We start from the raw sequence: 72,089 nt of genomic DNA on the forward strand, positions 1-72,089 counted from the left end.
ATTGATTCAGGTGACAGTGCGGCAACAGCGGGTATTGAGACAGCAGGTGACTCGACTGCTGGCAAGTTTTCAGCAGGTAAGGTGGTTTCTGGTGGCTCAAACCTGACATCTGGTTGCTGGATGGCAGGTGTGTCTAGAGTTGTGGAGCTTACTGGTTCAGATGAGAATTGAATGTGCACGTCATCATCCAAAGGGTCTTCTTTGATGGTAGGTGTAGGTGCAAATACAGAGGGTGCTCTGGTACGCTGCTTGGGGAGTTTCTCTTGAGGTGAGGGTAGGAATCCACAAGGCAGTAAAAGATCCCTGTGTAAGGTACGGAGGGGTTTGGGCTGGTTTTCCGGTCGGACTGTGTAAACAGGGAGGTTTTCTGCTTTCTTTACAACGATGTATACCATTGACTCCCACTTGTCAGCCAATTTGTGTTTACCCCTCTGGCGCACATTTCTGACGAGGACCCTCTCTCCAATGTCCAGATCTGCAGTCACAACATGTTGGTCAAATCGAGTTTTGTTTTGCATGATTTTAGCGGCGTTCTCAATTGCTAATTGTTGGTTTTCATCCAGGGGTGATCTCAGCTCCTGGACATACTCCCTGTAGGAGGGTGATCAGTCCTCCTTCAAGGGCAAGCCAAAAGCCAAGTCCACAGGCAACCGAGGTTGATGGCCAAACATCAGTTCGTAGGGAGGGGATACTGTAACGTCGTTTTTAGTACAATTGTACGCATGGACAAGGGGCTTAACAAAGTCTTTCCAGTGTTGTTTCTCTTGTGTGGACAAGGTTCCGAGCATGTCTAATAGTGTCCGGTTGAACCTTTCCACTGGGTTGCCTCTTGGGTGATAGGGCGTTGTTCTTACTTTATGAATTCCTGCCACTGCGCAGAGTTCACGGATGGTTCGGCTTTCAAAATCTGTGCCTTGGTCACTGTGAACCTTCTCCGGGATGCCGTAGTGAACAAAGAAGTTGTCCAACAGACACTTGGCAATGGTACAGGCCTTCTGGTTAGGAGTGGGCACAGCGACAGCATACTTTGTAAAATTGTCTGTGATTACAAGGATGTCCTTCGTCTTTCCATCCGGTTCGAGGGAGAGGAAATCCATGCAGACCAGTTCCAGTGGATGAGTTGTTTTGATGTTTGATTTGATTTTGATTTGAAATGGTTTATTTCAAGCAATCAAATAGAAGTAATACACAAAAGCAATATAATCATCAGTTATACATTCCTACAGTAACTAATCAAACTTAGGATAATTAGACATAATTAATAAAAATTGCTTGAAAGGGAGTGGAAAGAAGCGAACTTATATAATCCCACCCCGTTATACTATAACCATTTTATTACATGATTTATCAATATCCGGTTCCTAGGTTTTATCAGACAGAATTAAGAATCATAAGGTATCAATAAAGCACATGCCAAAGATGAATTACTTAAGTACTACGTCAAGAATAACTTTAGAAATCAACATGGCAAATGCAGCATCTGAAATATATGCAAATTATGTTACTTTTAAAAGTCATTCATATGCTTTAAAACATAATACTATATCAGTAAAATAGACACAACACTGTTTCAGGAATTTTCATAGCAAAATTTCATCAAGTATCAAAAGTTAAAAACATGTGCAAAGTTATGCTACATTAGGAAAGATTTTTGAATCAATTTATCAATTTTAGGAGCTGTTGAAGTAATATCATCAAAAGTCAATCAATTTAACAATTTTCAATAAGTGTGATTAATCATTTGTTTTACTTTTTTAAATATTTTTTGTATTTTCTTTTTTTTTTTTTTATAATAAGGTAATGCTGTAAGGGAAAATAAAAAGGGTCCATAATCTGTAGATTGTCCAAGGTTGGTAATTCTTCTTTTACTGATAACAGCCGTTCTTCTGGGTTTAAATAGTCAATAGTTCTCTTCGATGTTATGTCTGCAGACATTAGATTCAGGTCCATATGCTTCTTCAGCTGATATCAGCTGCGGTGAAAGTTGAGGTCAAGTTGTCTGCAGGTCAGAACTCTCTGCTGTTATTCAGGTGATGTCAGACGATGGAGAAAGTGAGGAATCCAGGTGTCATATTTCTTGAAATTATTTGGCTCTTTGATTTATTACTTCACGTTGTTTCAGACAACCGTGATCAAACACTTCTCAAAGTCCTTCATGGTGTTCACGACCAGAACCTTGGCCAGATCCAGTGGACCGAGTAGTTTGACGTAGATCCTGCAGCCTTTAACCCAAGTGTTCTCAATCTGCTTACGCTTCCTGAGAAGCCGTGCATGTTTTGAGATTTTAGCATTCCCTCTGGTCAGATGGTCGTTCAGATAAACAGCAGATCCTCTGAGATTGATTCATCAGAGCTAGCTTGTGTTTGTGATTCACAAACCTGATGAGGATCGCTGGTTTATCCGTCTCCTTTCTCCTGGGGAGCAGGTGGCAGGTCTCGATGGTATTGAGATCCAGGGAAATCCCTTTAGATGTGAGAAATGAATGTATTTGCTGTTCCAGCGACTCTGCACCGATCTCCGTATTAGCACTGCTAGCTACGCTGGCGCTAGCATTAGCAGCGCTAGCTCCAGCTGCATTCAGCTTCGCTCGAGGCTTGATTGGTACTCCAGTGAGAATGACATTATTCATCCTTACTTGCTGTTCCACATCGTCCAGTCTTTTCTCCAGAATCTCGACCCGGTTTTCTCGCTGCTCGTTTTGAGGCCGAAATCTTCGGAACTCTTCCATCATCTCCCAGAGTGGCGTTAGTTTAGCCGACACTTGATCCATAAAACTTTTCAGCGTTTCTTGAATAATGTCAAGAGATTTTTTGAGCTCTTCATATTCCTGGGGTTTCTTCGGGGGCATGGTCAGCTCTCTTTTTGGAGAAAATCGACTTCTTAAGTAATTTGAAGATAGTATCCGTAGAGAGCCGCGACCACGCGTCTTGCCTTACCCCGGAAGCGGAAGTCACTAGGGGTGCGGCCCTTTCCATAAGTGACTTCCGCTTGACACGTCTTTCACAGGTTTTTATCTTATTTACAACAGCTGCTGTCATCCAGGGCCAGTAAAAACGGGAACAGACTAGGTCTAGCGTCCTTTCAATCCCGAGATGGGCCATGTTGTCATGAAGATGGTATAGCACCACAGCTCTGAACTCCTCCGGTAGCACCAGCTGGTAGGTGATGTTTCTTCTGATCTGTCGTCTTCTTACGAAAAGGGAGGAGCTCCATTTTGTTTACTTCTCTTAGAAGGAAAGGCAGGTCAGGGAGTTGATCTTTTACAGCTGGTGGTGGCGTGAGTCCGTGTTCAAGCTGGGCAATGACATGTTGGATTGTAGGGTCAGCACCCTGTTTAGCCGCAAGATCAGATGTGGAAATCCGGGGTAGTGCAGTGGTCGTGAACTGAACATCATTTGTAAACCCATCAGGCAAACTGTTTGCATTATGGGAAATGGACAACACAAGAGCTTGGTCTGGATTTGGTAGAGTATTCAAAATTATATGATGGTCACATATGGCTCTGGTGATGGCTTGATCAATGCTAGACTGGTCACTGTTGACATGATGTTGGGTGAACCTCTGAATTCGTTCTAGCTCTTTGTTGGAGACAGGATCTTCAGAGGGTTCACCGTGTGGTCGACGGGACAGTCCATCAGCATCTGTGTTCTGTTTTCCAGCTCTGTACTCAATTTTAAAATCAAAAGTGGACAAAGTAGACAACCATCTATAACTGGTGGCATCAAGCTTTGCACTTGTGAGCAGGTAAGTGAGGGGATTACTGTCCTTAACTACCTTGAATGATGCTCTGTACAGGTAGTCATTTAATTTTTCTGATATTGCCCACTTGAGGGCAAGGAATTCCAACTTGTGCGCTGGGTATCTTGATTCACTTTTGGTGAGGCCTCTATTGGCATAGGCCACCACTCTGTTCTTCCCCTCATGCTCCTGATAAAGGACTGCACCCAGGGCGGTGGAACATGCGTCTGTTTGGAGCAGATAGGGCTTCTGAGGGTCCGCAAATGCCAGGACAGGAGCAGAGGTGAGCTTCTGGATGATAGTGTCGAAAGCTTGTTGACTAGTTGTCTGTCCAACGACCTCCAAATGGTTCTTTTGGATTGTGGTATTCTTGTTTCTTGATCAGGGGTTTCTGTTTCTTTTGCGAAGGTGGGTATCCTGCAGTGAGGTCATGCAAAGGCTTAACAATAAATGAATAGCCTTTCACAAATCTCCTGTAGTAACCAATGAAACCAAGGAAAGAATGTAGCTCCTTTAGGGTTTTGGGAACTGGCCAGCTGGTGAGTGCTGAAATTTTTTCTGGGTCTGTTCTTACGCCGTCTTGGGAAACTATATGACCCAGATATTTGACAGAGGTCTGGAAGAAGATGCATTTATCAATTAAGAGTTTAAGACCATACTCCTTTGGTTTGTTTAAAACTCTCATCAATCTCTCTTCGTGTTCTTCGAGGGTTGGAGCAAAAACAATAATATCATCAATGAAAACAAGTACCTCGCTCAGGTTCAGTTCCCCCATGCACTTTTCCATCAGGCGTTGAATGTACTTGGGGCGTTGGTAATGCCTTGGGGCATGCGATTTAATTTCCCAGAACCCGAGGGGGATCACAAAAGCTGTTTTTTCCTTGTCCTCTTCTTCCATCTCTATCTGGTAATACCCAGACTTTAGATCCAAAACAGTGAACCATTTTGACCCAGAGAGGGCAGTAAATTTGTTCTCCAACTTTGGCAGAGCATATGCATCTTTTATGGTTTGTGAATTTAGTTTTCTGTAGTCAATACAGAGGCGAACACCTTCATCCTTTTTACGCACAACAACAATTGGAGATGCGAATGGTGAGGTGGATTCTCTGATAATTCCGGATCCTAGCAGATCTTGTCCTCCAAAAAGGTTTTTTCCACTGCGGCCTCCGGGCGCGCCTCGTGGGAGCCATACCGGAGCACATTTTCTCCAGGAGCTGCGGCACCGGTCCCGTCGCCTGACGCCTCCGCTATCCCTTCGTTCTCCGCCGCAGGAGTGAAGCGCCGCCGGCTGTTACGTAATGCGGTAACCCGGCGCTCGGGCGAGCCCCTCCGGGGTTTGGAGAAAATCTCGCCCGGTCATCATCCTCTGCCAGATCTTCCTCCTAAGCCTCACCCGGTATTGCTGTCTGTCGGGCATTCTGCTGCCTTGCAAAACCTGGCTGTCAGGTATGGGAGCCCCGCACCGGATCCGGGATCAGCGCCCCGTCCAGTTCTCATCCTGGGAGACTCTATGATCCGGCACACACTCCATCTCAGGGGCATCAGTAAAGGACATCCACAATCATCTCACCAGTAAACCCCCCACTGCCTAAACCACCATAATCCACGCAGGTACCAATGACATTAAATTCCATCAATCTGAGACTTTGAAAGCGGACTTCATCCACCTCATTCATCACATCCAGCAGTTAAATTTACATTGCATTATATCTGGACCACTACCTTCACCCCGTTACAGAGACACAAAATTCTCCCGAATCAGTCAGCTCCATATCTGGTTAAAAAGTTACTGCCACTCCCTAAATAACCATTACGTTGACAATTTCACCGCATTCAACAATAGACCAAACCCTTTCAAACCAGACGGCTTACATCCAAACCATAAAGGCTCCCATCTGCTTGGGCTGAACATAGAACTCACCATCCTCTCCTGCACTGCTCCTTCGAGCTGACGGTTCGACAAAAGCACACACATTACCTCCATATCCTTTATTCCAGTACACATCACGAGCAGAGATCACAAACGTTCACATTCAAAGTCAACCATTCCTACTGTCGGATATCTCCGTCCTATTCACATAGCACCAAATACAGAAATAAAATTAACAGAAAAATCACTGGTTTCACCTGTCACACTGAACATGGCTGTTTTTAACATCAGATCTCTTGCTAACAAGTCTTTTATAATTAATGATCTGATTATTGACTGTGATTTGAACTGTTATTTTTTAACTGAAACCTGGCTTGGTACTGATGCTCCAGCTATTCTCATTGAGGCTTCTCCACCTAATTTTATTTTTTTATTCTCTGTAAGGGAAGGTAAAAGAGGTGGTGGAACAGCATCAATTGCTCAACAAGGTTTAAAAACGGAAACCTTTACATCAACTGATTATCATTCATTTGAGCATCATTTCTTCATGTTCAGCAACCCACCTATTTTAGCAGTGATGACTGTTTATAGAACACCAAGTCCTCCCTCCGGTTTTTTACAAGAGTTTTTAGCTGTCATTCTACTGAGACACAATAGGATTTTAATAACTGGAGATTTTAATATTCATGTTGATAACATGAATGACCCTTTTGCCTCTGAGTTTTTAAATCTTTTAAATAGTATGGATTTTACCCAGTATGTGGCACAGCCGACTCACAACAGAGGACACACCCTGGACTTGGTCATCACCTACACCTGTCTGCTGGTGTGTCCTCTGTTGTTGACTTGGCTGTGTCAGACCATTACTGTGTGTTTTTTAAGTTGACTGGTTCTATCCAGCAAGAGGCCTCAGTGAGAACGGTGACGAAGCGATATATAACTCCTGAAGGGCAGAACATTTTATTGACATTTTAAAACAAAGTCCTGCTCAGATTTTACCTTTGTCCTGCGATTCTCTGACTGATGATTTTAACGACAGACTAAAGTTTGCCATTCATACAGCCGCTCCAATGAAAACAAAAATCTTGAAACAGAATCCAAAGACGCCTTGGAGAAACGGTGCTATTTTAAATCTGAAGAGAATTTGTAGGAGAGCGGAGAGAAAATTTAGAAAAACTAATTTAACAGTCGACTATGACTTTTTAAAGGATCAACTAAAAACGTACAACCACGCTGTTAAACAGGCAAGGACACTTTATTTTTCAAATCTCATCACAAACAATAAAAACAACCCCCGGTCCAATACTTTTTAATTTAAATATGTTTCCTCTTGGGGATGTCATCAGGAGACACGGCGTTGACTTTCACAGTTATGCTGATGATACACAGCTTTACATCGCCGTGTCTCCTGATGACCTTGAACTTAACACTCTTTTAAACTGCATTTTAGATAAAAAGTCGTGGATGGCAGAAAACTTCTTACAGCTCAACCAGGACAAAACTGAAGTTTTTAATCATTGGTCCTGAAGACAAGAGAGAGATGATTTTACCCAAACTTAGGAATTTTAAATCTTCTCAATGTGTGAGAAACCTGGGCGTTCTTTTTGACTCTGAGCTGAATTTTATTCCCCACATCAGAAACGTTGTGAGAACAGGATTTTACCATCTTAAGAACATTGCCAGAGTTCGCCCGTTCCTCTCTCTTGCCAGCACAGAGGTGCTAACGCATGCTTTATTTTTAGTCGTTTAGATTATTGTATTGCCCTGCTCTCTGGTTTACCGAAAAAGTCGATCTCAAATCTAAAATGATTGCAGAAAACTGCGGCACGGGTTCTGACGAGGACCAGAGGGCGGGAACACATTGCACCTATTTTAAAATCGCTGCATTGGCTCCCTGTGCGTTCCAGGATTGATTTTAAAGTTCTTTTATTGGTTTATAAATGTTTTTATGGTCTTGGGCCTTCTTATTTAAATGATATTATTTTAAAATACGAGCCCTCGCGGACCCTGAGGTCCTCTGGCAATGACCTCTTGGTTGTCCCTAAGGTGAGGACCAAAACACACGGTGAGGCTTCGTTCTGCCATTACGGCCCTCGCCTGTGGAACGGCCTGCCAGAGAGCCTCAGGGCCGCAGAGACCGTAGAGGTTTTTAAGAAGAGGCTCAAGACCCACCTTTTTAGTCTGGCTTTTACATGACTTTGATCATTTCCTATGTCTTTTTATTTTTTATCTATTTATTAATTAATTAATTTATTTACGTATTTATTCATTTATTTATTTGTAAGGACTATTAATATCTCCGTTTTTAATATGCTTTTCTTTTTATTGTTATTTTACCAATGATACGTAGGTTATGTTTTAATCAGTTTACGTATTTTATTTTTTAATTACTAAAATTGTTAAATCTTTTTTTACTTTTTATCTTTTTTCTATTTTTATTGTTGTTATTTTATGATACTTTTTTTTCTGATGTTTTTAACTCCAGTGTTTCCTCTTGGGAATCCATTTTTCTGGGGCACCACCAGCTTGACCTGTAGGGGGTGCTGTTGCTGCAGTGCCCGTTCTCGTTAGGCGGGCTGGGGTCCCGCTCTGTGGTCTAATAGCCATGGAGTGGGCCCTGGGCTGCTCTGTGCTGTGCGAGGCTGTGGTAGTGACCCCTGTGGTCGGGCTGGGTCTTGGAAAGAATGGATCCCCATCATATCGTTTTCTCACAGCAGTACCAAGCTTCAGCTATTGTGACATCGGCAGGAAGTTGGATGCCATGGCTGGACTCATGTCTTACCACAACAGGCGGGTAACATGGCCGGTGTTGTAGCAAGTTAACGAGACAGCTTTTAACTATGAGCCCACTGGGTAAAGAGCCAGACTGGGGATGCTCAAGGAGAACCGTTTTTTCGCCTTGCAACCCTTTGACCAGATGTCCATCCAGAACTGTGGTTTGACCTGCCTGGATGATGTGTGGCTGCCCTGACAGTAGTGTGACAGAGGCAGTCTGGTCGCCTTTACTGTGGTTGAAACGGTGTTGGAGGATATAGTAGACAGCAACATAACCAGGTGCAGTTGACTGAGATTTGTCTTCTTTATTTAGATGCTTTGAGTAAGCAACGTCAAGGGTGTTGGTACCAACAAGGATCTGTTGTGGGGACTGATTGTGATCTGGTACAACTAGTGCCAGTGTATACACATTAATGGCAGAACCAAAGAGGTCAGGTGGGAAAGTCAAGTTTAATTCGATGTACCCCAAGTATGGTACAGCTTGTCCATTTGCTCCTTCAATCTCCAACAGGTCTGTGATGGGATAAATTTCAAGGTCTGAAAGGTAAGTGTTGTAAAAGGAGTGAGGGACAGTTAAACACTTGTGATCCAGAATCAAGGAGACGGTTAAACAGGTGTCCATTTATTGCAATCTGGCCAGTACTTTTGGCTCCAATAAGACCTCTTGGCAGGTGTGGCATCCTCTTCTTGGGACTTTTGTTGTGAGCAGCTCCTGAGTGTCCCACCACAGGAGCAGAATCTAGTTTAAATGCTTGTATTTGACATCCCATGCTTCTTGTTTTTGGCGTAGGCACATTTTCTTTTGCTGGATGAACATTGGGTTGGATCGGTTGCTGCAGGTGGAAGAGACATGACCATCTTCACCACAGTTTAAACAGTACCATAGCTTTGGCCTGTTGGCGGGCAGTGTTACAGGATTGCTGGGTTTGTGTTGACGCGTTGTGAGTTGGGAGTCAGATGTGGGTTTTCTGGATAGGAGCTGTGACATCTGTTGCTGAAGTTTCTTTAGTTGTAGCTTCATCTCCTTCAGCTCTTCATTTGCATGAGTGCTGTGGTCACAGGAACAAGTGCTCTGCGACTGTATGTTGACTCTCTGTCTGGATGTGCCAATATGTTGCTTCATGAGAGACTCTTTGGCAGTCTGTCTGTCTTCTTCTGTTTGAAGTTGGAGCAGCAACTCAGGGAATGGTGGAGGGTTGTCGTTGCGTTGCTCCAGCTGTAGCTTGGTTATTAAAGCATTGTCCCAACAGCCACGACAGAACTGCATCAGGAGATGTTTGTCCACTTCATGTGCTGAAATTCCACCCTGTCTGACAATAGAGCAGATGGTGTGTTGCAGTCTTTGAAGGTATGAGGAGGACCTTTCACCAGAGTTTTGAAGGGTGTTCAGGAACTGGGCAAATAGCTCTTCCCCGTCTTGAACCGTTCCAAAGGCTGAGTCAAGCACACTCAGGAAAACAGAGGGCAATGCGTCTGGGTTCAGACCTTTTACCACGTCAGCAGCAGGTGACATCAGGCTATCTATGATTCTCCGAGTGACACTGAGTGCTGAAAAACTTCGATCTGCAAGGAGAAGATTGATTTGAGATCGCCAGGATCTCAAATCGCTCTTTCTCTGGACTTCTTCCAGAGAAAGAGCGAAGACGCAGCGAAGTGGCTGTGAGCTCTGCGTTTTTGATGACATGCTCAACAACAACTTTCTGGACTGCTGGTGGGTTTAATTGATTTGTTGACAAGGAGATGCGTTGTGATGTTCTACTTTGACGAGGACATGGCCCCTGCAGACCAGTGTTTAAAGTGGGTAAACTGGGTTAAGGTGGGGAGGATGCTGGCATTGACCGGGCTGCCACTGCAAAAATTGACCGTCTAAATACAAGAAATTTAGACTTATTTTTAGATTATATTGTCTTAAAACAAGTGAAATTATCTGCCAGTGGGGTAAGATAATTTCACTTGATAAGATATCTTAAAATAAGAAAAAATATCTTGGCTTTTAGAAAGAGAGAAACAACTCAAAATTAGTAGTAAAATACTCATTTCAAGCACTATTTTTTAGGTAAAAAAGTCTCAAAACTAGTTTATAAATTCTTCTTTGACAGTTGTTTATTACTCACTTTGAGTAAAAAGACCCTAAAACTAGATAACCGTAAGAAGATATGCTTTTAATTCAAGAGTTATTATACTAGAATTAAGACTTATTGCTAGCTGAATTAAAGCTAGTATTGTGTAATTACTAGCTTTTGTAGCTCAAACCAAGACAAGAAAAATACAAGCATACAGGATTAGTATACTTAACAATATTTATTTATATTGCTTTTTTCAAAATTGCTTTGAATACACTGTTAACATAGAATACTTCTGCTTCTACAAATACAAAGAACTGCTTGAAGCATTTCAACATAAAATTTAACATAGGTTTACAGCTAAATCTTAATGAACGCTGATGCAGGCCATACTAGTAAATAATCTGAGGTTAAGAGAAATAAGAAAAAGAGTGTCTCTGGTTAATATCACCAAACAAGGCATTCATTTCTCACCGTGAGAGCTCTACCACTCAGTAAAAACGTTTCACTCTGCCAAAACTTTTTTTATGAACTTGTGGTGTCCCGCTCGTGAATATTGTCCTTCAATATTTCTGTCTGACTGACAAAGTAGGGTTGCCACAAACTTGGGATGGGTAAGATGGAAGGTGTAGTGGTAAGCCAACAGATAAAACAACCTATGGCCAAGATCTTCTTTGGCAAAGGTGGTGATGGGAGTTTCTCCACTTGCCACGAGACAGCAGGACCCATCAAAGAGCAACACCGGGCTGGAGAAAGATCTCTTCTCCAGGTATTTGGCAGGATCATCTGTTGGCTAAAGATAAAAATAATTAGGGTAAAACAGTTTATGTTGTAACTTTTACTAAAAATGTTTTGTTAGTAATAATGAAACATCACTAGGGTCGTATTTGCCATTTTGAAAATTAATATAATTTTTGTAGATGCTTGTATTTAGGCTTTTTTGACAACTATCATCCCTGTGCCAAAGAAACCATCACCATCCTGCTTCAATGACTACCGCCCCATAGCACTAACGCCCATCATCATGAAGTGCTTTGAAAGGCTAGTCATGTCACACATCAAGTCCACTCTTCCCCCCACCCTGGACCCCTTCCAGTTTGCATACCGACCCAAACGATCGACAGAGGACGCCATTTGTTCTGCTCTCCATCCAGCTCTCACCCACTTAGACAAAAAGGACGCATATGTGAGAATGCTGTTCATAGACTTCAGCTCCGCATTTAACACAATAATACCACAGCAACTCATTTGCAAACTGGACAAGCTGGGTGTTAACACCCCCATCTGCAACTGGCTACTGGACTTCCTCAGCCAAAGACCACAAACAGTACGAGCCGGCAACAACACCTCAAATACAATCATTCTCAACACCGGGGCACCCCAAGGCTGTGTGCTTAGTCCGCTGCTCTTCACCCTGCTGACACATGACTGCACAACAACCCACAGCACAAACCACCTTGTGAAATTTGCAGACGACACAACCCTGGTGGGTCTCATCACCAAGGGCGATGAGACCAACTACAGGGAAGAGGTGGATCTGCTGACAAAATGGTGCAGAGACAATAACCTCCTGCTAAATGTCGGCAAGACAAAGGAGATTGTTGTCAACTTTCAGAGGGGCCACACTCAACACCTGCCACTGATCATTGATGGTACTGCTGTGGAGAGAGTGAGCAGCACAAAATTCCTGGGGGTTCACATCAGTGAGGACCTCTCCTGGACCGCCCACACCACATCATTGGCAAAGAAAGGACAACAACGTCTCTACTTCCTGCGGAAACTAAAAAGATCAGGTGCTTCACCAGCCATCATGACCACATTCTACAGAGGAACCATCGAGAGCATCCTCTCCAGCTGCATCACTGTGTGGGGGGGCAGCTGTACACACAGCAACAGGAAAGCCCTGCAGCGCATAGTCAACACAGCCAGGAGAATCATTGGAACACCACTCCTCTCCCTGCAGGACTTATACATCACCCGCCTCACCCGAAAAACACTAACAATAATCAAGGATGCACACCACCCTGCACACAACCTGTTCAGCCTTCTGCCCTCAGGGAGGAGGTACAGGAGCCTCTGCTCCCGGACCACTAGACTCAGAAACAGTTTCACACACCAGGCCATCAGGATGCTAAACACCCTCTCCCCTCTCCACCTACCCACCACCCATATCCCCCCATGAACAGTGCTCAAACGAACCCCCCCCCCCCCCCCCCGCTGCCTTGAGACACTGCCTTAAGTGCACTCGCACTTTTATGGCAAATTGCCTATGTTGTATATTGTAAATTGTATCTTTTTCTTTCTTTTTACTTATTTATTTTATTCTAAACGTATACTTTGTTTTTATTTTTCTTCTACTGAACAGACACGAAAGAGTAAGAAACGGATTTTCGATTCATTGTATGTGATGCACATGTGAAGAATTGACAATAAAGTTGACTTTGACTTTTTAGGTGTCATTAACACCATTTTGCATATCTAGTGGCAGAAAAAAAAACAGAAATAAATGCTGGGATCCTCACATTATTCCTTCCAGTCTCTACCCACAGTTATTACAGACCATCAGAGACAAACAAAAATCAAGCACAAAATCAAAGTTTCAAATGGGAACAAAAACTCACCTCTAGAACATGCAGCAATGCTTCACTAGCATGTGCCAGTTTCTTAAGGGGTGAAGTTGGAGATGGGAAAAGCGTTGGGAGTGCTCTGAAGAGTGCAACGTTGTGTTCAACTAAAATAGAACAATATAATAGAATAACTCAGTTATTAACTTCATTTTCAGCTTAATGTTGAGTTTACATTAAATTGAATATCAGTTTGCATAATAACAACGCAATTCTGACCAACACCTCTGAAAACATTATGCAAAAAAAGACAGTAAAATGAGTTACCTCCACTTAAGTTCATGGGAGGCTTCAACACTTTTTTCCAAACTCTGTAAAACTGCACTAGTGAGCAGAAGTCTTCCCATCTGTCCTGTACTTGACATCTGAATTTGCCGTTTCCCATATCCTGGATCCACCGCAGCTCCTCCATCACATAAAACACAAGTAACATACAAAAATGCCTCCTTAGTAAAGATGGGCGGTGGGGGGAACAACCAATCAAAAACACAAGTAAATTGCTTACATGATGAAGCTCCTTGAAACATGGATATGCCTCCAGAATCTTTGTAGGTCTATCATCTTCTTTTAGGACATCACTTTCAATGAAGGCTTTTCTTGACTGAAATCCGAGGTCAAGGATCTGGCAGACAGCATCTTGGTTTGGTTTTGGTTCTCTATACATCTATCGAGGCTATCCGTTTCTGCCAAAATGAAAAATAAAAATCAGTGAAGATATCAGACATATTCTGAATTATACAATGGGTTTTAGCCGACATGAACTGTTATACTTCCATTATTTATTAGAGCAACATAAATGAGAAAGCATCTTACACTGCTGTATATAAAAGCTTGTTTACAATGTAAATGTAAACAACAATAGCTGTAATGTCTCAATATCAACAATATCAATATCCAATGGTATAAGGATAATTAAGGTAGGTCAAAAAAATAAGAAAAGGTAAAGCATTTTAAGTGATCACATAGAGGGCATAATTTTATTCCTGAAGGAAACAGCAAAACAACAACATATTTGCGATCTGAATCAAAGATACGAGTTCTTAGTGTCATAACCTTCTCATAACTTGTCTAATCCAAGTAAGGGAGGTATCATTGCAAAGCTAGTCAGAGAACTACATGAATTAAGGTTGATATCAAATCCATTTTTACTTCATTATCAACAAATAATAAGTAATTACGAATATAACCAAAAAGATTGTACAGTTCAATTAAGCTAAACAGATGCTGTGAGGCAGAGTAAACACTGAAATCTTCTTCATGGCATATATGTTTATAAAATGATCCATTTTTAGCTGACCAAAAAAACCTTTGGAAACAGATATCCTATTTACACTATTTTCCTTTTACATTTTAACTTTTCAAGTTAATAAATAAGAGAGATTCCAGACTCGTTTCCTGGGTTTGAACTATCATGTGGCTCTATGTGTAAAAATACTTTGAAGTACTTTCAAAAGTCATTATTGATTTTTATAAATAAATAAAACAATAATAAAACTGCTGTTTTATTTATTTATTATTTTATACCACAATCCAATAGTATTTCATTAAGCTACGTTTGCTCCTTTATGTTTGTAGACATTGGTTGCAGCCTATCAGTTTACTCAAAACCTGTCACATGACCTCATGTCCCAGCATTCACTTCTTGGACGGAGCCTTGCAAACGGGGGGAACAGCACCTGCTCGCTTTTGATTACTGATTAAATTTCCGGGAGGTGAAGATAACTACAACAAAAAATATTAGCCTGCATGTATAGTACGCACTGATCTAGTGACGCTCATTCATAAAACGGAGAAAACACTGCAGCCTCGCGTTCCTCTAAATGGAAGAAATTCTGGTGGCTAAGCTAGGTCATACGAACATGCCTAGAAGAGACGGAATGCCGCTCTGCTACTGGCTGCCTCGTCACACTTGTCGACTAGCTTGGATACCTAGCTGTCATTAGGCTTCGGGGAACAATATTTGTTCACATTGAGTGAAGTAATAATATTTAATAAAATAAAAATAGTCTCAGAAAAACTTACCGAACAGGCTATCAGAAGGGTCTGGTTCAAAGTGGCTGCTGCTTTTCCCTCTCTTTCCAACCGTCAGGACAGGCGCAACCAAATGACTTGAGGGGGGTGGGGGTGAGAGGGTTACCGCAAAACATGTACCTTTGTCCACAAAGTTGTATGATGTAATTAGAAGATATTATACACACTACTTTAAAACTCACCTCTATTATTGTTGTATGGTAATACTAGGGAAAATAAATTTTGTGTTATTTATGAAACCCTCCCGTCCCCCCATTCCCTTCTTAGCTGGTATTGACCGCAGGAGGAAAAGGAGTACCGTATGTTCATGTTATTTCAGACTTTGAGATAGTCCAGATTGTTTTTGCACCCGTTTTACCAATGCAGAGCGTATTAAGACTTACAAATCTGATTGAACAGCATCTGAAACGATTTAAGCCATTGTTTCCTTAGAAAACTGTAATTCCTAAGCAACACTGCCTTTGCATCTCCCTGTTAAAATTATTTATCTTGGTTGTTTAGACATATGTGTATTATGTTTGAGTCAAAGCACATTTTTTAAACAATGGTCATCTAAACTAAACTTCAGAAATGTCTGTTAATCACTTGTCAACCATAATCAGCTTTTTGAATGCTGTCAAAATGATATCAGCACAGAGCATCCCATATATTTTTACATGAGAAGGAGTTGGGCCTTGTCTCAGAAATAATTAATTTGGAACACATTACAGGAAAGATTGGAAGGTTTTGTGACAGTTGTGTTCTGTTACTGATTTGCACAAGGGTTATCCCTTTTTCTATCTATCTTAGATGACCCCCCCCCCCCTTCCATTGACATGTTCTCCCTACCATGACAAAGGTGGAAAGATTTCATGTTATCCATGGACACCAGTGAAGATCAAAAATCATTGAAGAAAAAAGGTTCAGAGCACTGTCTAGTGGGTCTAGATGACCCAACTCCTAATGTTAAAGTGCCTAGGATAGCACAAGGGTTACAGAACAGGTATAGCAATATTACTTTTCTTAACAGCTTTGTTGCTGTTGCAGTGTTCAAGTCCACATGTTACTAGGTCTTGAAACAAGTCTTTACAGCTAAAAGTGGTCACAAAATAAAAATTCAAGCCTCTGCGAGTAATTTATCTTGTTGTACATGTAAAATGACTAATTTTAGCCTTTATAAAACTAAGTAAGAAATAAAAGACTAATAATCTTGTAACAAGATTAATAATCTAATGAATTCTTCTCTTGCATAGTAAATTATTCTTAAAACAAGTTTTAAATGATTATTGGACTAAATTTAAGATTAAAATTCTAGGTTAGAAACTTCATTTTTGCAGTGTGATGCACCATCATCTTCTTCCTCTTCCTCCTCATCCTCTTCCTCTTCGTTCTCAGTATTGAGTGTGGTTCTGGAGTAGCTTTTATAGAGTTGTACCTGCTGCATCCAGGTGCTGGCCGATCTGGGTCATCACTGTTCTTAGAACCTCTTCAAAACTGCAGCCGCTCCGGTCTGCGAGTCTTTTACCTCCCTGGTACCCATGAGGTACCAGGGAGCTTCAGTGAGAGAGGCTTTAATAGAGGTGAGAGACAAGACCAAAGACCCAGTTATAAAGGCTAAGACCCAGTGTTTGTCTGGAAAGGTCGGGTCGCACCGCTTCAACATCTGCACGGTTGTATGGCATGACATTTTATCTGCAATACAGCATGTCAGCAAACTCATGCAGTCTCCAAATATGCATGTGGACCTAGCTGTGAGTCTTTTGAACAAGACTAAGCTAAGTCTCCAGAGCTACAGGGCAAATGGCTTTGTGAATGCACAGATGGTAGCCAAAGAAATGTGCAAGGAAATGAATGTGGAGGCTGTTTTGAAACAAAAAAGGATAAGATCCACAAAGTGCCAATTCTCATATGAATCACATGATGAGCCTTTCAGTGACGCACTTAAGAAGTTGGAGGTTGAATTCTTCAATGTTGTTGTTGATAAAGCCTCGTCAGCCATCACGGAGATGTTTTCTACATTGGAAGTTGTACAAAACAAATTTGGGGTTTTGACCAACTCAGGGTAGTACCACCACTGCCTATGAGCTACTGCCAGAAGTTTCGACAGCAGAAAAAATCTTTGTCTCAAACTCATGTGGAGTTTGCTCGGGAAACGTGTGTTCTTTTCGACCGCTGGTGCACGGCATCCAAAGTGGATGATTTCGCTTCTCCCCGTGAACTTATTTTGTTACAGGAATTTAAAAGAAGTCTACCTGATTGTGTTGTGGTTTATTTAAATGAGCAAAAGGTAACTTCTATCACATCAGCGGCCGTGCTGGCTTATGAGTATGAGCTGGCGCATAAAAAAACCTTCCCAACATCAACAAACCACCCCAGAGCTACAGCTGTAACACAGCCAGCTCGAAATAAACCACATTTGAACAGAGAAAGGCGTGAGTGTTATTACTGCCACAAAATTGGACACGTGATCGTTGGACTGTGTTCTTCTGAAAAGTAAAACTGAACGTGGCCCACCAAGTCCTTCTAGACCAAAAGGTGTCTGTGCAATTAATCCGCTGTCAGTTAAATGCGCGGAAACTCCCGACTCCTGTTTTGAACCTTTCGTATTTGAAGGGTTTTTCTCACTGAGTGGTGAGCGCTCAGATGAGCGTCCTGTGCGTATTTAGAGGGATACAGGTGGATCACAAACAGTGATTTCAGGAGAGACATTAGACTTTGCAGTGTGTTCTTCTTGTGAATATGACGTCATAGTATATGGAATTCGCATGAAGTACACTCCCCGGCCCGTACACAGAGTCCATTTAAGGTCTGAATTAATATCTGGCGTTTTCCCCATGGCAGTTTGTCCTGCATTACCCATGAAAGGGGTCGCTATTTTGCTCGGAAACGATGTAGCCGGCGGTAAAGTCGTGCCACATCTCGAAGTCCTACGAAAACCCCTTGCAGATTTTCATGGTCAAAGTGTGCCAAACCAAACAGAGCGCAAGTTGTACCCAGCCTGTGCTGTGACGCAAGCGCAGTCCCGTAAAAATGCAGACATTGACCTCTCTGACAGCATTCTCATGTCAACTTTTTCAGGAGATGAACACTCTCAGAACAGAGCTAATTCTTTTTGTCTTCCTTCAGCACAGGTGGAAGCTCCCGCGGATCACTCGCCCGTGCTCCCTATTACACGACCCGGCTGTGCACCGAGCAGAGAGCTGATCCAACCCTACACACATGTTTCTCCATGGTGGTGAGTAATGAGCAACTTGCCAAAAAAAGTCAGGTTGTTTTTTGGATAATGAAGTTCTTATCAGCCTCAGAAAAGTCCTGTGATAGACAAGAACGTCTGTAGTCTAAGTCCAACAGACCAATCTACTGCCTCAGTCAGTGAAAAGTAAACTACTGCAAGTAATGAAACACACTGAATTTATTTTGCGATGCTTTATTGAGCCACAGAAAAGTATGCAGTAGCAGTAAAAGATTAAATTCCTTAATCAACCCCATTATACCCACAGATTAATATGTTTTCATTATGTCTGAAAAGTGAAGCAGAAAGGACAGCAGATGATCTGCATCAAGGTTTTAACCTCAGCAAATATCAAGCTATAGCTACTGAATGATCAGAAAGTTTCCAGTGTTTCCACTAAACATATGCCGCTTCACAGATCCAGTAGTTTCTAGTGGAACCAGGTTCATCATTCCAGCTGTTGACAATGTGTCCGAACTTCCCTATTTCTGCTCGATCTTCCCGGTTCCCAACATTGTTAGGTTCTCCTGGAGCCCAATAGCTGACACTGAAAACACAATCACAAACAAAATGTGAATATTTTAAACACTCATTTCTCATAATTAATAATAATTTTTAAACAAACAAACTGCACATACCTAGGGGATAGGATGCTTCCATCCACCCATGTCCAGGTGTCTCCTTTGTACTGCGCTATCCAGGCTTTGCGTTAAGTCCTATGGCAAAATCCTTTGTTGTGAAGACATTTGAATAATTAGTTTAGAAATAAACCCAAGAGTTTCAGAGTTGCTTCAAAATAAACTACTGTTTTTGTTGGATCTCATTTTTTATCATTTAGTAAAAGCATTTTGTTAGTATTTCCATTTAAATCAGAGGGAAATTGTAAGCAGATTAACATTTGTCAATACGCAATCTTATTGGTTTGGCAGGTCAAATTAAAAGTGAGTTCATTAGCAGAAGCCTGACAATGACAGTCATCTAAGGAAGTTGTGTTTGATCAGGGTTGGATTAAAAAAAGCACAACATTGATCCTTGAGGACCAGGGTTGGGAAATGGGCAGGTCAACTAATTTACTATTGGCTAATGAATGTGTCAATCAAACTCATCAGCAAAACAGGTGTGCTCGCTTTCAGCCAATTGAATGGACTCTTGGACTTTCTCTAAGCTTTCACACAGGTGACAAGTCACCCGGAAGTTGCAGATGATGGAGCCTTATGGAAGAAGGGACGGAATATACGTTATGTGGGTAGAAAGATACAAGACACTATTACGGAGGTGGAAAACTGGTCATATGATTGGGGATTCAACTTTTCAGTGGCTAAAACAAAATGCATGGTTTTTACTAGAAAACGTGAAATTGTTTTGAACTTAAAATTATATGGAGAAGTAATGGAGCAAGTGCAAAGTTTAAGGAAACTGGGAGTTATACTTGAGACAAAGTTGAAATCGAGAGAATATTGATAGTATAGTAGGGAGACGTAAGAAAGTCATAAATATAATGGTGCTTAAAAGGCACTGGGTGGGGAGCTAGTGCACAGGCTTTGAAACAAACATATGTTACAATGATTAGGTCAGTCACATATTATGGAATTAGCTTGCAAAACGCTGTTGCATAAGATAGAGGTCATCCAAAATCAGCCGTTGAGAATATGTACTGGGGCTATGAGGTCAACTCCTGCTGTGTCATTACAAGTTGAAATAGGGGGATCTACCATTGAATCCTAAAATTAAACAACTGCTGCTTAATTATTGGTCGAAAATGGAGGGTTGTGTAGATGTAGAACACATGATTAGGAAAGCTATTGCTCGTTGGGGAAAGTGGTAGTGGGACAAACAAAGGTGTTGCTTGGAAATTAGCCAGATTAGCGAGAGAAACAAACATTCATGGTAAAACCCTAGTATAGACGTTTTTGTACCCGGCCATTCCTTTCTGGGTTTTTCCAACCGTACAAGTGGATTTGTATTTCCACAGGAAGATGGAGGGTAGTAAAGGGAAGGGAAACTGGGATGAAATAACAGCAGACAGGTTGGACACAGTCCATGCTTCATATATTCCGATATATACAGATGGATCTGAGGACGCAGACACAATGAGAACTGGTTTTTCTTTCTGTAAACTGAAGGGATTCTGTCCGTTTCTCAGTCCCTTGGACGTGTTCATGCATCGAGGAAGAGATGACCAGCATTCAAGAGGGGAACCTTAGGATGTTAGCTCAGAGTAAGATGTTAGCTCGGAGTAAGTCCAGGTTCCGTCGAGTCGTGATTCACGCAGGCGGTAATGATGCCCGACGGAGACAATCAGAGGTGGTTAAGTTAAACGTAACTTCGGTGTGTAAACTAGCTAAGACGATGTCCGACACTGTAATTTTCTCCGGTCCCCTGCCGAACTTAGTCAATGATGAAATGTACAGCCGCTTTTCATCATTTAACCGCTGGCTTTCTAGATGGTGCCCAGAAAACGGCGTTGGTTTTGTGGATAACTGGAGCGCGTTTTGGGGGAAGCCCGGTCTCATGCGGAGAGACGGCGTCCATCCCACCCGGGACGGTGCCGCTCTTCTTTCTAGAAACATTTCTGCTAGCCTTAGTCTGTTAACCTGACAATCCAGAGACGAGACCCGGGCGCAGAGCAGCAGTGTAAAATGCTCCTCTAAGCCTCCCTTAGGGTTAGTGCTGGTGCAAAACCCATGCAGGGAAAGTCAAGCAGGTTCAAGCGTTAGCTTATTTGCTGAAAGACAAATGAAAGGAGCGCGTCTTAGAATCCTTAAAGTGACAGACGGCAGTTCTCACAAGCAGAATTATGATGTAATTAAATGCGGTTTATTAAACATTCGATCCATTTCCTCCAAGTCCCTCTTAGTCAATGAGTTAATCACTGATAACAACCTTAGTCTTTTAGCCTTAACAGAAACCTGGCTCCAACAGGATGACTATGTTAGATTGAATGAAGCAACCCCCCCCACTTATGCTAACTATCAGAAATCCAGGATTTCAGGGAAAGGAGGTGGTTTGGCAGTAATATCACAGTCTAGCTTACTTCTCAGCCCTAAAGTTAAAAATGCTTATAATTCATTTGAAAGCATCATATTGTCTTTAAGTCACCCTAACAGGAAAACTCGAAAACCTGTTTTACTCATAATTATTTATCGCCCCCCCGGCCCATATTCAGAATTTTTAACTGAGTTTTCCGACTTCCTATCGACTATTGTCTTACATTCTGATCAAACTATAATATTAGGGGATTTTAATATTCATGTTGATGACCCCAGTGACTGCCTAGGAAAGGCTTTTGCAGCTTTATTAGATGATGTTGGTTTCACCCAAAGTGTGAATGAACCCACTCACTGTCATAAGCACACCCTGGATCTTGTTCTAACCCATGGGATAGAGATCAGCCAGCTGAGTGTCCTTCCTCTTAGCCCCATCATTTCTGATCACTTTCTGATTACCTTCCAGTTTACACTGGAACATCCTTCTGCCCCAGTGAATAAGAAACAGCTTAGAAGAACCTTAACTGACCGTTCTGTGTCTGAGTTTAAACACACAGTTCAGCCAGTACTTAGTGATATTCTGAGAAAATACTCTGAGACCAGCTCCCATAGTATCAGTCCTAATATAAATGACCACTTTGTTAATGAAGCCTTACAAGCCCTCAGGAGTACACTCGATGTTGTTGCCCCCTTGAAACCTAAGTTCGTCAGACAAAACCGAGTAGCACCCTGGTTTAACGCTGAAACTCGTTCTCTTAAACAAGAAACCCGTAAGTCGGAAAGAGAATGGCGCCGCTCCGGTTCAGAGCAGTCTCTGGATATCTGGAAACATAGCCTATTAAATTATAAAAAAGCTCTGCGTAGAGCTAGAAGCCAGTACTATTCAACCTTAATATCAGAGAATGGAAATAATCCAAGATTTCTTTTTAGCACTATTGCTAAATTAACTCGCAGTCAGAGCTCAGTAGAACCACATGTTCCTGTTTCTCTCAGCTCTGATGATTTTCTTACATTTTTCGATAGTAAAATCTCAAATATTAGACATAAGTTAAATCAAGTTATTCCTACTATCAGCTCAGAACAGGCTGAAGTGGTAGAAATGGAGGCATCCATAGAAACTTCTGTAACATTGGACTGCTTCACTGCTGTGGATCAAGCGGAAATAACATCAATTATTACGTCCTCCAAATCTTCAACGTGTCTGTTAGACCCAATTCCCACTAGACTTTTTAAAGAAACTTTTCCCCTAATTAATGATCCCATATTAACAATGATAAATGCCTCTCTGGAAACGGGTTACGTGCCACAGTCTTTTAAATATGCAGTTGTTAAACCTCTTCTGAAAAAGCCCAGTTTGGATCCTAGCATCTTGGCCAACTATAGACTGATATCAAACCTGCCCTTTATTTCTAAAATCCTAGAAAGAGTTGTAGTTAAGCAGCTTTACTGCCACCTACAGGACAACTGCCTCTTTGAAGACTTTCAGTCGGGGTTTAGACCCCACCACAGTACGGAAACTGCACTAGTTAGAGTCTCTAATGACTTGTTATTGGCCTCAGAAAAGGGTCTACTTTCTATTCTTGTCCTGTTGGACCTCAGTGCAGCCTTTGACACCATCGACCACAGTATTTTACTCCATAGACTAGAGCAGGACATAGGGATCAGAGGATCTGCTCTCCAGTGGTTTAAATCCTATCTGTCCGATAGGTATCAGTTCGTTAATGTAAATGGCCATTCCTCTCAGTGCACTCGAGTCAACTATGGAGTCCCACAGGGCTCAGTCTTGGGACCGATCCTGTTTACGCTTTATATGCTACCCCTAGGAAACATAATCAGGAAACACAGCATTAATTTTCATTGTTATGCCGACGATACGCAGTTGTATTTATCCATGAAGCCTGACCAGAATGACCAGATAGAGAAACTGAACGCCTGCATCAGTGACATCAAGACCTGGATGACAATTAATTACCTCCTCTTGAACCCAGAAAAAACTGAGGTCATTATACTTGGACCTAAAAACCTCAGAGATGCTCTGTCTGCTCAGATAGTCTCCCTGGACGGCATAAGTATAGCCCCCAATTCCACAGTTAGAAACCTTGGGGTTTTATTTGACCAGGATTTATCATTTAAGGCTCACATATCTCAGGCGTGTAGAACTGCCTTTTTTCATCTGCGGAATATTGCTAAGATCAGAAATATACTTTCTAAGAGTGATGCTGAAAAACTCATCCATGCATTTGTTACGTCGAGGCTGGATTACTGTAACTACTTGTTAGCAGCGTGTCCTAAGAGTTCCTTAAGAAGTCTCCAGCTTGTTCAGAACGCAGCAGCTAGATTGTTAGCTGGAACTAGCAGAAGAGATCACATCACTCCTGTGTTAGTTTCGCTCCATTGGCTCCCAGTTGATTCTAGAATTAAGTTCAAGATCCTCCTGTTAACCTATAAGGCCTTACATGGAATGGCCCCGTCCTATATTAAGGACCTCATAGTCCCTTACCATCCAATGAGAACACTTCGCTCGCAAAATGCAGGACTGCTTGTGGTTCCTAGAATTAGTAAAAGTACGGTTGGAGGTAGAGCGTTTAGCCACCAAGCCCCTGTCTTATGGAATAAACTCCCAGCTCATGTAAGAGAGGCCGACTCAGTTTCTACATTTAAAGTTAGACTGAAAACATTCCTCTTTGGACAGGCTTATTGTCAGACTAGTTAGTATTCAGAGATTATTTAACTTAATGTTAAGTTGTCTAAATTAAACTTAACTATTTCTTTTAAAAGGCTGCTAGAAGTTGAAGCTGGGGTAACTATGGTGCACTGGGGTTCTGTCTTCTTTTTTTTCTGTCTTCTTTTTTTTCTACTTCTACCCTCCTCTCCTCCATTCCTGATCATAATTTATCATTTATTTCTCCATGCCTCTGTTTGGTGCAGTGCGATTCATGTATTGTCCCTCTTTTCCTCTCCCCTCCTGGGGAGTGGGAGTGCTTCCAGACTCCAGTTGGCTCATCCGTGCTCCAGTTCCTGACCGTTTACCTCGCCTTTGCTCCCGCTCCTACACCTGGCTGTGGTTCCTGTCTCCGGCTCATCTCTGGCTCATCTCTGGCTCGTCTCTGCTCTGTACCTGACCGAGTACCTTGTCTCTGCTCCTGCTCCTGGCTGTGGTTCCTGTCTCCAGCTCGACTCGCACCTTTGACTGTCCCCACAACCACGGCTGGTTGAAGCTCGTCTGCTGGACTTTATATATGTAGTTGTAGATTTAGATAAGTTAATTCTTCTCTAAGAGTTCTGGTACATCGCCTGTCCGTCCTGGGGGAGGATCCCTCCTTCATGTCGGCACCCCTGAGGTTTCTTCGTTTTTTCCGGAATCCGGTTTTTTGGGAGTTTTTCCTTACCGCGAAGGGGGGTCTAAGGGCAGGGATGCCAGTATAGCTTAGTCAGTTTGTTAGTTCATTTTTGTATTTTCCTATTGAACTCTTTGTATTCATGATCCTTTTGAGTTCATGTTTTACTTCGAAGCCCATCGAGACGACTGTTGTTGTGATTTTGGGCTATACAGATAAAATTGAATTGAATTGAATTAAAGATTAGCAAGATTTATTGTCCCTAATACAGAGTTTTCTAAAAGGTGGTTTACAGATATCTGGGTCTTGACTCCGGAATCTGCACAGCAAACGATTACGTGTGTCTAACATGCGGGGGAGCACAAGAAGACAAGACAACGAACACTCTCAAGGAGAGGTATTTGAAGGCATGTGGGCTGGGTTCCTCATTTCGGGTAAGGTTGCTAACTCATCCGTCAGTTGCTACAGGCTGTCCCTGTTTGGAGTTGTTAACAGCATTCTTAGTCCTGGTTCCTGTCCAGTATGTTCCGGTCCTGTTGGGCCCGCCTGTCCTGTTTTCTGCAGACAACAGTTTAACCACCCCGCCTGGGGTGTTGACCCTGCACAGCCTCCCTACAAGGACTCACTTGTTTTGTAACTTCAAAGTTCACACAGGGACAATAATCTAATCACTCCTAATCACTCCTAACAGACATTTACAAAAATATGAAGTAAACACTGTAAACTCCAAGCATTAACATTTCTTCAATCCCTACATTGGGAAAATTTGTCGGAATTAAAAGGTCAAAGGATTTTTCAGTTGTTGCAGTTGAAATGTTGGCAATATTATATAGTTTACACTGGTTAGAACAGAAAAGAATTGGAGATGGTATAATTTGTTCAGACTCATTGTCAACTTTGACGTCTCTGAAGTCTTTTTACTTCTGATAGCAGATCAGATATATTGTATGAAATTTATGAGAGTTTGGGAAAATTTAAAATAAGCATCAGATTATGTGGGTACCAGCACATAGGGGGGTGGAGGGAAATAAAATGGCTGAATGACAAAAACGCCATTAAAAACGGTGTATAGAGATGAAAATTCCATTAGGTAAAAACGGAAATTAGGGCAATTATTAGGAGGCATATTATGGAACAATTGCAGAGGCTATGGGAAAGGGAGAGGAAAGGTCAACATTTATTTAGTATTTAAGACAAAGTAGGGAGAGGTATGAATGTCAGAGTCAACACCAGAGATCACGGCATAATATCACGGTTGAGAATAGGACACACTGGTTTAAATAATACATTGCATCTGATGGGGAAACACCCAACTGGTTTGTGTGAGTGCGGGAAAGGGGAAGAGTCAGTGGAGCACGTCCTATATCATTGTAAACTGTATGGGGAAGAAAGACGACAGCTGGAAAGTAGAGTACGGTTGAACAATATGAACAGCTTAGTTTGAAGAAGCTTTTAGGAGAGGAAAATTTAAGTGGTGTGATTATAGTTTTTTTTTTTTAGCAGGACCAGGTTATTGAGGAGAATTTTGGGGTGGCTTTTTTTTATTTTTTATGTTAGGTAGTCCCCACTCTGACCCACACTCAAACACAGTAGGTGGCAGTAATGCACCTTTATGTTGGTGCCTCCCACCAATAAAATAACAAGAAGAAGAAGAGTTTTTTTGAGTTTTAAAACGTCACTTTATTCAAGGATTACAGACAAGAAAACACCAATCACTCACATAAAAAAGGAGCAAAACATAGTTCACCATTTGACACACGACATAGAACACTGTCAAAGCACCAGATCTTTGTAAAACAGGACAAACAGTTCGAAAGTCTGATAAAGGAGAATTCCAGCTTCAGCCTGGAACGGACATTGCAGCACCAGATACGAACTGCATCAGCCAGAGGTTCACCTGCTATTTTGCGTTTCCTGCTTATGTGAATCGCAAGTTTCGCTTCACCAACAATATAATTAGGCAGTTGCCATTTTTCTTTGTCTTTCTGATTGTACCCGGACCCATACATAAAACAATGAACGGAAAACATCACATTAAAAAGAGCAAATACAGATGTTAAAAGAGTGAACAGACCTGAAAGCCTCTTACACTCACCAAAAACATGAACAATCGTTTCCCTCAGATCACAAAATGGGCAGCAGTCAGAAACAGTGGGGTTAAGAACAGAGATAAAAGAATTTCGAAGCAACAGCACCATGTAAGATCCTCTATTGGAGGTCTCCAGTTCTCTTACGTATGGGAGCCTTTTAAAGAACTCTCCCATGTGGTCTGTCCCCACCTCCACTCAGTTTGCCAGTCCACGCACTGGGAAGGTGGTTCTGCAACTTAGTTTTGTTCAAGACATTCACACAGTTTATATACAATGTCCTTCTGTAAACACAGTGAAGAGTCAGGCTGTTGGGATTGCAGGGACGAGTTCATCGTGGACGAGAGCAGTGGTCCCGTTGCAATAATCAGCCAGGAGTCCCCTCACCCCAGCACCCAGCCTGTCCCTCCAGCGGTCCAGGAGACGATGCGCCATCCTGGCGGACCGGAGACCCAGCAAGGAACACAAAGAGGAGACGTCCGACAGATCAGGTCCCGCTGCAGTCACCAGCTGCTCCAGAGTCAGAACTCCAGACCTTCAAAAGGTCAACTGAAGTCCAGGGGCGGTGTCATCGCATATGTCCAACCGTGCCCCAAAGATCAAAGGCTCTTTTAAGAGCCAACAAAGAGAGGGAGAGTTTTTTCGTTTTACAACATTAAAAAGGTGCTAAGACTTAAAAACACCCTGATAAAAAAGAGGCAACCCACGTACGTCTAAAAATTTGGTGTTCATTAAAAACAAAGCATCATCCAGTCCCAAACCATTCACACGCCTCAAGATGCAGCTAGCCAGTTCCCTTCACCGTCGGCCCAGTCAAAAAAACGCTGCAGGAACTGGATCCTGAAGGTGGCAGTTCTGCTGGCCAGGTGCACTAGGCCCTGTCCCCCCTCCTCCCTGGGAAGAAATAACACTCCCTGTGGCACCCAGTGTAGACTGTCCCAGAAGAAATTGACAAGTTTGGACTGAATCTGAGACAGTAGCCCGGAACGGGGGTCCAAAAAAATCAGCCTGTGCCAAAGCAGGGAAGCAACAAGGTTATTGATAACCTTGTTGCTGAATGCTCTGAATGGCAGCAGACAGTTCAGGAAGCTGGAGAGGCCGGTCCAACTGAGAGTTCATCTCCTCGGCGACGTGAGGCTATCCACTGCAGAACTCGTCCAACAGGCTGGCATCACCATCACACTCACTGGTGTAGAGTGAGGAATAAAACTCCACAGCCCTCTGTCTGATCTAGTCAGGTCCAAGCAGCTCCTCTCCGGTGTCGGACAACAAGGAGTGCATCACCTTCATCTGTTGAAAGAGCTAGAGAGAGCATCCATTTCAGAAAAATCCTGAAACCGGGACCGAACCAATGCCCCCTGAACTGCAGAATCCATCAGGTGCTTCAAAGACAAACTTTTTGCTTTTAGGAGCTCAATATGCCCCCGATTTTAAGTGGACTCACTTAAAGACTGCAAGCCCACAATATCAGCCTCCAAGTCTTTAATGAATCGACAGTAATCACGCGTAACGGTGAGAGTGTCCTGCTGGCACAAAAGCTTAATTTCAATCTTACCACGGTCCCACCATAGCCCAAGAGAGCTAAAATCATGTTTCCTTAGTATGAACTGAGACCAAAAGAAACCTAAAACATCCTTAAAACCAGTATCAAATGTTAAAACTGAATTAAAATGCCATTATGCACTTTTAGGTATAGAATCCTTCACATAAAAGACACAAACCACAAGAGAATGGTCAGTAAAATCAACAGGAAAGATGTTACAGGACTTACATTAAAATGGTGTTAAAAACAATAAAAACGATCAAGATGGGCGAGAGTCAACCTGCTCTCATACATTTGGGACCAAGTGTATTGCTGGCAGTCTGCGTGCGTCCTTCTCCAAACATCCACAAGGCCATGAGAGCAGACCAGCTGCCTCAAAGCGCACTGTGAGGCCGGATGAGGCTCTGTGTGGTTTCTGTCCAAACGCTCATTTTCATTACTATTAACCCCCCCCCCAAGAATAAAAAATCCTCCGAACTGCAGCTATCCAGTTTTACACTGAGCCGTGCAAAAAAACTCTTCCTCTCAGCACCAGCAGTCGGAGCATAAACATTCACCAAAAGCACAGAAAAACACTCAAACACCGCTCTGACCAGTAAAACCCTTCCTGCAACCAAATGTTCCACCTCCGTAGAAATTGGAGTAAACCTCCTGGAGAACAAAAAACCCACTCCTCCACCAGCTGAGGTGAGATGGCTCAGAAGGACCTCACCATCCCACTCTCTGTTCCAGTCCACCTCCAGACTGGGATCACTGTGGGTCTCCTGAAGAAATAAAACATCCAGGTGTTTGGCCCTCATAGTCTCAAAGAGCAGGGCTCTTTTCAAGGGTTCTCTGGCACCATTAACATTTAAGCTGCCCACTTTAAAGGAATCCATCAAATAAAGGGGGAAAAAAACAAGAGATGAAATAAATAAGCAAAGCAACAAAGCCATCATGAATTTAAAAACCAAGTTGTTGTCAGAGTGTCTGCATCTGTTTTCTCAGTCTGTAAACCTCCTGATCAGTCAGATCAGACTCATCTCTGTGTTTGATGAGGTGCTTACATAAAAAGCTTTCAAATTGGGGAAATACGAGGGAATGTGCAGCTTCTCCACGCACACCCTCCCCACTCAACATGTTCTCATCAGACTCGCCCACCGGCTCAGGCCCGTCCTCCATGGGCTCAGGACAAGCTGCCAGCTCCTCCGGAGGACCCTCAACCACAGCGGCGCTTCGCGGCACGGGCTCGGTGCGATCAGCGCGCAACCCACGCTGACCGTCACCCGCACCACCTGCCGCCGCCACGGCCACGCCTCTCGAGGCAGAAACGGTGCGGTGTGGCTTTCACCAAATGTCCGTCATCGCCGCAACCAAAGCATTTGAACGAGGCAGAAGTAGCAAAAAGCACGTAGTCAAAATCATCCACACGCACCTTGAACACAGAATTCAAGTCCTCCTCCTTCTTGTGAAGGATCATGAACACATGTCATGTCGACGGAGGGACGTTAGACAGCGTGATCTTGGTCGCCGGCTGAGAGAGCGGCGTGATGGTTTCAAACACGCCATTGATGGGGATGCCCTTCTCGACCCTAAAACCGCCCAAATTATGCATACCATTTTACCAAATTTTTACCCGCAAATTTAGAACCAAAACCGCCCAATTGGCGGAAAACCGCCCAATCTGGCAACACTGTGGAGTTAACATGTGATAACATGAGATTACAAAGTTGAAAGATTACCCAAAAAACCTTCAAACTTTTACAAACAAGCCCTGCTGGCCTGGAAACTCGTTTATAAACACAATTTTTCTCCAACGACTTGTTTTATTTGGAATAACAGTAATGTACAATACAAGAATAAATCACTTATTTTTTCCTAGATGGTATGAAAATGATATTTTTTTAATAAGACAACTTTTCAATTCTCATGGACATCTTCTGACGTTTGAAGAATTTCTTTCAAAAATCGGTATTCCTGTTCCACCCAGAGAATATGCAATAGTGTTAGATGCCATTCCAACCAGTCTACTACAACTGTTTAAAGGGATTTAGAACACAAGTAAATTAAGAACACAGACTATTATTTTTTTTTGGCTATTTGTGTTAATTCAGTTTCCAATAAGCAAATAAGAAATCTTTTACATATCATAACCTTACCTGCTGGGAGGTTTTATTGGGAATCAGAATTTGTGGACATAAACTGGACTTATGCTGGGACTATTAGTAATAATTACTGCATTGGACCCTCCTGGCGCTGCGGGGGGGCTGATCTCCTGTTTGGGATGGGGCGGCACTCTCTTTCCTCCCATGCCTCCCTGCTCTCTGGCTCTGGGGGCCTCGTGGCGGCCCTGCTGGCCCTGGCCTGGGTGGCGGGCGTGGTCACCCGGGGGGGCGGTTGTTCTCTGCCTGCTGCTGCGTGGCGTTGGGGGCTTCTGGCTGCAGCGGCGGGGGTCTGGGTGTGGGGGTGGCTGGTTGCTCCCCCTCCTTCTTTCCACATTCCGTCATCCATTTTACAAGAGCATAAACACTCAACTGAGCACAGGTGTTAGCTCACCTTTGCACTTTGTTTGCGTGAATGCATGAAATGTCTCACACTAGTTTGCTTGAAGGCATGGGTATGCATGTGTGGACAATATCTGTATTGTGTACATGTTGACATGTGGACATTTTTGCAGCTAACAGGTGTTAGCAATTGTTTTTATTGTTAGCGAAATGCCATATTCATAAAGCCAAATGGTCAAACTACAAACATAAATTTCAGCATTTTTTGGGTAAAACCAATCAGTACTGTGACATTATCAAACATCTGCAAAACCAAAAGGAAATTTGATTATTGAAAAATGTAAATTTATTGAACCCCAAAGGTTTTTGAATTGATGTTTCCTTTTCTCTTGTGATATATATATATATATATATATATATATATATATATATATATATATATATATATATATATATATATATATATATATATAATATATATATATATATATATATATATATATATATATATATATATATATATATATATATAATATATATATATATATATATATTGCTAAAATATTTTTAAGATTGAAATCAGTAAACAATTTATTTTTGGAAATAATATTAAAGTGCATTTTATAAACATAAATTGATATTTATTGGATGAACTTTAAAAGTTTATAAAGTACTAAATTGAATTATAATGTGGTATTTCTGCAGGTGAAGTTGCTAGAAGCAAAGTTCCAGACAAGTTTTTGCTGTAGAAGAAAGATAGCAGCTCTACATGGGAATAAAAGAAGACTAAAGTCATTCATTTCACTGTGCAGTATACAGTAAACACCATGATTTATGTGCAATGTAATCATTAAATATTATTTGACCTTAATATCTATTTTTTTATTGCAGGTCTTTTTAGAAAAAAAATATTTCTTTAACCTGCTGCATAAGCCTGATTGTTTGTAAAGGATGCATTGGGGAGTGAAAGACGAGCCATGACTCCTGCCTTTAGCGTCGGGCTGATGATCTGGAAAAACACATTTCTGAGGAATCACATCAAACACTTGTACAACTCCTAACAACATCATGGGAGATGTAGTGCATTAAACGACCGGCGGAGATCGCGTCTCTGAGCTTCCTTGTTTTGTTCACTTGTTCCACTGTCTGACATCGGATTCTGTGGAAAGCTGCACCGATAAAGATGAGCTTTAGCTGGTATTTTTGTTAGAACTGAGCGACTTTACGAGCTAAATCGGGACAAGGAAGTGAAGACTTTAATCACTTCTGATTGGTCAGACTGATGACATGTGATTAAGCTCCCCAAGAATGATTGGTGGAGACAGTTAAAGGGGCGGGACTTTTCCAAAATACAGCCGGAGTTGCAGCTGAATCGCGGTACGTCATTCTTATCAAAATGTCTCTAATAAAATAAAATAAACGCAAAGAAAAAGTATTTTACGATCTTTTATATTCCTAACTCCTCAGTGTTTTATCAGGGCCTGTTTGGATGAACAGAGAGCTGAAATCCTGGAGATGGGAAATGTTTTTAGATCAGTGAATGAGGGCAATTTCCCACGGCACACTTGACCATCTCCCACGGCACACTAGTGTGCCGCGGCACACTGGGTGAAAAACACTGACATAATGAGCATTATTAAAGATTAAATGTTAATTTGCCCTGCAGTGCATTCCGCGGAGAACGACGCCTCACGTGACTGCTCTGTTGTACAAGTTTAACTTCGACACAATAATATTGAAACAACCCAGCCCGGGGCGTCACTTCAGTGGGGATTACAACGCCAAACTGCTAGTGTAGTGGCTTCACAGGAAGCGCACAGAATTTTCTTCTTAGCATTAAGCCCATTCAGCCAGGCACAGACGCAGTCGAAACAGCATGAAAGTCGCTTCAAGTCACAACACTCTCACTTAAGGTTTTACCGCGAAACTCCCCACGTCCCATGACCCTTAGGGGCTGAAGGCGGGGCTAACCGTCATGTCGCTACAATATCAATGAATTTTCTTTCATTGCTTTGATAAAATTAAAAAAAATGTAATAAAGAATTCCGATTTTTGATGTCATTTCTATTTTGAGGATTTGAACCAAAGATTGCTCCCCTGGCATATCCGAAGTTTAATTTGTAAGTTTGTGTTTTGTATTGCCTGTGTCTCCTGCAAACAAACAAACATTGCAAGAATGAGCTCAATGGCTCCTCCACTCATTTGTCACAACAATAAAACCTCTGAGGAGACCCAAGAGTTTATTTTTTAGTGCAGGTCAAGTCTGCAGCTCCAACAGGTCTCCTATATTATCTAATTTTTCGTTAGCTTTAGCAGGGTTTGCTGTAGGTTCATTGTCTCCGGTCTACAAAAACTACTGACTTGTGCAACTTTCCAGTGGACTTGGAAGCAAGACAACAGTGGTTGAATGCAGTCGGCATTGAATCCAGTAAACTGCCTCCTGGTGATGAGATTTGCAATGAATGGTTCACTCAGAATAGTTTGCTAATAATTTATTCTTATATTAGCTATGATGCTAGCGTCATTCAACACCGGTCCCTCTGTTTTTTTAGTTTGTTTTTTTATCTGAAATAATTTATTATATTTCTTTTATAGAAAGATTTTTGTATTTGCAGTCTGTTGTTATTAAGTTCTTTTTACAAGCTTTATGCTTTGTGGTTGTTTGTGGTAAAAAAACTCCCTCACTTTCGATGAGGTGCTGCAAAACAATTAATAAACTGTTAACAAAGTTAATTAATACATTTGTTAAGCTTATAAGCAGTTGAGTAATATGGACTTTGAAGACAATGGTCTGTTTTTAGATGTTATTGAATCTTATTAACACTTCTAGGTATTTGCAAGACATCTATAATGCTAATAAATATCTTACTAGAATCTTACACATTAATAAAGCCTATTTGTTAAGTTAGTTAATAAAATATATAAGCTTATTTGCACTTAGGCTTGTGTGAGGCATCTATAATGCTAATAAATGTCTTCCTAACCCCAAACAATAATAATACTTAATTTGTTAACAAAGGTTGTTAGTAAATCTTATTAAGCTTATTAACAATGACAAATTTGTAAGGCATCTATAATGCCAAATAAAGGTATCATTAGCTTCTTAAAAACATCCTAATAATAATGCTTGTTAATGTGTTAACTAAGTAATTGAATTAACCTTATTAGACTTATTGTACTAATAAATGTCTTAGTAACACCCTTAACATTCTATTGTAATGCTTGTTAATGCGTTAACAAAGTTAGTTAAGGAATCTTACTAAAAAGTGTTACCAACAAATCTTCATAAAAATTACAACGAATTTTGTCAGACACAATTTATGAGGGAAAATAACTTTAGGTCACAAAAGGAAGCGTGAAATGAAAGTTTGTAGAGCCTGAGCAGATCTCGACGCTATGTAGTTTGTCCAAGTGGGACTACCGTAAAGCAGTGCTTTTTAATTATTTTTTGCTAGGTCCCCCTTTGGAAAAAGAAAATGTTTCGTTTAAATTCTGGAAGTTCAAAGCTTCGCAGAAATTAGGTCCAGGATCTTAGAATGAAAACATAAGATCTGGTCGCGATCACAGATTAATATTGTTATTTTACGAAAGGATCATGAATGAATGAAACTGTATTCATATATAGCACTTTACATCACTCAGTGAGGGTCCTTAGGCAAGAGCCTTAACGCTACTGCCTCCCGAGCGCAGTTTGGCTACAGCTCACTGCTCCCCCAGGGGATGGGGCAAATGCGGAGAAGAATTTCCCCATTGTGGGATAAATAAAGTATCAATTATTATTATTATAGTTATTACAACTCCTATAAGGCACCAAAGGGCTTCACATTAAAAGAAAGACAAAATAAGTTGATTCTTTAGAGAAGGCTTGTGCTGAAGGCCTCGCGCTGGAGGCAAACTGTTGAAATGCTGCAGCACGCCACCGTGTCCGCTGCCGCTGAATTGGCTATCTCGTTGGTGAGAACCGCGAGGCAGCCACTGTTCACCGACTTCTCATTGATCTTCGATTTCCTTAGATGAGAAACTAAATCCTCTCTATGGAGGAGCTCTATTAGTAAAACGTAGAGAAGACAGCCGCTGAAATCTCACTCCCAAAGCTGCAGCTGTGAGATCAGGGAGGGAGGGGGTCCGACCAGATACCAACCTGTCCAACCAGCTTTCAGACGGTCAGACCGCAATGCTATCAGTCCGACCAGTGTCAGACTGCATCTTGACAATCCTGTCTTGGCAGAAACCCCCCCCTTCTCTCAGATTCGCCCTGCTCACGAACGGGTCGGTCTGGTTTCAGCGGCGTGTCAGATTGCATCTTGACCAAGACTATCCTGTCTTAGCATATTTTGGCCCTGCTGTAATGCTTCTCGTCACTTTTTCACAGTTTGCCTTTTTGTTGTCTTTTTTTAAAGTATTTTCCTTTTACTGTCTTTGTGTTTAGTGTTTTATTACGATGTCTGGTGTTGTGTCAAATTGTGCATTTATGAAATAAAAGTACAAAAGTCATCATGCAAAAAAAATTATATAATTCCTTTTTTTATTAATTAAAAAACAAACAAAAACAAAACATTCAGTTTAAATGACCAAAATTGGACTTTAGGATGGAGCAGGCAGGATTTGCTGAAATTCAAAAGAGCCTGACACGACCAGACAGACTCCCAGCTCCGTTCAGAGAGTGACTGAACAACTGGCTCCGACTTCCACTCTGAGAGGCCGACGAGGCAGTCCAGGAGTTCTCTCTCGCCACGCTCTCCGTTCCTGTCCACCTCAATTCTCCCACCCCCCTACACAATCTATCCAGCGTGAGAGCGAGGGACGAGTTGTGTTTCTGTCATTTTACTGGATTTTTGAAAAACTAAAATGGCAGGGAGGGGGAAAAAAGAAAAAAAAAGAAAAAAAAAAGAAAAGTCATTTATGAAATAAAAAAATAAAATTGCTCCGGTTTAGCACTGAGAAGCTACCTCGCTGAAATAGTCCTCAGCAGAAACGAGGCCGAGAGCAGCAGCAGACTTCCCATGCAAAGTTACCTGATCCTCAAATCAGGCTAAGAGACGTGGGAGGGTTATCACGACACGTGTCTTTAGCTCAACATTGGTCTACACTTTTTACTTTCTTAATCCAGAGTCAAAACGAATATTTAATCATTTGTGTGTTTCCTTGGGCCGTTTTCTGTCAGAATACTTAAGGATATTTCTGATTTATGTACTTGGGCATTTGTCTATCAAAAATGGTAAATGCATATACTTAAAGTTCACTAAAAGTGAAATGGCACAGGGAATAAGTATTGAACACATGAAGAAAAGGAGGGGTAAAAAGGTCTGGCAAGCCAAGAAAGCAGCTGGAGTTTGTCAGTATTCAGAAGGTTAACCTGCCCCCTATTAGTGCAAAGTAATATCAGCTGGTATAGTCCTGATTGATGACTTTTAAAAAGGTTTCTCACCAGCAAGGTGTTAGACAAGAAGCATTGCATGATGGGTAAAAGCAAAGAGCTGTCCGAAGACCTACGCAACCTTATTGTTGCAAAACACACTGAAAATATTGGTTACAGGCGCATTTCTAAACTTCTGAAAGTTCCAGTGAGTACCATTGGGGCCATCATCCGGAAGTGGAAAGAACACGGCATTACCATGAACCTGCCACGGCCAGGTGCTCCTCGCAAGATTTCAGACAGAGGAGTCAGAAAAATCATCAGAAGGGTTCTCCAACAGCCCAGGACCACTCGTGGAGAGCTTCAGAAAGACCTGGAATCAGCAGGTACCGTTGTTTCAAAGAAAACAATAAGTAATGCACTCAACCGCCATGGCCTCCATGCAGGCACACCACGCAAGACTCCATTTTTGAAGAAGAAGCACGTTGAAGCTCGTTTGGAGTTTGCGACACAACATCTGGATAAACCCATGACATTCTGGGAGAAGATACTCTGGTCAGATGAGACCAAAATTGAACTCTTCGGATGTCATAAAACACAACATGTTTGGAGGAAAAATGGCACCGCACATCACCCCCAAAACACCATAGCAACAGTCAAGTTTGGAGGTGGGAGCATCATGGCGTGGGGCTGTTTTTTGGCATGTGGTACTGGTAGACTTCATATCATTGAAGTAATAATGACTGGAGAAAAGTATCGAGACATTCTTGATCAGAATCTGCTGTCATCTGCTAGGCTGCTGAAGATGAAAAGTATGGATACTCAGTCCTCAGGAGTCCATGAAATAAGTTGTGGGGTTCTCCAGGGTTCAATTTTGGGTCCAATACTTTTTCATTTATATATGTTTCCTCTTGTGGATGTCATCAGGAGACACGGCGTTGACTTTCACAGTTATGCTGATGATACACAGCTTTACCTCTCCGTGTCTCCTGATGACCTTGAACTTGTTAACACTCTTTTAAACTGCATTTTAGATATAAAGTCGTGGATGGCAGAAAATTTCTTGCAGCTCAACCAGGACAAAACTGAAGTTTTTAATCATTGGTCCTGAAGACGAGAGAATTATATTACTTTAAAATACAAGCCCTCGCGGTCCCTGAGGTCCTCCGGCTCTGGCCTTTTAGTTGTCCCTAAGGTGAGGACCAAAACTTATGGTGAGGCTTCATTCTGCCATTACGGTGCTCGCCTGTGGAATGGCCTGCCGGAGAACCTCAGGGCTGCAGAGACTGTAGAGGTTTTTAAAAAGAGGCTCAAGACCCACCTTTTTAGTCTAGCTTTTACATGACTTTGATAATTTCTTATGTCTTTTTTTAATTTATATATTTGTTAATTTATTTAGGTATTTATTCATTTGATATTTGTAAGGACTATTTTAATACGCTATTCTTTTTATTGTTATTTTACCAATGATACTTAGGTTATGTTTTAATCATTTTACGTATTTTATTTTTTAATTACTTACATTGTTATATCTTATTTTGTTTTATCTTTTTCTATTTTTATTGTTGTTATTTTATGATAATTTTTATTCTGATGTTTTTTACTCCAGTGTTTCCTCTTGGGGATCCCGCTCTGTGGTTTAATAGCCATGGAGTGGGCCCTGGGCTGCTCTGTGTTGGGCGGGCACTGTGATAGTGACCCCTGTGGTCCGGCTGGGCCTAGGAATAAATGGATCCCCATGATATCGTTTCCTCACAGCAGTACCAGGCCAGACCTTCTTTAAGCTGCAGTTCTTCGTTTTTTTGTTCAGGCTTCTACTGGGGTAACTGGGTCGGTGGGGTGTGGGTGGGGTTGGGGGGTGGTGAGGGAGGGGTCCCATCTTTGTGTGATTGTCCTTTGTTTTCTGTTTTTAACAATTTTCATTTTTTATTACTGTTTTATCTGCTTTTATGTTAAGCACTTTTTGTTTTTAACTGAAATGAAAAGCGCTATATAAGTAAATAAAGTTTGAGTTTGAGTTTAAACAAAGGGGTTAGACCAGAGGTGGGAGCTGAGGGCCGCATTCCTGCATGTTTTCCAACGTACCCTGCTCTGGCATGTTCTAATTGGCTGGACACACCTGATCAGCCCTAAGTAGGGCTAGACTATCTGGAAATCATGCAGACACACCGGCCCTTGAGGCCTGGGATTGCCCACTCTGGGGTTAGACACATGTTTATGCATATGCTGATGATGCCATCCTGTTTGTTCAGGTTTTGCATAAATAAGGCCCCATGATGAGCTCCTTCTGCACTTCTTCTTCTTGGTGTTTGTTGCTTTGCAGCATCAGGTGAACATCTGGGACCATGATTTCACCACGATGGATGATCCTCCTCTGCTTTTCCCTGATCTCAGGTACCACACAGCTGTTCATGGAGTCATTGTTTCTCCTTAGTTGAAGAAAATCATGAAACTATTGATGAACATTTACAGTTGGGAAGTGTTGTAACTTTTATAAACCTGAACTATTGAAACCTGAATTTAGGTTGAATTCCATGAATGTATTATAAGTTTTTTCTAAAGATATTCAGTTTTTTGTATTTTTATTGATTATGTTAAATCTGCAATCACCTTTCTTTAAGTTCACTAACTTGTTGTTTTTGCCTCATAGTCTTTGGGACAGGAGAGAGTTTGACAACAATTGAATCATCTAAAATTGAGTGTAACTGAATTCATGCTGGTCTAAACTTCACTGCATCAACAATAATCATAAGTAGCTAGAAGGTTCAAATTTGGCTAGAGCAGAAACTGAAGGACTTTTCTGAAGAACCAAACTGTCTCCACTAATAAGGTTAACACAATACAAAAACCACAATTTATAAAAAAAAATGACTTTTAAAGGGTGTCTTAATGTCTTCCGATCGGCTAATGAAATTTATCCATTTTTTTTCACTAGCACGTAAAAAACCATGCCACAAACGGACAATACTTTAGCAAAAAAATCGAACATTTGTAATTTTTTGTAAATAAAAGTAGGAAAAAGTTTGCATGGGGGTGGAATCAGAACTGAAACTGGATGGTGTTGTCATCTTAAACTACATGGTTTTGGGTCGCTAAGAGTCCTTTGTCCTTACAGAGTAAGATAAATGTCTTTAGTAAATGGGAGAGAGTCGGTGAAAAAAGCCATTGAAAATGTTTAACTCCTTTTCAGTTTTGCTTTATAAAGATTTTACTTTGAAAATAATTTGCAGAAAAATGTTTCAATGGTTTATAGATGTGTTTATCATCAGATGTAAGCATTAAATCATAAAATCATATTCAAATTGATAATTTGGGCTAAATCGCGTCTCATAAGCCGTTTAAAAAAATTCATAACAAATTTAATTTAATTATATATGGAAGTGATTTCTAGATCTTTTTGTCTAGAATTGTTCTGTTAAAGTGAATAGCAAAGACCGTCTCACAAAGTTTATAGTTCACAAAGTTTGATCACTGACATGCAAACACTTTTCATTTGTTTTGGTTCAGAAGGTTTATGTGTGCACAGAATTATGAATGAAACAATTACGATATCTGATCTCAACACCTGAAACTTCTGCTTCTCTGTCATTAGTTCAATGATCCTTTCCTGAATAATGTAGAATCAAGATTTTCTTGGAAGACATTAATCCCAGCTGTTATGTTTTCAAAAAGTCTTCCTACAAGGAGAGAAAGTCTAAAATATAATAACTTGGCCGCTTTCCTAGTTCCCCATTGTTGTTTTATTTATCATGTTTTGGCCTCATCAATACGCCATCTTATTGGTTTGGCAGGTCAAATTAAAAGTGATTTTCTGAACATCTGTCTTTAGAGCAGTGTTTCCTATCCCTGGTCCTCGTGGAACACTGTCCTGCATGTTTTCCATGTTGCCCTCCTTATGCACGCCATATGCAGCTCATTAGCAGAAGCCTGACAATGACAGTCATCTAAGGAAGTTTTGTTTGATCAGGGTTGGATTAAAAAAAGCAGAACAATGATCCCCAAGGACCAGGGTTGGGAAATATTGTTTTAGAGGAAAGAAAGAAAACTAGAATCAAAAGTGGAATAAATGTGGAGGACCTTATTAACACTTTCAGGTATTTGCAAGACATCTATAATGCTAATAAATATCTTACTAGCATCTTACACATTAATAAAGCCTATTAATTTGTTAAGTTAGTTAATAAAACTTATAACCTTATGAACACTCAGGCTTGTTTCAGGCATCTATAATGCTAATAAATATCTTACTAGAACCCCAAACAATAATAATACTTCTTAATTTGTTAACAACGGTTGTTAATAAATCTTATTAAGCTTATTAACACTGACACAATTGTTAGGCACTTATAATATCAATTAGTGTATCAGCAGCATCTTAAAAACATCCTAATAATAATGCTTGTAAATGTGTTAACTAAGTAATTTATTAAACCTTATTAGATTTATTGTACTAATAAATGTCTTACTAACACCCTATAAATTCATTTATAATGCTTGTTAATGTGTTAACAAAGCTTGTTAAGGAATCTTAATATAAAGTGTTACCAACAAATTCTTTGATCAGGTAAAACATGTTTTTGTTGTTTTTTTTTTAACTTCACAGGGGCCAAGGTGGGTAGAAACTTAGTAGAGGACCCGCTAATTGGTAAGTGGAAGACAGTCGGTCAAGAAAGCCATTAAAAATATTCAACTCTTTTTCAGTTTTGCTTTTTAAACAGTTTATTATTTGTAATGGAAGTGATCTCTAGATGTTTTTGTCTGGAATTGTGTTGTTCAGGTGATGAGCTTGAACTGTCTTTAGTTCAATGATCATTTCCTGACTGATGTAGAATCAATATTTTCATAGGGAGACATTCATCCCAGCTGTCCTGCATGTTTTCCATGCTCTCCCTCCTTATGCACACCTGATAATAATTTCTGCCTCATTAGCAGAAGCCTGACTATGACAGCCATCAAAGGAAGTTTTGTTTGATAAGGGTTGGATTAAAAAAAGCAGGACATGATGATGAATAGGGATTGGTGTTTTCTGCATCCTTGTTTGTTTTGATATACAGCACCTTGAGCTGTTATTTTTTTATTTACATAAAAGGTGCTATATAAATAAAATTTATTTGAATTTGATCCCCGAGGATCAGGGTTGGGAAATATTGTTTTAGAGGAAAGAAAGAAAACTAGAATCAAGAAGAAAGGATGATAATTGTGGATGACCTAATGATATGAGACTGACTGAGAGTCTTAAGATCTACAAAAATCTGTCCTAATAGCTGATAAATCTGACTTTTACTGTTGTTATTTTCATCTTTGCTTTAATTCTTGTTTAGTCATAATTTGAGATTCTTTTTGAACTTGAAATCTTTCCTCCAACAGCTCAGAATCAAGATGAGGAATGGACACCTTTCAATGGACACCTTTATTACGTCTCTGAGACCACTGCAGACTGGCAGACCAGTAGAAATGACTGTTTGTCAAAGGGAGCAGACCTGGTGGTCATCAATGACAATGAAGAAAATGTGAGACAAATTTTAATCTCCTTACCATTAACCTGTGATTTTAATGGAAAAACTAACAAAATTATTTTACTAAATGATAAAATATTAGATGCAACAAAAAACAGTTGTTTATTTTGAAGCAACTCTGAAACTCTGAGGTTTATTTCTAAACTATTTACTCAAATATCTTCATAAAGAATTTCGTCGGAGGATTTGACCTCAAAGCCTGGATTGGGCTGTACAACGAAGAAGACACCTGGACATGGGTGGATGGAAGCATCCTAACACCTTGGTATTTGCAGTTTGTCTGTTTAAAATTGATCATTAATTATGAGAAAAGAGTGTTTAAATAATCACATTTTGTTTGTGATTGTGTTTTCAGTGTCAGCTATTGGGCTCCAGGAGAACCTAACAATGTTGGGAACCGGGAAGATCGAGCAGAAATAGGGAGGTTCGCAAACAATGTCAACAGCTGGAATGATGCACCGGGGACCACTAGTAACTACTGGATCTGTGAAAAGGAAGAACTAGCGATTTTAGAGTAAACACTGGAAACTTTCTGATCATTCAGTAACTATAGCTTGATATTTGCTGAGGTTAAAACCTTGATGCAGATCATCTGCTGTCCTTTCTGCTTCATTTTTCATACATATGAAAACATATTAATCTGTGGGTATAATGGGGTTGATTAAGGAATTTAATCTTTTACTGCTACTGCATACTTTTCTGTGGCTCAATAAAGCATCGCAAAAGGAATTCAGTGTGTTTCATTACTTCAGTAGCCATTTACTTTTCACAGACTGAGGCAGATTGGTCTGTTGGACTTAGTGGTCATTGTCTATCACAGGACTTTTCTCAGACTGACTAAAACTAAACTAAACAGACTAAGCTAAACTGGACATCCCTGCCCCTAAACGTTTTGAAGCGTTTGAAGCTGTTTTTTTATTGAAGAGACTATTTCATTATCCTGAATAGATTCAGTCTGCTTGATGTCATATAGAGTGACAGAAATACCGTGTGACCCAGTTTCCCTCCATATCCGTTCTTTAACAACACATTTACGTCAAATTTAAAATCTTTGGTCTCAAAGTTGGAGACACTATTTCCATGGGCAATTTTGCACAGCTGTTCTAGAACCAGTCAAAACTGTTTCTCAAAGCCAAAAATAATTAATTAACTGATAAAAATCAGTCATTTTAAATAGTCTTTTAGAGCTGTTCTCCTCTCTCTTTGTGCTGTAATGTTGAATGTTGCTCTCTTGACCTGGATCTACCACATCAACTCACATCACCTGCATACTTTTCTCTTTTTAAGCCTCTCCTGTTCTAGACCAGGGGTCCCCACGCAGTGGCCACGGGTGCAGGGCTGCCCACAAGGACCGCTTAAAGCGCCCACAAGGCATGCTCTAAAGCAGGGGTTGTCAAAGTGTGGCCTGGGGGCCAATGGTCGCCCACATGAAGATTTCTTGTGGACCTCAATAAAACCTAATTGATGGTTATTCAACCAACTGTACGTTGCATGGAAAATATTGATTTGTGGTTTTTGCACTGCAAAAACTCGCAATTCAAAAATAAGAAAAAAACAAAATTCCACACAAGGTTTTAAAATGGGTAAAATAAAAAGGCTTAAAAAGCTAAATACTAGATATGACTAAAAACTGGATATTAAAATAAAAATAAGTTATTTTTACTAGTTTAAAGCAAATGGAAATTAACATAAGATTTTACAACAAGTTGGCCGATCTTGATAAATATTCAAAGCTTAAAAGTAAAACTTATTCTTGGAAAAATAAAACTATTTTTTTTCTTTTCAAAATAATAACAATGAATACCAGTCCAACTTTTCAACTTTTATTGAATTTTAAAATAAAGCTTAATGTGTGTGTTTTCTACATTTACCTTTGTCTATTAAAAAAAATTTTCACTCTAAAAAAAATAAAGTCTTGTGTTGAATATTTCCAGCAGAACTCTGAGAACAACCGAAAACAGTTAAGCTTTAACAAGCAAAATGACAAGAGTAAATTACTGCTCAGTGAAAGACTTCCATTCTGCTATTACCTTCGTGTAACCCTTACCCTAAAATTGAATAAAAATGAGAATAAACAAGTAAACATATTGATAAAAACATTAAAATAAGGTTAATTAAAATAATGCGTTAAAAATCAGGTTCAAGTTCATAAAAAAAGATAAAATGGAAGAATAAATAAATAAAATAAAAAGTAAATATAAATAAATAACTGAATAAATACATAAAAGCAGTAAAGCATTAGCTAATAGCCAGGTTAAAAAGATGGGTCTTGAGCCTTTTCTTAAAAGCATTAATGCTCTCTGCGGCTCTCAGGTCCTCTGGCAGACTCTTCCATAAACGGGGACCATAGTGCTGAAATGCAGCCTCTCCGTAGGTTTTCGTTTTTACAGTTTGAATGGTTAACAGACCAGTACCAGAGGATCTCAGGGTCCGCAAGGGTTCATACTTTACTAAAAGATCTGATAAATAAGAAGGCGCAAGACTGTTAAGACATTTAAAAACGAGTAAAAGTATCTTAAAATCAATCCTAAAGCATATGGGGAGCCAATGCAGGGATTTTAAAATTGGGGTGATGTGAGCCCGCCTCCTGGTCTTTGTAAGAACTCGTGCAGCAGAGTTCTGGAGGAGATGAAGGTTCTTAATGTTGGTTTTTGGAAGACCAGCAAGCAGGGCGTTACAATAATCAACTTTACTCATGATAAAAGCATGCATTAGCATCTCCAGTTTCACAAGAGAGAGTAGTGGGCGGACTCTAAACAGATTTTTGAGATGATAAAAAACAGTTTTAACCACCTGTTTTATATGTGGGATAAAAGTTAGCTTAGAGTCGAAAATAACACCCAGGTTTCTGATTGTTTCTGAATGACTTAATGAAAGTTCCTGTAGCTTCAGAAACTGTTTCTCTCTCTTGGCTTCAGGACCGATAACTAAAATTTCCGTTTTGTCCTGGTTTAGCATTAACGATTTTTAACAAGGCTGTCTCAGTGCTGTGGTTTGTTCTAAAACCAGACTGGTTTATCTCAAAAATGTTGTTTTGAGAGAGAAACGCATTCAGCTGAATAAAAACAAGTTTTTCTAAAACCTAACTAAAAAATGGCAAGTTGGACACAGGTCTGTACTTATTAAAAACTGAAGGGTCTAAATTAGTTTTCTTGAGTAACTGTTTCACCCCTGCCGTTTTAAAGGCAGCAGGAAAAATACCCGTCTGTCGAGAGGAGTTCATGATATTTAAAATAGCACTCTCAAAAGACCCATAAAATGATTTAAAAAGTGATGTAGGGATGGGATCTAAAAAACAAGTTGTTGGATTAACTTGAGAGAAAACTCGACCAAGTGTTGCAGCTTCAACCAGGTCAAAACTGTCCAGTGCTTCTTGAGATAAGATCAAACCATCATTTCCAATAAAAAGGCTTCTCTGTCCTTTTATGATGTTAGATCTGACAGAATCGATCTTGCTCCTGAAGGGGTCTGCAAAGTCCTTACACAATGAGGCGGAGGCTGGCATTGTGTTTTTGTCCGCATTTGAGTTGATCAAGGACTCAATTGTGGCGAAGAGGACTCTGGGGTTATTTTTATTTACAGAAATGATATTCGCAAAATATGAATTTCTGGTCTGTTTTACTGTTTGATTATATAGTTTTAGTTGGTTCTGGTAAAGTTGATAGTTTATTTCAAGTTTGTGTTTTCTCCAAAGTCTTTCAGCAGATCTACAACGTCTCTTCAATTGTTTAATTTCCTCAGTTCTCCAAGGGGGTGTGGCTTTGGTTCTTATCTCTTTAGATGTTAGTGGAGCAACTGAGTCGAGACTGGATTTTAATTTACTGTAAAAACTTTCAACGAGTAGATCACAGGGGGGCCAGCAAGACAGGTGGAGAGTAGGAGCGAACAGATGTAATAAATTTTTCGACCACCTCAGGAGTCAAGTAGCGTTTCTTCACCGCTCTCACAGAGGTCTCTTGCTTTATAAAACCAGTGATGTTAAAAAGCACACAGTAATGGTCAGATACAGCCAGGTCCACAACAGTGGACACACTGGTAGGTAAACCATGACTGATGACGAGGTCAAGAGTGCGCCCCCTGTTGTGAGTCGGCTGCATGACGTGTTGTTTAAAATCAAGAGAGGAGAGCAAGTCCAAGAACTGAGTGGTGCAATAGTCCGACTTCCCGTCTATATGCAGGTTAAAATCACCTGTAATTAAAATCATGTTAAAGGAACTGTGGACAGATGCTAAAAACTCAGAAAACTCCTCAATGAAAACAGAGCTTGGTTTGGGTGGTCTGTATACTGTGATGCATAAAACTGGAGGGCTGTTAAAAACAGAGGCGTGATGTTCAAAGCTGGGGTACTCATCTAATGTAATCTGCTTTACTGCAAAGGAGTTGGACATTATAGATGCAGTACCCCCACCCTTTTTGCCCTCCCTGGTTGAAAAAATAAAGCTAAAATTGGGTGAAGAGGCCTATGTGAGAACAGTAGATGCATCCGTGCCCAGCCATGTCTCAGTTAAAAAGAGTCCATCAATATTATAATCATGGATAAAATCTTTTATGAGAAATGTTTTGTTAGACAGCGATCGAACGTTAAAAAGGGCCAAGTTAAAAGAGGGGGGTGGAGGAGTGACTATCGTCCAGTTGCCCTCACATCAACAGTCATGAAGGTTTTTGAAGGACTGATTTGATCATTTCTTTAGGTCTGGACAAACAATGTCAGCTACTTTCAGCATACATTCTTTTTCTAAACTCCCCGTCACTTAAGGGCTTGCTACACAATTTCTAAAGCCACAACTTGTCTATCTTCTCTCACAGCTTCTCTGGATTTAACCATTTTTGTAAACATAATCTGCTCTGCAGCATAGCCTCTTTGTAGTTGATGGAACTCTTTGTGCTCCTCGCCTGTAAATTTTTACGTTTTTTTGATGATTTGGAACATAGTAACAATTTATATGGATTTCTTTGAGCATTGCATTTACCTTCTTGCAAATAAGGCACATGACTTTATCCAGCCTGTGAGGTACGACAAAGTAAGTATTTTTTCACTTAGCTAGAAGGCACCTTTTCTCCTCGCCAACATTTTTTCTTCAAAGGAACCTGCTCTCTCTCTCCAAGTTCCGCTCTGATTCCTTTTCTACTGCCGTCGTCACGGTCCTTCCTTTTGCAGAGGCAGTGACATAGAAAATGTTGTCTGCCCTCTTGACTGCAATGTTGACACCGTGTGTAATTACCTTTTTTTCTGGCAGTTGTCGCCACACTGCAAACTCTTTGATTCTTTCACAGATGCAAAAACTTTTTTTTAGACATTCAAGATATTTTACCAGGTTTTAAGTTATTTTATCTTATCTTTGCTTTACAACTTTCTATGCTTATTTCAAAATAAGCCCACTTAAGTTTTTTTTTTTGTCTCATTAAGATCTACAATCTTGAAATAAGAAAATAATAATTAAAATGAGTAAAAATCCCTTTACTCCATACTCAAGAAAAACTTGATTTTCTTGTCCAAGTCCAAGATGGCCGCCAAGGTGCATACACACAGGCTGGCAGGTTAATTAATACAATTAATACGTCTATCTGTAGTTTTTATGGCATTTTATCTTTTCTGGAATCTGATGTGTCCACGGAAAATGGATAATAACACAACTCTTTATTCAACAAAGAGGAGTCAACAGCTGCTGTTTGAAAGGGTTCTGGATTTTGGACATGCAAGGCCACCCCCAGGTAAACATGAACAAGTAAAATCAACAAGGCCTCTCCAGATGCTTATCAACCTTGTGATGATACTCATTTTGGCTGGTGATATTGAGATAAATCCTGGACCTGTTCTGAGCTCTGACTTGGATGGGCTACAGCCAGCAACACAGCTAACCTGGGGCCTGTTTCAGAAAGGAGGTTCAACCAACTCTGAGGTTGAACTTGAACTCTGAGTTGGTCAATCGGGAGATTAACAACTCTGAGTTTTCTGTTTCAGAGAAGCTGATCCGAGTTAGGTCAATCAACTCTGAGTGGACTGATTCGGACGTGAGCGTGGGCACCGCGACTATAAGAAGACATTATCAATGAAGCGCAGATATCACGTGTCACCATGGCAACCGTGAAAAAAAGAGGTCTGCGTATTTTTCGCCAGCTGAACTTGACGTGCTGCTGCAGAGTTACAGTGAATTTGAGCACATATTCCAGAAGAAAAGCAACACCGCTGCATCTGCAAAACAGAGACAGTTAGCGAGGGAAAACATAGCTGCTCAAGTTAATGCGTAAGTTTGCATTTAAATCATTGTTATAAAATATTGGCTGTAATAAATAACTTTTTAAATAGCGTAAGGAGTGAAATAAAACATGGCGATATTTCGGAGTACTTTTGAAGTGTTGTTCCTGGTGTAAATGCATGAAATGCTGCATAGTGTACAGAACCAATCTGGGGGAAAAATGCATTTAACGTTGGTAATGTTTAGAGGACTTTCTTGTTAACCTTCCCCTCTTGCAAACGTTGGTCATTTTAATATTAATACATGCGATTGTGTTTTTAAAAGTGAACTTTTGTCTACTGTTGAACCTTTCGCTGCGCGAAGACTTCTCCTTTCTTTTCTCTCGTCTTTCCGACCGTGGTCAGAAGCGCAGGGGAGATTTCCTTCAGGGCCGAAGGGAATTCTCCTTCGGGGTTCACTTCCCGTTGGAAACCCTCAACCTCCAGAGCGGATTAAGAATGACTCCAAAACAGTTATTCTGGGAATGACACCTTCTCCTTATTTAACTAAGTGCTCCGTCCTCCGAACACGCAACCCCTCCCCCCCCCCATCTGCACCTGCACTCGCCCCTCCCCTTGTCTCTCGTGGATCGCACCCCGCTCAGCACACACACACTGCAACACTACCCTTGTATTGATCAAGTGGTATAGGTGTATGTGGGATTAAAAAAGTAAGCAGTGCTAGAAAATTGTGTTTCCAAAAAGTAATTGTTACATTAATCTAATTCAATGTCCCTGATTTCATTTTCACGTAGATGCAATCCTGCAGGAATTAAAAGAACATGGCAGCAGCTAAAAGTGAAAAAAAAAAATCGAGTCTTCTCAAAATCCTCGTACGAGGTAAATATAATTCTCTATGAATTAATGCAGCCTCCTCGTCTATTGGGTCCTCCAAAAAAGAACAAGCCATTCTTGTCACTTAGACCGTCTCTGTGTGACGGACATGTGGGCAATGAAGGTTAAAGCGAAAAATACCGCTTCGTCTTTAAAAAGGGGAGGGGACCGGCAGAAACCTTGAGTTTGGAGAATAAAACCTGCTCCCGACCAGGTTAGGTTCACAGCATAAGTAACCATGGACACTGACTCCGAGTATAAGTTACCTCTCTTTCAGAAACGGGTTTGACTTACTCTGCTTTCTCTGGTTTAACAGAAACATTCTCTGGTTTACGCCATTTATAAAGCCACAACCTAGCTAGCTTCTCTCACAGCTTCACTGGATTTAACCTTTTTTGTAAACATAATCTGCTGTGCAGCATAGCCTCGTTGTAGTTGTTGGAAGTCTTTGTGCTCCTCACCTGTAAAAGTTTCATAGTTTTTTTTTAAATGATTTGTAGTAACAGTTTATATGGATTTCTTTGGCATTGCATTTACCTTCTTGCAAATAAGGCACATGACTTTATCCAGCCTATGAGGTACGACAAAGTAAGCATTTTTTCACTTAGCTAGAAAGTACCTTTTAACACAACATTTTTTCTTCAAAGGAACCTGCTCTGTCTCTCTCTCCAAGTTCCGCTCTGATTCCTTTTCTACTGCCGTCGTCACGGTCCTTCCTTTTGCAGAGGCAGTGACATAGAAAATGTTGTCTGCCCTCTTGACTGTCCTGTTGACACCGCGTGTAATTTCCTCTTTTTCTGGCAGTTGTCGCCACACTGCAAACTCTTTGTTGCACAGATTTTAAATCTTGTTTTTAGACATTTAAGATATTTTACCAGGTTTTAAGTTATTTTATTTTATCTGTCATGACCAGAACGCAGGACGGACCCAGATGCTGAAACTCAGAAGGCAGAGACAGGTAAGTAAGAAGTTTATTTGAGTTCCTGTTGGATCCTGGCGAAGCTGTGGGTGACGTGGCTACGGCTCTTTATTTGAGGCTCCGGTACCGTTTGTGGCGAACTCCCTGAGCGAGGGGCGAGACAGGGTTCGTGGCTTGAGTTCTTGGTGCGTGGCGTGGCTGGAGATCTTGAGGAGCACAGAGACTGTGGCTCACAATGGCAGGCGGGGTCAGCGATGGAGAGCTGTGGCTGCTGCTGCTCGCAGTGGTAAGGCTCAGGTGACACTCGTGGCATGAGATGAAAACCTGAAGTGCAGAGGACAAGACAAGGGGCCAGACAGAGAGCTTCAGGAGACTAGGCACCATCAGGGTTAATGAATTGGCGAAGAATAATGAAGCTGGGTCTCCTTTCGTAGCCGGTGGCTTTGATGAGATGAGTGGTCACAGCTGAGAGGAATGAGCAGCAGAGCTGGAGGGGGAGGAGTCTGACAGGCCACCATGACATTATCTTTGCTTTACAAGTTTCTATGCTTTTCTCAAAAGAAGCCTAATTAAGGTTTTTTTTTGTCTCATTAAGATCTAGAATTTAGAAATAAGAAAATAATAATTAAAATGAGTAAAAATCCCTTTACTCCATACTCAAGAAAAACTTCATTTAAGATAGATAAAAACACTCAAATTGCTTGATTTAAGAAATGTCCATGAGACAACATTTTATTAAACAGATTTGTTAAATAAATGGGTGAAGCCACATTCAATCTCTCAGACAGTTTACATCTAACACAGTTGTTTTGAAGACCATGAGAAGAAGTTTTCTCAACAGAAAAAAAGTCACAAACATCATCTGAAAGTGATGTGGACAAATGGCCTTGCAACTAATGAATTAACTGGAACTTTCACAAACAAAAGTGATAAGAGGCTTTTCAACATTTAACAAGTCAGCCTAATTTTCAGGCTGCATTCTTAAGGAAATAACATCACAAAGACTATATTTTATTGGCACAAAAACTTTCTCCTTAAAACTGAAAGAATAATATGATGTGTTATCAATGAGCTCACGCACTAATTCTGTGGCCTGGGCATGAGTAGGTACTGCCACTTCATAGACCTGACAGTTGGGATTTAAATGCATGGTTTCATAGTGTTGATATTCAAATGCAACAACAGTGGAATCAATCAGATACATGTCCTTAATCATTCCAAAGACTGGTATCAACATCTGCAAGAACCATAGATTTCCCGCTTATGTATTTATTGCCATTCAGGATGTACCACTTCACTCTGACAATAGATTGGAGCACCTCTATGCCTAAAAAATTTCAGATTTTTTGTTGAACATAATTAGTATTTGTGACAGCTAGCACAGGTCCTGATTCTTTTTCATTTCTAAAAACTGGATGTCCAATGCCCAAATCATTCTGACAGCATTCGAGAAATTGGTTGTGGTTTGTGGAAGTGATTTACAAACATTTTTAAAGCTTAATTTTGAAGCACACTGCTTAAAATACTGGTGCTTGGACTCAAAGTGCATGCACATGCTCCTTGTTAAAGGACCAAGGGATGATATTTGACTCGGGAGATGCACCATGTAATGCTGCTTAGGTATGACATTGGCATCTGGGAAAAGTTGTTTAAAGTGGTCCAAGTGGTTTTCTATCATATTTTTAAGTTGAGATACAGTTAGCAAAGAGCCAATTTTGACCGAAATTTTGGATCTATATTACCGAGAGTACAATAAAACATAAGCAATTTGTTTGCAGAAGCATGGGACCCTAAAAATCTGACTGTGAAATCATATAAGAATCCCTCTCTGGATCGTAATGGTGCAGTTGTTAGCATGTTAAAATTCTCAAATTGCTTAACAACTGTTTGAGGTTTTGAACTAGAGGTACGTAATAAAAACTTCTGTTTTTAAAGACATAACTTGCGAAAGACCTCGCTTTACCCAACTTATCTTTTGCGACACCACTACTTCCTCTGGGTAGATTGGATTGAACAAATGCTTAATTTTCTTGTTCAGTCCATATGCAGTGTTGGAGAGAGGATTTACAAATGTGTCAAATGTACCCAAAGCATCCTCTTGATAATCAGAAGTTGTTGCAGGGTGTTTTTCAAAGACTCTTATCATTCCCTCCCTCCTGGTGGCCAGAAGAACAGCTTGATACTGTTGCACTCCTGAGACGATGTTGTTGACTGTTCTCTGTAAAAAGTATTTGCAACTTATTAATTTCTACGTCAATACCAAATACCAACTGAAATTAACTTATTAGTAAACAAGATATAGCCTAGTTGATGCCTCTGATTATAAAAATCAAACTTGCCTGTGACAAATGGCTCTGCTCTCGAACACTGATGACAAAAGCTGAAGCAGATTTAGCAATACAGTAAACCCCTGTTTTTCGTGGGGGTTACGTTCCAAAAAGAACCCGTAATAGGCAAAATCCGTGAAGTAGAAACCTTTTTTTTTTACCAATTAATATAGAATTAAATACTCTTTTTGACACGGGGCAGAACACAGGTCGGGACTCAGATGCAGAGTTTTAGAACGTTTTAATTTCTTAGACCGTAATAAACTTGGCTTTGTCAAGGAGAAAACTAGACAATCAGGCACAGGACACAGGGAAACTCTGGCTATAAATACATGAGGAGGGGAAGCACAGGTGGAAACGATCAGGGATGATGAGGCAGGCTCAGCTGTGGGGAAACAGACAAGGGAAGGGAGAGGAAGGTCTGAAACGAGAGGTGAGTTAAACCTTCAAAATAAAACAGGAAGTTAAACACGAGACAACACAAGAGACTGACATAAACTTGACGAGACATGACACTTTTATACATTGAAAAGAAAGAACAAACCATTTTTACGGGCTCAAGCATTTGTTTCACAAATAAAAGTACTTTAGAAATGTTTTTTTTTCAACAGAACTTCTGTACTGTACTGTCAAAATATTTTTTTAATCATCAATGTGAACAGAAGACCTCAAATTGCGGAGATTGGCCCCGCCTACCGCAACCCGAGTAATTGGATTAAACGGGAGTAAATGTAAAATGATTATGAAAAACATACAAAGTACAGTGGGACAAATAGTGACTCAGGTGTATTTCACTGCTCTTCAGACTGAGCCGCTGCATCCTGACTCCGCTCTGCAGTGTTTTCTCCTTCTGAAGCCCGCGGTGCAGCTGTGTTTGATCGGAAGAAGAACATAGTTATAGGCAGTTGTTGTCGCTCTTTTTTCTATGGGTTATAGAGAAACTCGAAATTGAATGTAAATTTGCATGTACGTAATGTAAATTTGGCAAGCTGTTTTACGTACGTGTACATATTAAACTGCAACATTATTGACGCACAGGTAGAGAAGAAGCGGAGTGACTTTTTAGCCAATCAGAATGCAGAACACAATGCACGATGCAAATCCGTGAAGTAGCGAAACCGTGAAAAGTAAACCGCGTTATCGCGAGGGATCACTGTATCAGGAACAGATGTGGATGTTACAGCAACAGCCGCTTCCTTTATGTAAAGGGAAAACAGTTATTAAATGAATTGCTCCAAAAACAATCATTTTGTTAAATCAGTTTGTAGTTTTTACACATTAAAATTCAAAAAAGATTCATCAATTGCTTATTGAAAATTTTAACATTTAAACTTCTTTAAATGTTGCTCCAGATACAGCTTTCTTGTTTGTTTATTGCCTTGTATTTCATAAGGTTTAAAACTTTACTCTGCATTTTGTGACACTTTTCTGGGTTGTGCAGCGGGTTTCACAGTCTGTCTAGCTAGGTTATCAGCTATCTTTGGCTGCATTTACACTGCAGGAAAGTGACACAAATAATTTTTTCTTCCACATCTGATTGTTGTGTTTCTGTCTAAACAGTTGAAAGTCCCTTCAAATCAGATTAAATACAAATTGGGACACTTTATTCTGTGTTTTTACATGTCTGATATTTGTCAATGTTAAAAAAATGTTAAAATGTTAATGTTAAAAATGTTTAAAAAAATGGCGCTTTGAGAGACAAGACTAGACTTCATCTAAGGCTAGAATTATTTTAGAAGAGTTCCAATAACTTCATCAAAACACACACACATGCAATTTAAGTCTAAGGCATTATTCAGTCTACTTTTGGTGGAGATTTTTTCTACTGCTATTATGGACAATTTCAATCAAGATCAGAATAATTTTAACCATTCAATGTTGGTTGGAATTCATATTGGATGACAACCTACAAAATCTGACAAGCATTATGCTGCTTATGACTAAATTGCCCTCTATGATGGTGTTGATACGATAGTTGATTGTATGGATGGGACAGACATTTTATTTAAAACAGAATGTCTAATTTTCAATAGCTGCCGATGTTGATGAGGAAGCCTTGCTAGGTCTCAACCGGGTGGACTTGAAGGATCTATTTCCTGGATCAGAACATTTTTTTCAGAAGAAAGAAGCTCTGGGATTTCATCTGTCAAAAGGTATAGCAGTAAAAAAATCTGGCCATCACCTGTCTGAGTCAAATATCTTATTTGTGTTTTATGTGTGTTTTTTTTAAGAGTGGGAGTGCTCCAACAGATGTCAGGACTTGTGAAAGTGAGGTCATCCCTGCAACTACAGCTGTATCACCATGCCAACCTCCAACTTCAACTACCATGTCTACTGACAAGAAAATGAACATGTCAGACCCACCAGAGTGCCATGTACACAGATTCAGAGCTGGAAATGGTGCGCAGCCAGTACTTCACCTTACTTCGCAATGTGAAGGAAAATTCGATTTTTTTATGCCTATGGTTGCTGTGTATTTAAGGTCAATTGTGATTAAACAACTTGAGCACCCTTGATTTATTTATTTTACTAAGGCCATGGATGAGCTGTGTTGTATTGTACGTGATGCTAACCTCAACTGCATAGATGAAATCAAGGGAATGTGGAAGGACGTTTGTGCAAACATTCAGTTTTTTGGAGTGTGGAAGAAAGCTCTGAAACCCCCTTTTCCATTGGATGTGCGCGGAGGCAAGTTCCTGTTCTGTTTTTCAAAACGTGTTTGTCAGGAACTGGTGGTGGAGGACCCAAATTACAGGAGAGCAGGCTTGGCGACACAAAATAAATCATTTAATAAACAAACTGAAACATGGCGAAACAAAAAGGTGATACATCAGAGCAGGTGACCGGAAAGGATGACCAGAAACCAAGACACTTAAATAGGCTGAGGGTAATTAACTAAACTGAAGACAGCTGTGGATCATGAACCTGAAACTGGAGTGACTGACAAAAGGAAAACCAAAAAACATGACCAAGAACAACAACACAGAATCCTTACAGTACCCCTCCCCAAAAGAGAAGATCCCAGATGCACAAACAAACAGACAAGGGGGACCTGGAGGAACAGGAAAAGAAAAATACAAGTCCAGAACACAGTTTGGGTTCCTGCAGCCTAGCAGAAGTGAGGGGGTGACATGACAAACCCCTCCTCAGGAACAGGCATGAAGAGGAGCGGTCCCAATTACTCTCCCCAGGGACAGGAACCATGAAGAGGAGCAGCACTGGTGACCCTCTTCTGGACCAGGAGACATAGCCAAGGGGGAATAAATGGTGACCATCCTCAGGGACACGGGACATGAAGCGTGGTCCCAGCGACCCCCCTCAGGAACACACATGAAGAAGAGCGGCCCCGGTGACTCTCCACAGGAAACTTGAAACTTGAAGGACGGTCACCGTTCATCCCCCTTGGCCATGTTTCCTGTTCTAGAGGAGGGTCACCGGAGCTGCTCCCCTTCAGGTGTCTTGTCCCTGGGGACAGTCGCTTGGACCGCTCCTCTTCATGTCTGCTTCTAAAGAGGGGTTTGTCATGTCACCCCTCACTTCTGCTCAGCTGCAGGAACCCAAACTGTGTTCTGGACTTTTTTTTTTGTCTTTTCTGTTTTGTCATGTTCCAGTTTGTTAATTATGTATTATTGTTTCCTTTTGCCAATCCTGGTCTCCTGCATTTTGGGTCCTCCACCACCAGTTCATGACAGTGTTCAAAGGACTCAGTTATCTATTTTGTCTCTTTCTTAGTGGATTTCACTTTTGCTCTCATCAATGCACTCCCATCACTCTTCCCTTCACCAACTCCACCACCAAAACGGCTTGGAAGTGCCAGTGAGGCTCTCCTTCATGTTCATGTTCAGACAAAATTAAAAATAAGAACATTGTCAAGGGCCAAACAAATTTTTTATTCATTTATTTATGTTTTTATTACCTTTGAGATACAGTAAACTACTGTATTAACCATTTTAATATATTACAATTGAATTTTTGCTTAAATACTGAACCCAGAACAGGGTGAAAAAAAAAAAAAAAAAAAAAACTGAAATAAATATCAGGCCTCTATATCTTTAACTTTATTCATTTTAATTGTAACCTAAATCTTTTCATCACAGGCCATCAAGGCCAAGACCTAAAACAAATATCTCTTTCAACTTTGAACCGACCATGCCTTCAGTACATAAAATAAAATTTATCCAGTTCAGTTTTTTTCACTGTCCATTTACTCTGATGATGCACATAGGTCCAAGCCAGACACTTGGCATCGCTTTTTACATGCAAGTGCATCAATTTCTGGAGTCAGGCTCTGCGCAGAGGAAATCCTCAGGACTGAATGAAGGTGTTCATCAGTGATACGACTCCTATGTGGCGTTATGTTCATTTTTATTAATGAAAACAGTTGTTCGCACAGATCTGTGCTGCCGAACATAGAGAGCATTTGCGCAGTTTGGGCACGGAGTTCGGGCAGCGTGTCAGGTAGGTGAGGTGGAAATTGCGCAGCACCGACAGAGTCATACCTTGACTTGAGCGTGTCATTACACTGTAACTCAATAAGCTCCATTTGGAGATTGCTTGATGCGTTATTCACATCAAACGCAAATGGGGTTGCTAAAAAGTTCAAATGTACATTTTTGGGCTTCAAAGTCGGCAAATCGTCGGGTAAACTCAGCGCCAAGTAGAACGAGTTTTTCAGCGAACTGTGCAAAAGGCATCACGGCGGTAGCGGTCTGCTCTTTCATGACTTGGCAGCACAAAAAATTGAGCCAGGTTTCCCCGCTGCATCTGACTCTCCCACAAGCGCAACTAGGTTCTAAAAGCCCTCACGGCATTGTACATGTCTGTGATGACGTGCGCGCGCCCCTGAAGCTGCAGCTTGAGCGCGTCGAGATGATTCATGATGTCACATAGAAATGCAAGCTCACATTGAAACTTTTCATCCCTAAGCTCTGTTGTGTCTTTCTCTTTGCTTTCCATGAAAAGACAAATTTCCTTACGCAGCTCAAAACATCTCTTCGCAACTTTTCCTCGGCTCAGCCACCTCACATCTGTGTGATAGCGCATGTCACTATGGTCTGCACCCAACTCCTCTAGGAAAGACTTGAACTCACGGTGATTCAAACCTTTTGCTTTTATGAAGTTGACTCCTTGCGTTACAGTGCTCATAATGTGATCCATTTTCAAGGATTTGCCACACAAGGCCTCTTGGTGTATGATGCAGTGGTAAACTGTAAGCTCGCCTGCCTGCTTTTCCCGCATCTTCTCTCACATCCTGCCCAGTGGCGCCACCAGGGGGTGGCCAGGGGTGGCCACGGCCACCCCCCTCCGACACCTGGCCACCCCAGTGGCCACCCCACCCCACTAGCCACTATAAGCTGTGGTAGGATCATACGTGCATTTCATCCCAAATGCACAGCCAGCAAGCGGGCAATTCGCTCTGATCACCTAAACAGGCCGACCCCCCCCCCCCCCCCCCCTGCTGCCTTTGAGTGCGCAGACATCTAAAGACGAGCCGCTGGACGCAGAATACCAATAAGACGTGGGGTTCACTTCCGCGTTCGAACCCCCAGAGCCTCCGGGCCGGTTTGACAAAAGAACCAGTATCAGTTACTAAAGGTGAACTATGTTTAGTACTGTTTCCTTAAGTCCAAAACGGCGACTGACCGCGTGTGTATGTGCTCCACACACTCACACGCGCTCTCCCCCTCTCTTCCTGCATCGCGCGAGCACCAGTTTCTGCACGCACGCACACACACACATGCGCGCACGCGCGCACACATGCACGCGCGCACGCACTCACACGCGCACACAATCACACATCCCAAAACACTACATTTCTTTTCATGCCTGTTAAATATTTTCAGTGGTGTATTTTAACAATCTCTTTACTGTACTTTAGGTCCCCTGATCTGTATTTTGTGCAAATACTTGGTGCAAATACGCCGGCATCATCAGCGGTGGTGGATGTGCCATTACTTTTTATTAATATGTAAAAAAGAATGGCCCTGTCACACGCGCCTCTCATTTTTATGGCACTATTTAAGCACTGGTTGTTGTGTTACCACAACATTTTGATGGGTTTTTGTCCTGTTTCCACATATAGTTACCTATAGTTGCTGCTGCCGCTTGGCCAGGACTCCCTTAAAAAAGAGGTTTTTAATCTCAACGGGACTTTCCTGGTTAAATAAAGGTTAAATAAAAAATAAATAAAAATAGTCATAGTTGATGCTTGTATAAGTCAATTTTCAGAGAATGAAGAGAAATACAACATATATTCTTATTTTAAGAAGAAAAGTACAGCAGAAGGAGCGAAAGAGATGGTAGGGGAGCAACAGAGGTGTAGTGAGTAGGAAGATAAGACAGAGCAGCATGATCCACAGCCAGCATGAATGACAGAAGACAATGAGGAAGACAAAGATGAGACGGCATCTGATGAGGGACAGTCAGCATCATTGCTCAGAGAAACAAGGCAGAACTCAGCAAAAAGTCTTCCACCTGTTCCTGGACCAACTGGTGAAGTTAGAATTAATGCAGTGTTTTTCAACCAGTGTGCCGCAGCGCACCAGTGTGCCATGGGAAATTACCGTCATTAACTAGTCCAAAACATTTTCCATCTCCAGGATATCAGCTCTGTGTTCATCAAAACAACCCCTGATAAAACTCTTTGAACTTAGGAATATGAAAGATCGTAAATACTTTTTTCTTTGTGTTTATTTGATTCTATTTAAAAACATTTTGATAAGAATGGCGGTACCCCGATTTAGCTGCACTTTTAACTGTTTTCTGAGAGGTCCCGCCCCTTTTACTGTCTCCACCAATCATTCTAGGAGGCTTAATCACATGTCATCAGTCTGACCAATCAGAAGTAGTTAAAGTCTTTACTTCCTTGTTCTGATTCTGCTCATAAAGCCGCTCAGTTCCAACAAAAATACCAGATAAAGCTCATCTTTAGCGGTGTAGCTTTCCACAGAATCTGGTGTCAGACCGTGAAAAAAGTGAACAAAACAATGAAACTCAGTGACGCTAGTCTTTTTGCGTTTGGCGGCTGTTTACATCTCCCATTATGCATTGGGTTAAAGTGACAGCGTCTCAGCGCACAATGAGTCTATCCTCTTAACGTCTTAAAACAACAACGAACACGCATCAAACAGTTTTTGAATCTTTTCACTTAACTTTTATTACATCAGCTTTTTCTGCAACAATTATTTCAAAAATGCATGTGAGATTGCAGAGGGACTGTAGATCAATACAGACTATGAGTTTCTCCTTTTTTTCTAAAAAATTTTTAAATTTTTTTTTTGCTGGTTTGCCGCGGGATTTCTGTCAAAGTTAAAGTGTGCCGTGGCTCAAAAATGGTTGAAAAACACTGGCCTAATGATATCTACTAGAATCTATAGTAGTATCAACTATAAGTTAATTTTCTAGAAAAAAATCAGTAGGCATTTAACTTTCTGTTGGTTTTCTAAAGGTTGTTTTACTACGTTTAGTAGAATGAATTAAAAAAATTTAGCTCATGGTTTTTGTGTGCCACCCCAAGATTTAATGTGGCCCCCTACCGGCCACCCCCATGAAAAATTTCTGGAGGCGCCACTGATCCTGCCGACCAATCCACTCTTTTGACCACACATCGCAGGTGCTCCATCAGTGGTCAGTCCCACAAGCTTATCCCAAGGCAGCTTCATTTCATTGACACATTTGGATACCTCCTCAAAAATGTATTTTCCTGCCCATGCATGGATATTAGTCCTAAAAGTTCCTCTGTAACGCAAAGATTCGAGTCCACTTCACGAATAAAAACTGACAGCTGGGCTGTATCGGAGGTGTCGCTGCTCTCGTCCACAGCAAGTGAGTATGCAACAAAATCTTCTCCTTTTCTCATCAGCTGTTCTTGTAGATTGGTGGCAAGTTTACATGCACGCTCGGCTACAGTATTTCTGCTCAGGCTTACATTTAGAATGCCTGTTTTTTTTCCGGGCAAACAACCTCACAAATTTTGACCATTCACATTTTTACAAACTCTCCCTCATTAAAGGGCCGGGCTGATTTGGCGATCTCCTGTGCCACAATAAAACTACCCTTTACAGCAGCTTCACTTTGGGATTTTGCTTTGGTGAACATAGTTTGCTGTGACATCAGACCTTTTTTCATCTCCTTCACCTTCTTTAGTCTCTCATTTGCATTCAGATCCTTGTACTTGTCTTGGTGTCTCGTTTCATAGTGTCGTCATATGTTATATTCTTTGGATACAGACACGTTGGCGCCACATACAAGACAGACAGGTTTGTCCTTTACCACGATGAACATGTAGTCTGTCTCCCATCTGTCTTGAAAGCTTCTGTTTTCTATTTTTCGTTTGGCCATTTCTCCATAGGGCTGAATTTGAGCGTGTGCTTTGTAGCAGGTTTGCTAATGAGCGTCAACACAAGAGGTGGGGGTGTTATCGCGCTCCGGAGTCTGACGCGCCAGGACAGAATTGTGGGAATTGTAGTATTAGCGGTACGTGTGCTGTATAACGGGCCGGCGGGCCAGATGTAATACATATTTGAAATCATCTCGCGGGCCAAATATAATTGCAGTGCAGGCCAAAATTAGCCTGCGGGCCTGAGTTTGACATGTCTGTCCTAAAGGTATAGATTTTATTTTATCAGTGTCTGTAATTTGCATAATTTCATTACATGCAAAGTTGTTCTCCTACACATTAATTTCTTTTTTTTTCTTTTAAAACAGCAAATCAATTTAGTATCTTTCATTTGCTATGTCAATAGTATTGTCAAACATTGTGTAATGTTTTAACAAAATCTACATTGTTTCATTAAAATCCTGCTTTTTCAATCTTTTTTTTTTTCACACCCTGACCATTCTTTTTGTCCATTATTTTAGCAAGGCTAGGACCCAAAGATCTACTTGGAGAAGCGACCTTTGTCTTCCCCAGTGCTCCTCTTCGATGGAACAACCAGCTTGATTGCGGTGGGAACTACACCAGTGAGACCCCTTCCTCAGGAGGATTTTCGTGTTAATATTAATGGCATACCACTACAGTTTGCACCTTACATATGGAATGGAAGTCTTTCACTGAGCAGTAATTTACTTTTGCCATTTTGCTTGTTGTACCTTAACTGTTTTCGATTGTTCTCAGAGTTCTGCTGGAAATATTCAGCACGTAACTTTATTTTTTTTAGTATCAAACATTTTTCTATGACAATGTTTTTTTTTATTGGGCAAAGAAAAAAGCAGAAAGCTATGCTATTTTTGTTTACATTGTAGGTGCTGAAACTTATCTTCTCATGTTAAGAAAAACCTTTTTTTTGTTAAATTTTAAGCTTTATTTTAAACTTCAGTAAAAGTTGAACAGCTAGAATGGTATTCATTGTTGTTATTTTGAAAAAAAAAATAGTTTTATTTTCCAAGAATAAGTTCTAGTTTTAAGCTTTGAGGATTTATTAAGATTGGCCAACTTGTTGTAAAATAATATTTAAATTTACATTTGCTTTGAACTAGTAAAAATAAGGCAAGGCAAGGCAAGGCAAGTTTATTTGTATAGCACAATTCGTACACAAAGTAATTCAAGGTGCTTCACAAAACAGAAAAATGCATTAAAATCACAATACATCATAGAAATAATCAACATAAAATTTACTTTAAAAGAAAAGAAAAAAAAAAAGATTTAAAAAGAAAGGAAGGAAAGAAAAGTGCAGATAGGACCTTTCAGTCATATACACGGCTAAACAGAAATGTTTTAAGTCTAGATTTGAACATGAACACAGAAGAGGCCTGTCTTACGCCTTCAGGGAGGCTGTTCCAGATTTTAGCTGCAGAATATTGAAACGCTGATTCCCCTTGTTTAGTTCTGACTCTGGGTATCAACAGGAGGCCGGCCCCTGAGGTCCTCAGAGTACGAGGTGGTTCATATGGCACTAACATGTACTTACTTGTAACATGTACTTTGTACTTTGGTGCTCGGCCATGGAGAGACTTGTACACAAGCAGAGCTGCTTTGAAGTCTATTCTTTGAGGTACAGGGAGCCAGTGCAAAGACCTGAGCACAGGACTAATGTGATCATACTTCCTGGTTTTGGTCAGGACTCGAGCAGCAGCATTCTGGATGTACTGAAGCTGTTTTACAGCTCGTTTGGAGAGGCCGGTGAGCAGGCCGTTACAGTAGTCCAACCTACTGGAGACAAATGCATGAATAAGTATCTCCAGGTCTGGTTTTGACACTATCTTTTTGATTTTGGCAATGTTTTTCAGGTGGTAAAATGCCGCTGATGTTACTGACTTGATATGGCTGTTAAAGTTCAGGTCAGAGTCCATGATTACCCCTAGATTTCTGACTTGATTTGAGGGTTTAAGAGACAGAGAATGAAGGTAGCTGCTGACAATTTCTCTTTGTTTCTGTGGGCCAAAAACAATAACTTCGGTCTTGTCTGAGTTTAGCTGGAGAAAGTTGTTCTGCATCCACGCACTGATCTGTTGGAGGCAGTGGCTGAGTGAATCCACCGGCCCATATTCACCTGTTGTCAGTGACACATAGATCTGAGTATCATCTGCATAGTTGTGATAAGAAATGTTATTACTGCGTATTAACTGCCCTAGTGGCAGCATGTAGAGGTTGAACAGAAGGGGTCCCAGGATCGATCCCTGGGGCACACCACAATTCAAGCCCATGTAGTCTGAGACACAACTCCCAATTTCAACAAAATATTTCCTGTCTTCCAGATAAGACTTGAGCCAACTTAGGGCAGATCCAGAGATGCCAACCCAGTCTTGGAGTCTGTGCAAAAGGATCCCATGATCAACAGTATCAAAGGCAGCGCTCAGGTCTAGCAGGATTAAGACAGAGACTTTGCCATCATCATTGTTCAGGCGGATGTCATTGGTTACCTTGATAAGAGCAGTTTCTGTGCTATGATGGGGTCTAAAACCTGACTGGAAAACATCAAACGAATTGTTTAATAAGAGAAAGTCAGTGAGCTGTTGGTAGACAACATTTTCAAGGACTTTTCCTAAAAATGGCAGATTAGAGATAGGTCTGTAATTATTCAGTACAGTGGGATTAAGACCACTCTTATCAGGAGAGGTTTAATGACTGCAGTTTTTAAGGCCTCTGGAAATATTCCAGATTGAAGAGACATGTTAACTATTTGAGTAATTGATGGCAACACACTGTTCAAGACAGACTTTAGAAATCTAGTGGGTAACACATCAAGGCAGCATGTAGACGAGCTCAGACGGGTGATGGTCTCTTGGACAATTTGGTCAGTGACAGGTACAAAGTGAGTCAGCTTAGAGTGAGTAGGTGGCCGTTGGATAGTTATATGTGTTGTGGAGTTGATGGCTTTTTTAATGCCCTGAACCTTGTCATTGAAAAATACAGCAAACTCATTACATTTGGGTGTACAAACCAGTTCTATTGGTAGCTGGGTTGGAGGGTTAGTTAATCTGTTAACTGTTGTGAACAGGATACGAGAGTTGCTGCTGCAACTTCCAATTATTTCAGAGAAGTACCTTTCCCTTGTTCTGCATAAGATCTGGTTGTAAGCGTACAACTCCGCCTTATATATTCCATAATGAACCTCGAGTTTTGACTTGCGCCACTTTCGCTCGGCTCTGCGGCACTGTTGTTTCTGTGCCCTGACTAGATCATCATTCCTCCAGGGAGCTTTCTGTCTATGTTTTCTCAATTTAACTTTCATAGGGGCAATGGCATCCAGAACATTCAAGATGCTAGAAGTAACAGAATTCAGCATTTCATCAACATTGGCACCAGAGACGTTTTCAGGGTTTATCATTTCTACAAACTGTGCCCTAGTGCTCTCATTTATTTGTCTCCCCTGGACAACTGCAGGGCCAGGCGGTGGTTTGGGAGCAACAGACAGGTCAAAGAATACACAGAAATGATCAGAGAGGGCGACATCAACCACACTGACATTGTAAATAATAACCCCCCATGTGATGAGCAGGTCCAGAGTGTGCCCTCTGCTGTGGGTGGGGCAACTCACATGCTGAATTAGACCAAAGGTTTCAAGGACAGCATTGAGCTCTTTTGCATTTCTGTCATTGACATTATCAACATGAACATTAAAATCACCTGTAATGACTAGACCATCAAAGTCTGTGCACACAACTGAGAGCATTTCAATGAAATCATCAATAAAACTTTGACTGTGCTGAGGAGGTTTGTACATAACTATGCAGAGTAAGGGAGGAGTTTGTTTTAGCTCAATCTTAAAGGACACATACTCAAATGATGAAAACACACCAAATGATAGTCTGCGGGTTGCAATATTATCTCTAAACAGTGCAGAAACGCCTCCACCCTTTTTATTTTCTCGTATTTCCGATTCATGTTTGTAGTTGGGGGGAGTTGATTCGACTAGAACTATGTTTCCTGTGTTTTTGTCAAGCCATGTTTCAGTTAATAACATAAAATCAATATTAAAAGAAGAGATAAGATTATTGATTAAAAATGATTTGTTGCATAAAGATCTGACATTGAGTGCAGCAAGTTTGAGATTAGTTTCCTTGGGACTGGTCAAAACCTTCTTGCAAGGGATGTGAACTAGATTTCTTTGATTGGACAATCTAACTGCCCTTTTTTGCATTCTACGTGGTGCAACTACAGGTATAGCACCAGAAGGAAGCTGTTCATCACAGGGCCCCAGTTTGACATAACCTTTCCTAGGACACTGGGGGCCCGTTTCATCCTAGCTCCGGGGAATAGCACCTCTAGAGGCGCGCAGGAGAGGTCGAGTTGAGGGTAGTTTGGGTGATGGACCGGGAGGAGTGGGAGCTGGACGGGATTTGGGTGAACGACGGAGGGGGCGTGTTGGAGGGGGTTTGGATGAAGGCCGTGTTGGAGGGACTTTGGGTGAAGGATAAGGAGGGGGCGCTGGAGGGGTAGGAGAGCTCCTGTGTGGTGTGAGGCTCACAGGTGTTAGGGGAGCCATCTTAATTCCTGACTTAATGAGGCTATCAAAATGGCTAGGTAGGGCCATGGGTGAAAGTGGGGGGGACGAAAAGGAAAGTGATTCTTCACTGGGAGTAGATGTAGCAGGGGGCGCCCACAGCTGGTCAGATGGTGGAATTTCTGGGGCCAAATCTGGTGGTTGTTGTTGTGGTTCTGCAGCTGGGTCCTTAGCTGGCGGTAGTTGTTGTGGTGCTGGTGCAGGTGAGTCCTTAGATGGAGATGGTTGCTGTAATGCTGGTGGAGCTGAGTCTTTAGATGGAGGTGGTTGTGGTGCTGGTGCTGCCGGATCAAAGTCTTTGACCGTAGGTGGTGGAGGTAGTTGTTGTTGCCGTTGTGCTGTGGTTCCTGGGACACTGGCTCGGTCCTTCCTTACTGCCTTTTCAGGGCCTTGGCCTCTATGCCCCAGATCGTGGAGGAGGTTCTTCACTAACTCTCCTGCTCCACCTCTGTTCATGTGTGGGCCTCTTCCCATGAAAAGGTCCTTTCGCTTCCAGAATGTATTGAAGTTCTCAATGTAATGCAATCCTCTGGAAGCACACTCTCTGGAGAGCCAATTGTTCAGCTGAAACAGACGGCTGAACTTGAGTGACACCCCATCGATGTTAGGAAGAGGTCCACTGATGAATGCTTCAACCTCTACTTTGTCAATCTCTTCAAATAACTTCATGAAGTCCTTTTTCAGACGTTCAGACTGTTCTTTTCTGATATCGACAGCACCTACATGGATGATTATTCGTTTGACTCCTTGGTACAAGACTTTAGATAAGAGTCCTGTAATCACTGGAACAGTAGAACTTGGGCAACATAAAGTTTGCATTCTTCTGTGGCTGACTCCACTGATAGCGCCATCTCCAAGCAGCAGCGTATCTCTGACCTTGACGTTTGGCACAGATTTTCTTTCTGCCTGTGCTTTGTTGCCAACATTATGACTCCTTCTCTGTGGTCCAATTTCACTGTGTTCTTCAATATCACATTGTGTTAGGGGTAAAAATCTGTTTGTGAGCTTTATTTCGGATGTTCTGTCATCTTTACGCTTTGGCTTAACACAGAGTTCCTCCGCACAAAGTTTCGGAAAGGACACAACATCACTCAGGTCTATGTCACTGTTATTCATCTCGTTTGTGGTAAGAGCAGGCTTTTTACCACCCAATGTTACTGGAAGGGTCTTGTGAAGTCCATTTTCAGTTTCCAAAGTAAATATCCTTGTTTGTAGCTCTTTTATTTCTTGTTGGTAGATCCGACAGCGTTCACAGTGGGAGTTTGTTTTTCTTCCTCTTCCGGACATGTCGCTGGCTTGTCAAAAATATTGATTTATATAGGTGGAAGTCACAAAAAAGGATGACCAGTCTGATATTCCAGGATGTGTGGAAGAAGTAAAATGATTAGAAATGATTAATTAAATGATTAAAAAGCAAATAAAGCAGGAAGCAGCAGGAGCAGGGAAAAAAGCGTCTGCACTCTTTTGCAGGGGGAGGTGCAATTTAAAATAACTTATTTTTATTTTAATATCCAGTTTTATGTCATATCTAGTATTTAGCTTTTTAAGCCTTTTTATTTTACCCATTTTAAAACCTTGTGTGGAATTTTGTTTTTTTCTTATTTTTGCATTGCGTGTTTTTGCAGTGCAAAAACCACAAAACAATATTTTCCATGCAACGTCCAGTTGGTTGAATAACCATCAGTTAGGTTTTATTGAGGGCCACCAAAAATCTTCCTGCGGGCCGCCATTGGCCCCCAGGCCACATTTTGAGAACCCCTGCTTTAGAGCATGCCTTGTGGGCGCTTTGAGCGGTCCTTGTGGGCAGCCCTGCACCCGTGGCCACTGCGTGGGGACCCCTGGTCAAGAACAGGAGAGGCTTAAAAAGAGAAAAGTATGCAGGTGATGTGAGTTGATGTGGTAGATCCAGGTCAAGAGAGCAACATTCAACATTACAGCACAAAGAGAGAGGAGAACAGCTCTAAAAGACTATTTAAAATGCCTGCTTTTGATTAGTTTATTAATTATATTTTGCTTTGAGAAACAGTTTCGACTGGTTCTAGAACAGCTGTGCGAAATAGCCCATGGAAACAGTGTCTCCAACTTTGAGACCAAAGATTTTAAATTTGATGTAAATGTGCCATTAAAGAACGGATATGGAGGGAAACTGGGTCACAGGGTGTTTCTGTCACTCTATATGACATCAAGTAGAATGAATCTATTCAGGATAATGAAACAGTTTCTTCAATAAAAAAAAAAAAAACTACTTCCAAAAGTTTAGGGGCAGGGATGTCCAGTTTAGCTTAGTATTTTTAGTTTAGTTTTAGTCAGTATAAGAAAAGTCATGTGATAGACAAGAACGTCTGTAGTCTAAGTCCAACAGACCAATCTACTGCCTCAGTCTGTGAAAAGTAAACGGCTACTGAAGTAATGAAACACACTGAATTCATTTTGCGATGCTTTATTGATCCACAGAAAAGTATACAGTAATTGTAAAAGATTAAATTCCTAAATCAACCCCATTATACCCACTGATTAATTTGTTTTCATATGTCTAAAAGTGAAGCAGAAAGGACAGCAGATGATCTGCATCAAGGTTTTAACCTCAGCAAACATCAAGCTAATGTTACTGAATGATCAGAAAGTTTCCAGTGTTTCCACTAAACAGCTTCCTTTTCACAGATCCAGTAGTTACTAGTGCTCCCCGGTGCATCATTCCATTTGTTGTGAAAAAAGACGACATTGTCAATGGTGTCGACATAGTCATGGTTCCCTATTTCTGCTCGATCTTCCTGGTTACCAACATTGTTAGGTTGTCCTGGATGCCAAAAGCTGTCACTGAAAACACAATCACAAACAAAATGTGATTATTAAAAAAATAATTTCTCGTAATGAATAATCAATTGTAAACAGACAAACTGTTTATACCCAGGTGTTAGGATGCTTCCATCTACCCATGTCCAGGTGTCTCCTTCTTTGTACAGCCCTATCCAGGCTTTGCGTAGAAAATCTACGACGAAAGTCTTTGGTATGAAGAAATTTGAGTAATTAGTTTAGCAATAAACCCCAGAGTTTCAGAGTTGCTTCAAAATAAACTGCAGTTTTTTGTTGCATCTAATTTCTTATCATTTATTAGAAACATTTTGTTAGTATTTCCAGTTAAAGGGAAATGATTATCAGATTAACATTTGTCTCACGTTTTCTTCATTATCATTGATGACCACCAGGTCTGCTCCCTTTGACAAACAGTCGTCTCTACTGGTCTGCCAGTCTGCAGTGGTCTCAGAAAAGTAATAAAGGTGTCCATTGAAAGGTGTCCATCCCTCATCTTGATTCTCAGCTGTTGGAGGAAAGATTTCAAGGTCAAAAAGAATCTCAAATTATGACTAAACAAGAATTAAAGCAAAGAAGAAAATAACAACAGTAAAAGTTAGATTTATCAGCTATCTTGGGATTAACGTCTCCCAAGAAAATCTTGATTCTACATTATTCAGGAAAGGATCATTGAACTAATGACAGATAAGCAGAAGTTTCAGGTGTTGAGATCAGATATCGTAATTGTTTCATTCATTATTCTGTTCACACATAAACCTTCTGAACCAAAACAAATGAAAAGTGTTTGCATGTCAGTGATCAAACTTTGTGAACTATAAACTTTTTGAGAACAATTCTAAACAAAAAGATCTAGAAATCACTTCCGTATATATAATTAAATTAAATGACATTTTCTGAATTTTTTAAACGGCTTATGAGACGCGATTAAGCCCAAATTATCAATTTAAAAATGATTTCTTATTTATTGCTTACATCTATTTATACATACAGCTATAAACCATTAGAACATTTTTCTGCAAATTGTTTTCAACGTAAAATCTTTATAAAGCAGTTAAACATTTTCAATGGCTTTTTTCACCGACTGTCTCCCATTTACTAAAGACATTTATCTTACTCTGTAAGGACAAAGGACTCTTAGCGACCCGAAACCATGTAGTCTAAGTTGACAATACCATCCAGTTTCAGGGACTGACTCCACCCCCTTCCAATTTTTTTCTACTTTCCTTTACAAAAAATTACAAATGTTAGATTTTTTTGCTGAAGTATTGTCCGTTTGTGGCATGGATTTTTACATGTTAGTGGAAAAAAGCGGGTAAATTTCATTAGCCGATCGGAAGACATTAAGACAACCTTTAAATGTCATTTTTTATAAATTGTAGTTTTTGTATTGTGTTAACCTTCTTAGTGGAGACAGTTTGGTTCTTCACAAAAGTCATTCAGTTTCTGCTTTAGCCAAATTTGAACCTTCTAGCTACTTATGATTATTGTTGATGCAGTGAAGTTTAGACCAGCATGAATTCAGTTACACTCAATTTTAGATGGTTCAATTGTTGTCACACTCTCTCCTGTCCCAAAGACTAAGAGGCAAAAACAACAAGTTAGTGAACTTTAAAGAAAGGTGATTGCAGATTTAACATAATCAATAAAAATACAAATAAACTGAATATCTTTAGAAAGAACTTATAATACATTCATGGAATTCAACCTAAATTCAGGTTTCAATAGTTCAGGTTTACAAAAGTTACAACAATTCCCAACTGTAAATGTTCATCAATAGTTTCATGATTTTCTTCAACTAAGGAGAAACAATGACTCCATGAACAGCTGTGTGGTACCTGAGTTTAGGGAAAAGCAGACGAGGATCATCCATCGTGGTGAAATCATGGTCCCAGATGTTCACCTGATGCTACAAAGCAACAAACACCAAGAAGAAGGAGTACAGAAGGAGCTCATCATGGGGCCTTATTTATGCAAAACCTGAACAAACAGGATGGCATCATCAGCATATGCATAAACATGTGTCTAACTCCGGGGTGGGCAATCCCAGGCCTCAAGGGCCAATGTGTCTGCATGATTTCTAGATAGTCTCGCCCTACTCAGGGCTGATTGGCTGGTTCAGGTGTGTCCAGCCAATCAGAACATGCCAGAACAGGGTATGTTGGAAAACATGCAGTAGTAGTGCCCACCTCTGGTCTAACCCCTTTATTAGCTTTGGCTTTCTTCCAAAAGACTGAACCCAGATCCTAAAATGAATTAAATAAAGGAAAATCAATTATAATGACCTCAGGTCATGGAAGCCAGTTTATATGACAGTACATCCTGATGATCATATTACTATTTTTGATAGAAAAACGCCCAACCTAAGTACATAAAACAGAAATATCCTTAAGTATTCTGACAGAAAACTCCACAAGGAAGCACACAAATGATTAAATATTAGTTATGTTTCTGGATTAAGAAAGTAAAAAGTGTAGACCAATGTTGAGCTAAAGACACGTGTCGTGATAACCCTCCCACGTCTCTTAGGCTGATTTGAGGATCAGGTAACTTTGCATGGGAAGTCTGCTGCTGCTCTCGGCCGCCGCTTCTGCCGAGGACCATTTCAGCGAGGTAGCTTCTCAGTCCTAAACCGGAGCCATTTTATCTCTTTATTTCATAAATGACTTTTCTTTCATTTTTCTTTTTTTGATTTTTTCCCCCTCCCTGCCATTTTAGCTTTTCAAAAATGCTGTAAAATGAAAGAAACCCAACTCGTCCCTCGCTCTCAGGCTGGAGAGATCGTTTAGGGGGGTGGGGGTGGGGGGATTGGTGTGGACAGGAATGCAGAGCGTGGCGAGAGGGAACTCCCGGACTGCCTCGTCGGCCTCTCAGAGTGGAAGTCGGAGCCCGTTGTTCAGTCGCTCTCTGAGTGGAGCTGGGAGTCTGTCTGGTCGTGTCAGGCTCTTTTGAATTTCAGCAAAGTCTGCCTGCTCCATCCTAAAGTCCAATCTTGGTCATTTGAACTGACTGTTTTGTTTTTTAATTAAAAAAAGGCATTATATTTTTTTTTGCATGATGGCTTTTGTACTTTTATTTCATAAAGGCACACTTTGACACAACACCAGACATTGTACAAAAACAGTAAAAACGAAGACAGAAAAAGGAAAATACTTAAAAAAAGGATTTAAAATAAGAAAAAAGAGGCAAACTGTGAAAAAGTGATGAGAAGCATTACAGCAGGGCCACGATTTGCTAAGACAGGACATTCTTGGTCAAGATGCAGTCTGACACGCCGCTGAAACTAGACCGACCCGTTCGTGAGCAGGGCGGATCTCCCTGCTTTGCAACACAGAAACTATTCCCTTCCCTCGCTCAGGAGGCATGAAAGGTTCTGCCAAGACAGGATTGTCAAGATGCAGTCTGACACTGGTCGGACTGATAGCATTGCGGTCTGACCGTCTGAAAGCTGGTCGGACAGGTTGGTATCTGGCCGGACCCCCTCCCTCCCTGATCTCACAGCTGCAGCTTTGGGAGTGAAATTTCAGCGGCTGTCTCCACAGCTGTCCTAGTCCACAGTCTCGTCACCTCCCATATCGACTACTGTAACTCCCTTCTTTCTGGACTTCCACAAAAAAAACCCGTAAGCTTCAACTGGTTCAAAACTCAGCTGCTCTAATAAAACCCCCTCCATTCACCACATTAACCCCGTCTTACATCAGCTTCATTGGGTACCAGTCCCTCACCGGATCACTTACAAAATCCTCATTTTAACCTTCAAACCCCTCCACAACCTTGCCCCTCCATATCTCTCAGAGCTCCTGACTGTTGCTACCCCCACTCGCTCCCTCAGATCCTCTTCCTCCCTTTGACTGGCCGTTCCACGACCACTATTCATTACCATGGGGGGGTAGAGCATTTAGCAGCTCTGCCCCATAACTCCGGAACTCCCTCCCCTCTGATCTACAAAATATGGACTCACTCCCTCAGTTTTCCAAACGCCTCAAAACTCACCTCTTTTCTCGTGTATCCACCTCATAATTTTTAAATTGCTGTTTTTAACTGTGAACTTATTTTGTGTTTTAGAGGTTTTATTGTTGTATTTTTATGTTTTTACATACTTTTGTCCTGTGAGGTGACCTTGAGTGTCCACAAAGGCGCCAAATAGATAAAATGTATCATTATTATTATTATTTGTCCATTTAGAACACAATCTCGCTTCATGCCGGAGCTCTGTTTGTTCACAACAGACTTCATAATATCTTCTTCTTTTTTTTTAATCTCTTTTTAAACTTGTTCTGTCCAACAGCTGTGCAAACAGATTAGAGCTGAAGGCTTTTTGTGTTGGACAGGTTTTACTATCACAAAAAGAGGTTATATAGCTTCGAGAAACTAGAGTGTAGATTTGTATAAACCCC

General features: G+C 40.9%; 1 protein-coding gene and 3 long non-coding RNA genes across 6 annotated transcripts; 2 read left to right on the forward strand and 2 right to left on the reverse strand.

Annotated features, from left to right (window-relative positions):
- Window positions 1-10,665: 10,665 nt before the first annotated feature.
- On the reverse strand, window positions 10,666-16,267 carry LOC111948309 (uncharacterized). 3 transcript variants are annotated; one of them, XR_013659370.1, is made up of 5 exons: window positions 15,093-16,258; window positions 13,576-13,753; window positions 13,338-13,476; window positions 13,068-13,177; window positions 10,666-11,239 (listed from the first exon to the last, which is right to left on the reverse strand). It is a non-coding gene; the product is annotated as an uncharacterized LOC111948309 (long non-coding RNA). The 3 variants fall into 3 exon arrangements; XR_013659352.1 differs by having other exon boundaries at window positions 13,338-13,753; window positions 15,093-16,267; XR_013659365.1 differs by lacking the exon at window positions 10,666-11,239 and adding an exon at window positions 12,659-12,924 and having other exon boundaries at window positions 13,338-13,753; window positions 15,093-16,267.
- A 2,224-nt stretch (window positions 16,268-18,491) lies between these two features.
- Window positions 18,492-19,831, reverse strand: LOC144996466 (uncharacterized). Its single transcript, XR_013659417.1, has 2 exons — window positions 18,951-19,831; window positions 18,492-18,859 (listed from the first exon to the last, which is right to left on the reverse strand). It is a non-coding gene; the product is annotated as an uncharacterized LOC144996466 (long non-coding RNA).
- An 18,497-nt stretch (window positions 19,832-38,328) lies between these two features.
- Window positions 38,329-42,351, forward strand: LOC101164960 (CD209 antigen). The gene is made up of 5 exons (XM_004066276.3): window positions 38,329-38,500; window positions 40,710-40,751; window positions 41,474-41,616; window positions 41,793-41,887; window positions 41,978-42,351. Exons 1-5 carry the CDS (start codon window positions 38,452-38,454, stop codon window positions 42,138-42,140), a joined length of 492 nt encoding a protein of 163 aa, XP_004066324.1. The 5' UTR covers window positions 38,329-38,451; the 3' UTR covers window positions 42,141-42,351.
- A 7,019-nt stretch (window positions 42,352-49,370) lies between these two features.
- Window positions 49,371-54,453, forward strand: LOC105354928 (uncharacterized). Its single transcript, XR_909443.4, has 3 exons — window positions 49,371-49,649; window positions 53,971-54,090; window positions 54,169-54,453. It is a non-coding gene; the product is annotated as an uncharacterized LOC105354928 (long non-coding RNA).
- The last annotated feature ends 17,636 nt before the right edge of the window (window positions 54,454-72,089 follow it).

This window comes from Oryzias latipes, chromosome 1 (genome assembly GCF_053564925.1).
Source record: "Oryzias latipes strain Hd-rR chromosome 1, Olatipes_Hd-rR_3.1".
Lineage (NCBI taxonomy): Eukaryota > Metazoa > Chordata > Actinopteri > Beloniformes > Adrianichthyidae > Oryzias > Oryzias latipes.

Bases quoted from the DNA above. Each gene is read 5' to 3' on its own strand.
- LOC101164960 (XM_004066276.3), top strand. From the start codon at position 38,452: ATGATTTCACCACGATGGATGATCCTCCTCTGCTTTTCCCTGATCTCA. The intron at 40,752-41,473 runs GTAAGTGGAAGA...TTCCTCCAACAG, and splicing joins AGTAGAGGACCCGCTAATTG to CTCAGAATCAAGATGAGGAA. The intron at 41,617-41,792 runs GTGAGACAAATT...ATCTTCATAAAG, and splicing joins TCAATGACAATGAAGAAAAT to AATTTCGTCGGAGGATTTGA.